We start from the raw sequence: 72089 nt of genomic DNA on the forward strand, positions 1-72089 counted from the left end.
TTCTTTCTTCCTCCCTTCCTTCCTTCTTTCTTATATTTCTCTTTCCCTCTTTCTGTCTTTCTTTCCTTTCTTTTTCTTCCTTCCGTCCATTCTTTCTTTCTTATATGTCTCAGAAATGGGAAGCTCGGGGATCTTAATGTAGTAGGGTGGGGGAGGAGCGGGAGGTTAAATAAACAAATTTGGCTTCACTTCCTTGTGCAGCAAGAGAGAAAGTTGCCTGAGACTCTCCTGGGAGAATGCCCCCTTCAGATTGCTGGAACAGCAAGTTTTAAGGCAAAATCAAGCTTCCTTGTGCGGCAAGAGAGAACGTTGCCTGAGACGCCGCTGGGAGAATGTCTCCTTCGGGTTGTCCTCTTACCATCCCCCTGCCACCCCCCTTGCCTCTTAGCTCCCCCTGCTGACCCCCTTGCATCTTAGCTCCCCCCTAAGTCATCCCACCATCCCCCAGGGGGCGGTACTGCCACTTTGGGAACCACTGATTTACAAAAACAATAACTGGATTTACAATAGATGCTAAGCCGTAGCTGTCACATCACATCCTGAAGTTGTGCAGTGTTGCAACAATTGTGCTCATGTTTATAAACTAAAGAGCATGTGCACAGTACCATTTCCCATTCCAAGCTTCCATGAATTTTTAACCAGGGATGGAGGATAACATCTCATTGAGTCATTTAATCTAGAGTTTCTAACTATGTGTGGGTATATGAAGGAGTGTGAAAATTAGAATCCAACATGATTAAACTTTAATTTCAGTATCCAGAAATCAGCAGTTGTACCTTTTTCTGGATAACATAATGGATTCAAGAAAGCTTTTCTAGGAGTAAGATGATTCTGCATTCTTGGTTATTGACATGCAATAGTGACTATAAATAAATATCAGACAATATTTATTCTCTATAGTTTTTAACATGAGCACAATCTGAAGATTAAGAAATGTCTAGAAATGCATATGTATATGAGAGTACATACCAGTGGTGGGTTCCTGATCCCATTGCAACCGGTACGGTGCAACGGGGCCCGGCATCCACGAAATGAATGCACACAGAACACATGTGTACTTACCACCTGCGATGCTCCGCGATGCCTCTGCGACGCTCCAGCTGCTTGGCGGAGCGTCACGCAGGGACAGTATGCTCCATGTGCGGAAGCCCCGAAGAGCTCAAATACCAGTAAGGAGTGCGGGCAGGCCCTCCAGAGCACCATACCAGAACGGTACCCAGTGTACCTGGCAGGCACCGGTATGCCCGTACCGGGGCATACCGGTCATAACCCACCACTGGTACATACGTAAAGAGAGACAGAAGTTTATCTTTCTGTGCCAATGACCATGTGATGCAGGTTTTTTTTAAACTGTGTTTTATGTAACTCTGGAGTTTTTCAAGAACCTGACAGGATTCCTCAAGAGAGTAATAGAAAAAATAAATTAAATCCAATATCTATGGAATTTTTTTAAAAGGAAAAGCAATCATGCCCAATCATTGAACATTGTTTGCTTAAAATTCTAATGTCCCATGTAATTGTGAAATTCATGTTTTATTTTTTGTACATTGAAAATGCTAATTTTGTCTTTATAATAATTTACATTTTAAACTTACAGTATGAATTTTCTGGCACAGTAATTGTGGAATCTATTTTTGTGAAATTCAAATAAGACACAATCATAACACACATACCAACCACAAGTTGTATTTTATTGCTAATTTTCTAGCAATAGAACTTTGCTGGAACAATGGTTCTAGGATTTTTTGTTGTCCTTGTTTAAATATAGTTTCTGTAATTGGATAAAAATTAAAAATCTGTACTGTGATAAAAAAAATAAGAAGGAATGACATCTTTGTTTGAATGTATGATGTACAAGGACAATAATGAACATAAGCATACGCAATAGTTGATTGGTGGGATCATACATAATTGAAAACAGTGATATACAAATATAAATGGTTGGTAAAAAAATTTCATATTGAGATATGTGATTATATAAAGGTATATTGTTATTAAACAGACAATCAAGAATGTAAAAAAAAAGAATACTCTTTTTTTTTTATTTCACTCCATTCCCAACTTTGAATGTTTTTTTAGGCTGAGCTCCCAGATGACTTAAAATAGAACAGATGAAAACAGCAAAACATCAAAGAGATAAAGTAGGAATGATAATGTACTGTCACTTCCATGACATTTTCTGCATTGAAAAAACAACAAACTTGCCTCTTTTACATGTGAGACAAGTACTCAGATAAAATACTTGTGGTCCACATTTTCTGGATATCATGCACTAATACTTCGATGCTTAAAAGAAAATATACTGTTACAATTGATGGGAAGGAAAGGATTTTTGCATCAACTAAGCATAGATAACTTATCAAGCTGCAAAAGTTAAATATTGTGTGGAACAATGCACAACTAGGCACAATGCTTTTTACTGAGCAGGTAAAAATTTCAAGAGAAAATGGAGGGCTCTTACTCCTTTTCTGCTAGTCAAATTCCCCCAATAAATTTCAATTGTTTATTTCAGCTGTGGCATAATCATAATAACGACTATGTGTGATATATTTGTGCAATATTTATCTAATTGAGTTGTTGATATAAAAGTTTGTATAACCTGCCTGTGAGAATTGATCTGGCATTGAGCAAAGCTCTTTTGGATATGGTATTGTATCACCAGTGGCCATAAGAAAGGAACAAAAGCCAGATGGGACAATGTTCTTAGAGTGCTTGGGATAAATTTCTAAGTTCTAAAATCCTAATAAAGTTTCTAATATTGTTACGTATAAAGAAAATTACTTAAAGTAACATAACAGACTCAGCATATTCAATACAGGAGAGCAAGATTAATAGGTTAAAAAATAAGACTGACAGTAGGGGACTGCATTGTCAGATAGGAGTTTTTTGTTTAAATTTGGACAATGTCTTCCGGCTAGTTACAGCATGAAATTAATGTTATAAATCCACTTATTATATTATACAAAGTATTTTATATTAAATATATTTTACTTTGATTTTGGAAATTCATCTATGTAGGTTTAAAAATTTGGAGAGAGCAGCTGCTTGGTTTAATTGACATAAGGAAATAAAAGGAAAACATATTTGTACTGAATCATCACATATATAACAATGACCTTGTTTATTGTTGCCAAATATTTTTTTCCTATAAAACATGTCACAGGTAGCTATTATTCAATAACTATATTGCATTTAATTGGTTAAACAGTTGATTTTCATAAAGTTTGATGATCTAGAGAAACATGACGGATTCAAAAGAGATGCTTCACAAAACCAAAGATCATATTTTACATACTTCTTTCAAATTGTTAAAGCAGCCTCATCAACCTTCAAAAAGATGCAGCTGGTGTAAATTAAAAAGAGGCCCATGCTTTATGCATCTCTGTAAGTTCCAAAGCATCTCTTTTGAAAGCTTTGTAAACCCCAATCATTTTTGCATGAGTTGTAATTTTTAAACTGGATTTGCATTAAGCAAATTCCATAATAAAGTTAATATCAGGTATAGCTTTGCTACGGTAATAGATGGGGACAGTCATCTAATAAGCTTTGAGGATATTAAATCTGTCTTCATGATAGCAAGAAATCAGCAATTTTCACAGGGGTTTTCCATCTTTCCCACTTTTACATTCATTCAACTTCACACATTTACAAAAGTGTTGAGGCTTGGATTGTTATACCTTGATATTGCTTTCATCACTCTACCCTGTGAGGACTATTAAAATTTAATTTAAAGTTTGTTCTTTAGAACATCTACTTCTGCTTCATTGACTATGCTAAAGCCTTTGATTGTGTGGATCACAACAAATTGTGGCAAGTTCTTAAAGAGATAGGAGTACCAGACCATCTTATTTGTCTTTTGAGAAACCAAGGAAGCAACAGTGAGAACTGGAAACGCAACCACTGATTGATTCAAGATTGGGAAAGGAGTCCGGTAAGGCTGTATACTGTTGCCCTGCCTATTTAACTTATATGCAGAGTACATCATGAGAAAGGCAGAGCTAGATAAATCAAAAGTTGGAATTAAGATTGCTGGGAGAAATATCAGCAACCTCAGATAGGCAGATGATACCACTCTAATGGCAGAAAATGAAGAGGAACTAAAGAGCCTCTTGAGGCGGGTGAAGAAGGAGAGTGCAAAACTAAAATCATCCGGCCCTCTCAATTTCTGGAAAATAGATGGGGAAGAAATGGATGTAGTGACAGATTTTATTTTCCTGGGCTCCAAGATGGGGAATGCATCCAAGAAATTAAAAGGTGCTTGATCCTGGTGAGGAAAGTTAAGGCAAATCTAGACAGCATACTAAAAAGCAGAGACATCACTCTGCCAACAAAAGTGCATATAGTCAAGGCTATGGTTTTCCCAGTTGCAATGTATAGCTGTAAAATTTGGACCATAAGAAAGGCTGAGGGCCAAAGAATTGAGGCCTTTGAACTATGGTGCTGGAGAAGACTCCTGCAAGTCCCTTGGACTGCAAGGTGATCAAACCGTTCAGTCTTAAAGGAGATCAACACTGATTGCTCTTTAGAAGGCCAAATCCTGAAGATGAAACGCCAATACTAATGAAAAGGAAGGACTCACTGGAGAAGAGCCTAATGCTGGGAAAGATTGAGGACAAAAGAAGACGTGGATGACAGAGAAGGAGGTGGATGGATGGAGTCACCGAAACAGTAGGCATGAGCTTAAATGGACTCCAGAGGATGGTATAGAACAGAAAGGCTTGGAGGAACATTGTCCATAGGGTTGCGATGGGTTGGACATGACTTTGCAACTAACAACAACAAAGTTTGTTCACAAGCTTATGTCACCTAAAGTTTCTTTGAAAACCTGCAGAGGCCTGATCTGGTAGAAGGCTGTTTTTGCCCCTCATTCCAGTTGCAATTAAGGCCTTAGCTGAACTATGCCTCAGAACTTCAAGAACAATCCCAAATTCCTTTTGAATCAAGTACTGTCCATTAGGTGCCTGGAATGAACCAATCAAATAGGCTCTTCCCCCATTCAGTGGGGTGCTAGGGCAAGAAACGGAATGATCTGATCACAACAAGGGTATAATTATAAGGTTCTGCAAATTCTGTTCATTTAGCCATTGTCCTATGATAGGATCCAGATCTAAAGGATGATTTCCATTGTGAGCTGGACCAGAAAGAATTGGGTCAGATCCATGATTCATGCCCTCCATCCATCTATTTTTCTTTCCATCACCACGATACAACTCCTTTCCTCTCCCTCATGACATAATAATGTCCTTCAACCTCCATCCTCCCTCCCTCCCAATCAAGGAGCCCCATCATATAACTAGATGTCACAGTTCTCTCAACCAATTGTAAGGTCTAAGAATCAGTGCTCCCAGTCAGGACCACTCCATTGCCCATCAGTCCACCACACCCACTCCCAGATACTCTGCTGTTACTTGGGTGGTTGGAAGAAACCAAAAACAACCACTCTTAATAACTTAAAGAGAACTAATATGTATCCTTACTGCCCTCCAGGAAGGAATAAACTGTTACACCTTAGGGATACCAGCTCATCCACATCTCTTATCAAAAGTCTCCTAATCTTAGACCTTCCATCCTCTAGTCTAGATTTTAAGATACTAAAGATCTACAATTCCAGAGAAGTGAAAGTGAACAAACAAGATAAGTTCTGATTTTTATTACTCTCCTCAGTGAAAATCTTTTCAGGATAGTCCCATGGCAGCCATAGGAAGCCAATTGGTTCTCTCATAATACTACTTCCAACTTTAACTCCAGCAGCCATTTAGTGCCAATGTCTGCATCTTGCAGAACACCAAAGTAAAACCTCCTCTAGTCAGCTTCATCTTAATCATGCAGCTCAAAAATCTCTTGCAGCTAGTCCAGAATGAGTGCCTCACTGATGCTAGCAATGATGAATGAACATGCCTAAAGCTGGCATTGCACCACCAAATCCATAAGAGCTAAACTACATTTCTTTATAATATAGAAAATGTGGGATGGCATCTCCACCAGATGGATCTGCAACTAGCTGACTAATTAGATTCAACATGTAGTCCTCAATGTAACTACATTTACATGGAGGGAAGCCAGCAGTGGAATACCTCAAAGCTCTGTCTTAGGCTCATTATTCTTCAACAACCTCTTAATTCGATAAGATAATAGAAGGGAAACTCATCAAACTACAGACAAGATTGTCAGAAGGATCTTAACAGACTTTAGCATTGGGACCTAAATAACAAGTTCAGTGGCGAGAATAAGTCCTTCAAGAAAGGACTTAAGAGCTGAGGTGGCACAGTGGTTAGAGTGCAGTACTGCAGGCCACTTCAGCTGACTGTTATCTGCAGTTCAGCGGTTCAAATCTCACCGGCTCAAGGTTGACTCAGCCTTCCATCCTTCCGAGGTGGGTGAAATGAGGACCCAGACTCTATGCTGACTCTGTAAACCGCTTAGAGAGGGCTGAAAGCCCTATGAAGCAGTATATAAGTCTAACTACTATTGCTATTGCTAAAGAAATCAAATGCACAGGTATAGACTAGGTGATACGTGACTCAACAGTAGTAACTGTGAAAGGGACCTAGTTGTCCTAGTGGTCCACCAGTTAAGATTCCAATGGTAACTTAAAGCCTTTTTTTCTTTTTGCATGTTGTAAGGAAGGTAAGTCAAACCAAATGCTAAACAAATCATACCTAGAGCCAGTATCCTAATTGATGCGCGATAGAAGGTATGAATTGTAAACTATGGATGGAATCTTACATTATTTCCAAATACTTTCTGTTTTAGATAATAAAATAAAAAGGTACTAAATGCTACAAACAATAAACAAATTATACATTTATTATGTGCTATTGAGATCTAGAGTCTGGTACTTTAGTTACATAAGGTGGTCCAGGAATAAGTAACTTTCCTAATAGGGTAGGACACTGCAAGCACAAAGGTGGGAAAATCAGGGCAATCTTGATCTCAATTGTTGATTTTGAATTAAAAATAGATTACAGTGTATTTCTACCTCCTTAGGAAGCAGAAGAAAGGTATTTAATGCATCATAAATGAAAGGTCAACAATGACCCTTGACCTTTTTTCTGTAATGAGGCTAAAATCTAGTGTTAACTGATAAATGATAAAACTTGGAATACAATACACTATTCAAGCCTTTGAGTTTGATATTATTATGGCCTTTCATTCCGTTCAGATGTCAAAACTATTTGGCTGACTTATAAAACAGTTGAAATGTAACCTTTGAATACTAATATAAACAATTTGGCATATTTCTATAGTAATACCCAGCCAAGACAACAGCTGCCTGACAAAATGAGTTCTTAATCAGATAATACCAAGCAAGAGACCAAAATGCTTTATAGCTGCTGCTACTCTGAAGACATTATGTCAGCATATAATATTTACCTTATTTTGTAAAGGCTTATTTTAAGTACATCATGCTTCTGCCTAGCTACTATATCATTTTAATAAGAATAGCCTGGTTAAATGTTATTAATATGTGTATGGTTGGAGTATGTTCAGAGAAAACAATTTGCAGAACATCACTGCATATTTTAAAGGAAAAATACAAACTCTTTATATATTAGCAGATAGTAATATTATACGTGGAATCCTTGAGTTACAACCATCTGTTCAGCTATTGGTCAAGGTTATGGGAGACCTGAATAAATGATACTTACACTCAGTCTCTAAAGTTATGGATGTTATAATGACTTTGTGATCCTATGATCAAAATTTGGTTGTTTGGCAAACCATCCACAATTACAACCATAGGCATACTTCAGTTCCTCCCACCTACTTACCCTGCCACCTATCTCTACATTTTGGCTGCCCTGTTTTATGGTATTTCTCAGCGGTGATGGGACTAAAGTAGAAGCCCTGATGGTTCTGCTATGCTAGCTCTACTGGCTATGTTACCTCCAGCTGACCTATTGGCCACACCAGCCTTCTTCCCAAGGCCATTTATCATGTGTTTTTCAGGCCCAAGTAACCTTCACTGTTTGTCTCCTGTTGCTCACAAGACGCACCCAGCCTGATTTGATGCAAGGCAGTTGCTGGGCTGGCCAAACATACTTTCTAAAACTGGTCATGCTGTTCTCCAAATAGTGCAGACTGTTTTCACAATGTTCCAAAGATATCTGAGGCCTTCTAAAATCTTGTGAGGCCACATCCACCATTGTCCAGATAGCGTGTGCCATTTTTACAATGCTTTGGAAAACTTTTGAAGCGTTCTAAAACCTCACAGGAAGACCATGACCATTGTTCTCAAAATTGCGTATGTTGTTCTTGAGATGCTTTGGAATGCCTCAGAAGCTATTTGGAGAATAGTGTGAGTAGCCTTGAAAGGAAAGCCTGGGAATGCCAGGGCCCAACAGGGCAGCAAAGCTGGTGAGCGCCAAGCAGCAGGGTGAGTGAAATGCACTCTTGCTTTTTTATCACCTTGTAAATCTTAATGGTTACTAAAGGAGGCACTTGCTAAATGAGAATTACTTAGACTTTAAAAAGTCCGGGTGCTGCAATGAACCAGAATATTTTTAAGAATACTATCTCACTATGTTCACTCAGATGCAAGTCCAACTGAGCTCTGCTAAACTTAATCACAGGTAATTGGATTGGAAGATTATAGACTATGGTCCTTTATTATTTTGTTAGTTTATGCTGTTTCTTATTGTTCTCTTTGCTTCGTTCTCGTTGAAATGTTTATTTCATGTCTTCAGGCATAAAAAGCAGGGGAAGAAGTATTGCTTTAGTACCGTTTTATAGACTTATCACATGGATTAAAGATTACTGAACTGAGTTGTTCAAAATACAAAATGAATATAAAGCACTTTGTATAGTCTTCTGATAGAAAAAATTAGGACACAGCCAAGTCTTGCATTAAATATTTGAGGGCATTCAGGCAGAAGCACATAAACTGGTAGTACAAGCAGTAAAACTCTAATACAAAAAGCATTGGCAAAAATGTCCAGTTACACCATAATAAAAAGGGAATCTTCCAGTTAACCTTCACAGATAAACAACAACCTTCTTCCCAAGTTTTCATTTCATTTATAAACTGCCCTGACCTCATTTTTTTCAAGAAAACATGAGAGACTGTAATATTTTTCCAGTTTATATCTGGGACATTTGTGATACTCTAGAATTACTGTGGTTACATTTCCAGGCAGAGTTCTGGAATTCTGGTAGTTCCCAAGATATGACCATAATGGAGTCTGCCCATTATGGTTATAAGTGATGATGGCTGTTAAGTGAGATGGTCTCACTTAAAGATCCCCAGCCCTTGCTCTTCCTGAGACAGCTGTTAAATGAAAATGCTGGTTGTTAAGTGGAGAACAAGCAGTCTCAGTGGCTCAGTGCGGAAGAGGTCTTTGAAATCTAACACAGGCATAGGCCTACCTGCACCTTCCAAATTATCCTCCACCCACAAGTTATCCCATGTTGTTTTTTTCAGCCCTTTGATCTCCACAGCTTTTTCTTTCTCCCACTGAGTCCCCACAGGCCTTAGGCTTTATTCCCACCCCACTAGGCTCCACCCATTCGTTATTTACCCCTTGAAGATTTCATGACCTCATGTTGGAGAAGGAATACAGGACAGATGGCACTGGGCTACACGGCTGCCTCCTGGAAGTGGCCATCATTATTAACACACCTGCAATTCTGCAGGGTTGTGCAGAATTGTGTCCAAGCAACAAAATAAATCAATTCACCCCTGGCCAATGCAGCATCCTTGCAAAAGTGTCCATTTTGGTATGCGTATCATGGCTTTGCAGAAGCAGCTGGCATTTTGAAATGCCTGCAAGGAATTGTGGGTGCGCTGAAACTGATGGCCACTTCTGGGAGGCAGTCACGTGACCCAAGGACGTGTGCCCTGACCTTCCTAATATGGGATCCAGAGATCTTCAAGATGTAAGTATGCAATGGATGCCAGGCATGTGGGGAATAGGCCCAAGGCCCTCAGGATCCTGGTGAGCAGGGTATGGGGCGGGGAGAGGCAGAGAGCGCTGTGGCACACCTGCAAAGTCGTAGGAGTGAATGATTGTGAGGGCACTGCAGCAGCTGTAACTTTGAAACAGAATAAGTAGCTTTAATGGCCTTTAATTTGCTACTGATATTAAAGGAAGTGTTATGAATGTGGTTTATATTTCCATTAGCGGAAAAAATAGGTCTTATAGAAGGAAGCCTTGTCTGATTATATCCTGTGCCTATTGGTTCTCATAAATAATGCCTATCTCATTAATTAGTATTAATTAGTCAGGAAGCAAGAATAGTTTAATTATCTAGTACTGACTTTCAGACTGAGAAAACAGCTTTGAAAACTTCAGTCAGGAACTCCTTGTAAGGTTTTGAACAAATCAGTAACGTTTATTACATTTTGAGGAAATCAGGTTAAAAACTTGCGATTTCCTTATGTGTTTATTCCTATTCTTGCCATTTCCTTATGTGCTTTCTTCTTGTGAAACATTTCCAAAGACATTTTCCTTAAGCATTTATTATTTAGATAGCTAGTTTCTATCAATTATTGTTTTTTTGCAATCAACCAGGCAGCAAGTGAAGATTCCAGGGCTTCATATTAGACTTATTCAGAGATCCATATTCAAAGAGTATAATGCGATTCAGTGTTCAGAAAAACCTTTGAACAGTTGCTTCTTCTCAGTTCTCACAGCTGCCTCCACAGCTAATACAATCTCCTGCAAGAAATGCATTTGGTTTAAGGTGTTCCCAACAGATGGTATGTGAGAGTATGTATATGCTGAATCATTTGGTCTCTGAATGCAGATGGCAGCACAACACAATTAAATATCTGTTCTCAAAATATGAAAAAGTGCTCATTGAAGACTAATGTTATCATAGAGAACATTGGAAACCTTGACATTTAAATTGCCATATGCAAGATCTGCTAAAGCCATTTATAAAGTTTCTTATTGTGGAAACAATTATGTTTATTCCTTTTACGGGCCAGACAGAACTACCATTTTGTTGGCTATTAATGAGACTAATTCTTTATGATCTTTGGGAAGACCTGTTCTTGTCATTCTTTAATGGAAACTTGTTATCGTCTCCACTTGACAAATAGAGCTTAAGTGTGTAATTATTTTTATCATCCCAGCATGCAGTGTTGTACTATATACATATATATATGTGGCGCAGTGGTTAAATGCAGCACTGCAGGCTACTGCTAGATCAGCAGGTCAGCGGTTCAAATCTCACCGGCTCAGGGTTGACTCAGCCTTCCATCCTTCCGAGGTGGGTAAAATGAGGACCCAGATTGTTGGGGGCAATATGCTGACTCTCTGTAAACCGCTTAGAGAGGCCTGAAAGGCCTATGAAGCGGTATATAAGTCTACTGCTATTGCTATTGCTATATGTGTGTGTGTGTGTGTGTGTGTGCGCACGCACGTGCGTACATGCATACATACATACATACACATTATGTGTACAATAGATTCTGTCCTAAGGAGGTCCATCAAGTGGGGCCAAGGATCTTCTCTGTGGTGACTCCCTATGGAACATCATCCCTAGAGATAAGTTTGGTCCCCATTTTGACAATCTTTCACAAGGCCTGGATATCAGGTTTTGCCGATAGGCCTGGGGACACAGAGTGGGATGGAGTTTATCAAATGGCTTATTTGATTGTTGTAGTTGGAGTGGTGGTTATTGCTTTTATTGGTTTTATATTGGATTGTTATCCTTGCAAGCCATCTGGAGTCACTGAAAGTGAGTTGGGTGGCCATATAACTTTTCTTAAATAAATAAATTCGCTAAACATGCTTGACATGCTACTGAAGAAAAGCTGAGGATTTATCAGAGTACTAAAGATGTTTATGACACGGTGAGATTAAAGCCTCTGGGACATCTAGTTGCCCATATTGCAGTATAATAGAATCTGAAACTGCAAAGGCAGAAATATAGTAGACACATGGAGTGTAAAAATCAGGATCATGAGAAAATCAGCACAGAAATGTATGAATTGGGCATAAGTATGAACTTAGGCATTAGTTAATTAGATAGAATAGAAGTGGACACTTTCAGCCAAAAGATCATACTTCTTACTACTCAAGACACACAGGAATGACATTGCTTTCATAATCAGGAATGATATTGTAAGGGCAATATCTGGGTATAAAGCAAAGTGTGATTAAATATCATCAACTAGACTTTGCAGACAAACCTTAGTTAATGATGATTACATAACTAATTTCATGCCTCAACCATTGATACAGAGGAGAAGATTGACAGGTTATCTGCTCAAGTTGAATCTGAAATCGACAAACTATGCAAGCACTCTGTGCTTTTGGTGGTTGCATTTTGGAAGTTGGAAATGTTCAGGACGACAACCTAACTGGAAAGCATGTGTAAGAAATAGAAATGGAGTAGGACAATGGTATACCAATTTTTCCCAATCCAATGTTTTTCATTACTAACAGCATTCCAACAAACAAAATGAACAGTACAGTTCATCATACATGGGCATCATTACATTGAATGCACAAACAGGTTTTTTATGGAAAATAAAAATATGGAAGACCTCAGTTATTATGGGAAAGAATGGCAAGGGGCTGACTGTGGAACTAATTATGAACTGCTCCTGCAAGTTCCAAGTCAAGATAAATTGGAAGAAAAAAGTAAATCAGTTTTCATCAATCAAAAGATCCATGCATAACTTCAGTGTTATTTATTTCATTTTCCAGAGACAAATGATGACAATTAGAACAAAAATATTAAAAGACCACTAGAGTCCATAATAAATACTTCATTTAAATGTCAAATACCACTGCCAAGTTGGACACAATAGCTTTCAAAAATATAATTGACAGCATCAATTGCACATAGTTAAAGAGGAAGACTGACACACAGAATTTAAAATGTAAAGGTATTTGTTGAAATGTTGGCATATGATCACTACCCTCTTAAGTGGAATTAATACTAATTGTTTTGGAGTTTCAGTGTCTCCAAACATAATCAGGTTTCATTATATCATTAAAGAGGACAGATATATAAAGTACAATAGGAAAATATGCCCTTGCCCTATATGTTGTAAGTTGATTTTTAAACTACACATAGTTGTTGAAAGTTCATTATTTTAAAACATATTCATGCACTAGTTTAAAAATATACAGTATCTTTGCCTATCTTCAGCAAAAAAATAGGTTTGTAATAAATACTAGAAAACTTGTAGAATATTTTTAAAAAGAACACAAACAACCTGTGACTATTAACTTCAGAAATCTCTAAATCTGAAAAACTATGAAGAGAATTATTTGACTTTTACACTGGAAGGAAAACTGAATATATGAAAACTGAGCTTGTCTTCTGTTTTTTGGGGGAGGGAAATTCAGATTTCTTTTAAATGTTTGATTCATTAATGTATATCTGTATTGTAATATAAGACTTAAAATGTTTTTCTACATAATATATACATATATATTTGCATACTTTCATTTTGAACGTATAGGTTAACCAGCAAGATTTCAGCTACATTTTGTATACAAGGAAATGAAAGCTTTTGTAAAATCAGTTTAAGAGTAGAATTACTAACTTAAGTAAACCTAGCATAGTTGATAGTTTGGGCATCAAATGGTTTTTTAACTTATGTTTTCTAAAATTATATCTAGTCCTTGTTAAATACATAAACAAGGCAACCAATAGTGATAGAGATATTAGTGTCAAAATGAATAGAATGTAGCCTACTATTCATAAAAGCCATAATATCTTCAAGGAAAGTTACCTAAAATGTTTTTCATAATGAAACATAAAACAACATTAATTGCATATTTAGAAAATCTGCTCTATAAACTGAGATTCACTGTTTCTGCATTTAATTTACCACCACTTAAGCTATGAATCATTGCAATCATATGAGAATGTTTGCTTAGTTCTTCTTGCTGAAGCTTAATTAAGGCCTCCTTTTCTTCTAGCCGTCCTTCCAACTGTGACTTCTGAACTTCCAAAGAAGATGCCTGAAAATACATATTATACACTATTTAATATAGCTAACAAACATGCAAAGATACATTCTCTGTTCATATTGGGTGAAATCAAAGTCTACTAAGCTCCACACTACAGGTAACAGTACTTATTCAGAACATCTGAAACTGACAAACCAGTTTGCCAACTAGACAATAACTCATAAAACATATTTTGAAATGATTTGGTTGTTAATTATTAATTGTGCTAAATATATTTTGGAGGATCTTTCAATTGATAAATTATAATTATCCAAATTTCAGATAATCAATTTAATATACATAAAGAGACAGAAAAAAAAAAGCTTTGAACCAGGTTGTGCTTTCTGTAAATTCAAATAACAGTGAGGTCATACTACAATTACCTTATCTCCAGTGCACACTATTATCCCACTAAAGTTATTTAAACAGTGACGTGTCTGGTGTAGTTTGGATCAGAATAAAATCAAACCAGTTGTAATTTAAGATCAGAAAAAGCTTAACTGATTCCCTACTTTATATGCAAAGATTTGAAATGAAAGTGTAAATGTTATTTATTTATTTAAATGGTTTATATGGCTACCTACCTTAAGCAACTCTGGGCAGCTTACAACCACAAAACCAATAAATCATAAATCAACCAACACAAGTAAATTTCTTTAGTCTTTTAAATATAAACATCTAAGAAAATTCCTATTTTCTCTGATTATTAGAAATAATCAATTTAAAAAAGAAATACACATACACAATCTCTCACATTATATTTCTAAGGCACGATATATGGATGTAAGTTATTTAATGTCTATTATTTTTATGACTCTTAAGAAGACAGTCTTATTTACTCGAAAGTGTATCTAATTTAATTCAATATATCTCTAGCTATACTTACAACCTCTATTCATTTGTAATTTTATTTTTCTCAATATGTATACATACCAACAATGAATTTATTCTATGTTCCCTAGAATCACAAGAAGTGGCAACACACAAGTAATCCTGAATAAATAAATAACTTACCTTAATACTCAGTTCTTTTCTTGCCTGTTCAGTTTTGCTAAGCTCTTTTCTAAGAATGTCAATTTTGTCCTCCATATCTATTTTTTCCTTCTGTCTGACTTTTAGTTTTTCTTCTTGAACTTTTATCTTCTGTTGTAAATCTTTTGAAAAATATGAAAGAAAGTGGTTTACTCCAAAACTTTTGGACATTAATACTTTCCCAGAACTATCATTGCATGAATTGTGCAGCACTGCCATCTGCTGAACATTGACCACTCACATTTTACAATCCTCAGCATTTGTCTTAATAAAGAAGCATTTTTCAGTTTAGTGCAAATATATACTTGAAATGTGGATTTTAAGAAACAAAGTGTAATAGCTAAATTTAATATTTACTTAACCATGGCTTCTTTAATAAACCAAAATGACAGGTGACAGTAAACCAGATCCAAAGAAATAACATTCCAGCTCAGCAAAACATATGAACTTACTTTTTTTTGCCTGATTTGTCTTACATATAAATAATTTATTCTGAACAACAGAAAGTGCTTGTATTAGTTAATTCAGCAATTTACATTAATTAGCATAGCCATGTTTTCTGAATATATCTGGTTACAATTACTATTTCTAACCCATGATGACAGATCTGTTATTTGCTCAAATGAAGAAAGTATTGTCTTGTGATATTGTTTAAAACCTGTGCTGTGATTTGTGTACTGATATTTCTCTTTCTATGCATCACCAATGAAAATACCTTGCACTTTCAGCATTACAGTTACTGTTTGCCAAACGTTTTTCTTAGCCTTTAATTGTAAGTCTATGTACATGTAGTCCTCGACTTACGATCCCAATTTAGCTCAACATTTCTGTTGCTAAGCGAGACAAGGGTTAAGTGAATTTTGCCCCATTTTACAACCTTTCTGTCCACATTTGTTAAATGAATCACTGCACTTGTTAAATTAGTAACAGAGTTGTTAAGTGAATCTGGCTTCCCTGTTGACTTTGCTTGTCAGGTCCCATAAGGGGAACATATGACCCTGGGCCACTGCAACTGTCACAAATATGACTCAGTTGCCAAGAGTCTGAATTTGGATCATATGCCCATGAGGAAACAATTATAGTCGTAAGTGTGAAAAATGGTCATAAGTCACTTTTTTCAGTGCCTGTTGAATGGTCACTAAACGAATTATTGTAATTCAAGAACTAGCTGTCCTGGAATATGATGTTTGTCAAACATAAACAGGTTGCCTAGTGAGGAAAGATCTCTGGCCTATAAATAATTTAAATTAAATTAGGCAAAAACCAGACCTAAACAGCTCAGGAGTGGTGAAATCTAGCACCAGGAAGTAGGGATGGCAGGATCATGCCCTGGTGGTGGACACTCAGGTATGGAGGGCAGAATGCCCTACCTTGTGCTTAGTCCTGACACTGTGGGGGTGGCATTAGCAGTTTCCTTTGGCAGGCCTCTGCTCTACCTTGTATCATTTTAAGTGTACCAGCTGCCACATCTAACTAAAGGGTCAACAGAGAGAAGCTCCATATGCAGAGAGATTAATCTGGATATTAGCTACCCTTTTCATGAGTTATGAAGGATAAAGATCATTCACTCTTCTACTTAGTTCTTAGCCAAATTGGCAAGATAGCCTAGGCCCCCTCAACCAGTAATATTGGCTTTGATTCAGAGTATAGGTAGAATTTCAAAAGCAAAACAATTCAAGGGTCCCATTAACTAAGTTAGCATTTAAATATATCCTGAACCAGGGTGCATTTTAACATGCAATGTACTGACCATTGGCAAATACAGTAAAAAAAAAAGGAGCAGAACGGAGCAAATTAAAAGTAGAAGATTTTTGTTTTCCTAGGCTCTAGGGCAGGGGTCGGCAACCTTAAACACTCAAACAGCCACAAAGGTCCTAACCAGAAGCCTCCCATTCAATTCTGGGGCTGACTGGAAGTCCGGTTTCCCCACCATAGAGTCTCCTCCTAGGGTAGCATCTTTTTTCCTCTACCTGCCCTACCCAAAAGCCCTATCAATTGTGGAGCCAACCACAGCGCCACAGAGGGATGAAAAAGCCACATGCGGCTTCAGAGCCGAGGGTTGCTCATCCCTGCTGTAAGGGATTATGGCCTTCTGTTGCCAGGGCAGAAGATAGAGAGTAGCACTTTATTTTTTAAAACATTTGCTTTTCTAGGTTTTCTCACTAGCATTAATAATGTTTGAAATAAAAATAGCTCCCTTCTTTTTTAGGGAGCAGACTAGGATTCAGCTTGTCTTTTTTTGCTTGGCTTTCTAAAATGAAGGAGCAGGACTTGTATGCTTTATACCCGAGGCATTAGAGTCAGATTCTTCTGCACAACTTAGAAAACAGGGTTTTGAAATACTTGTCTTTGGGATGCCTTAAAAAGGAACATAGAATTGCAAGTTTACAGCTTTTCAAATATAAAATAATGTTATAAACAGCCTGACAATGAAATGTCTGCAAGAAAACAGCCAAGCTAAGGGAGCATGAAGAACCCAACAAATATGCAATAATGGAACACGTGAATTTCTTTATGAACAATATGTTTGAAAAAGCCGATAAATTTATAAGTACTAACTTGATATTTCTCCATCTTTTTCTTGGATCTGTTTGTTCAGTTCTTTTCTGTGTTCTTCTGTTTCGAGAAGCTGAACAACGGTTCTGAAATTGTAAGCATAAATATTAGATTTCTCATTTTAAAATAATATGAAAAATAGTGATATGCCTCTAAGTATCATACTGCAGCTATGTATATCAACAACAGCCTTACTTGTTATCAAAGTTTATTTTCATATGATGTGCCTTCAATAGGGAGAAGCACCCCACACCCAAATGAAACTTTTCATGTCATTTAACAATGTTGAAAACAGGAATTAAGAAAAAAAAATGAATCAGATAAAAAGTTGAAGTTGGGTGGGTGACAAGTGAGAAAAAAAGTAGATAGTATAATTGGAATAGGCATATGTGTTAAAATATTCATGACTGGGAAAGACAGGGGAACAAGGTCAGTCAATGAATAGGCATTGCAACTAAATCAGCCAATAGGAGCTTAAACAGATCTGAGTCTGTGGAAAGAATTGAAACAGAAACTCAAGCTTAGAGTCTGGGTGTGACTTAGATGAGAATTGAAACTGAAATTAGTCAGTAAGCTCTGAGGTCTGTGTCTGCTGCTCTAAGAAGTAAAGAAAGCAGTCTGTCTGGGCTTGTCCTGAAATGAAATGAAACTAACTGCTTGTGCTTGCCTGTAACTTTGTTTGGCCAACCCCCCCCCCCCCAAAAAAAAAACTATACAACTTTTCTTATAATTCAACAAAACCATTTAATTTAAACTTTACAAAAAACTTAACTTACTTTTCATTCTGTTGCTTTAGCGATTCATTCAGTCTTTTAAGGGTCTCAAGTTGTTTATTCAGTGAATTACACATTCCCTGCAGATTGTTATACTGCTTTTCTATAGTTTCATGCCTAAAAATTTCAAATTATTACTATTAAAAGGAATGAATGCTATGCAATTTTCATACTATAATATTTGATATATTAGAGTGTGGGGTCTTTGGTGCTCTCTGAGTTTGGTTGCTTTCTTGCAAATGTTTCATTACCTAACTAGATATCATCAGTTCAACAAAACCTTAATTTAACCCTGAGCTACAAATATTGTTTTATATTAATATATATTAGAACCTCCTATCAAATTGAAAACATTTATCCTCTTTCTCTGTGTTTGGAATTGTGCGTTTAGCACTTTAAATTCAACTTTCAGTGCTGAAACATATTCCATGAGGAATTCTGATCAGAGTACCCATTTTTTAAAAAAAAAATCTTGTCACCAATTAATTGCATGACAAATCTTTAAGCTCTATGCAGCTTGTGTGGAATATAAATATGATTTTTGAACAATAAAAATAAACTTATTTTCTGGTAATAAAAGAGACAACAGAATCTGATCTATCAACAAGAAACATGTAACATCTGCAGTTAATTTTTACTTATACTTTCACTTATACAAATTGTGTTTTGAGATCTACAGATAAACAAGCTATTCACCAAGATACTTCCCAATTTTCAAACAACCTTGTGAACTCTTAAGAAGTTCTTTACATTACTTCAATCAGGCATTTTTTCTCTTAGAATTCTGTTCATTCTTTGAGGGTTTTTTTATTTTTGGGAAAAGATTTTGTGCAAAACTTGTGATTTCAGTTGCTTATATTTCTATCACTTTGCATTACCTATTAGTAAATAAAGTAAAGGTTCCCTTTGCACATATGTGCTAGTCGTTCCTGATTCTAGGAGGCGGTGCTTATATCCGTTTCAAAGAATCAGAGCTGTCCAACGATGCCTCTGTGGTCATGCGGCCGGCATGATTAAATACCGAAGGCACACGGAACACTGTTACCTTCCCACCAAAGGGTGTCCCTATTTTTCTACTTGCATTTGGTTGGCAGAAGCTGGGACAAGTAACGGGAGCTCAGTCCATTACACGGCACTAGGGAATCGAACCGCTGAACTGCTAATCTTTCTGATCTACAAGCTCAGTGTCTTAGCCACTGAACCACCATGTACCCTTATCTATTAGAGGATATGATAAAAGTTCCCACAACTAAAAAACAGTACAAAAAATAACTGAAATGATTCATGGATAAGATTAAGCATTCAGACCTAATTTTGCAGTTTGCTAGCCAAACATTATTGTTGTTTTCACAAACAAGTAATATGATCTTATGAAATTTATACCTATGTAGATGAAGATTAGCAAAGGGTTCAATTTAACTGTTAGCTTTCAAAAACTTCCGATTTGTCCAAATTTTGAATTAATATTTTATTTAAAAGCTCAGCAATGGCTAGCTATTGCATTTACATTTAAAATATTTGAGAAAACTTATATGCCTTTACTATCTAAATTTTGCAATATCTGATAAATTTCAACCAACACTGTTTGAAGAGTAGAAATCTCTTTTTTGGACAGCCTTTTTTCAGCCCATGCAGAAAGGAAGGATACCTTCATCTGACTGAGGAACTGTTGGCACTTACAGGTAGTCCTAGACATATTAGGGCAATTGGAATCAGGATTGTTATCACTAAGAAAATGTGATCATAAAGTGCAAACTATTTTGCATAGCAATGACAATAAAGGTAATCCTGGCTGCCATCATTAAATGAATGTCTCATGCGTTAGGTGAGGCAACTTTCTGCCAGCTTCACACAATCAATGTAGGGGGAAAGTCAAAAAGAAGCTGCACGCCCCAGACTTTGCTGCAAGAGGCTGCATGGAAGTGTTGGGGAAGAGTCTTCAAGGGTTTCAGAAGCACTTGGATATTTAGTCCCAGAATCAAGAGGCTTCTGAAGCATTTCCATTCTGTGGCTGAAAATTCTCCTCAGATTTTGGCATGAAGCTTTTTGAGGCAGCCTTCAGAGACAAGATCTGGATCTGGGGACTGGTTGAAAATGGTCCATGCCATAACCCTGCTGGGATTTTGGAATGGAGCTTTTCTAGCCAGCCCTCAAGAGATCAGTCTCCAGATTGCAATCATGTAAACGTGGAGGCTCTCCATAGGTTGGAATGCCTTCATTTAACACCATGGTAATTTTGAATAGTCACTGAACGAATGATTGTAAGTCAAGGACTACCTGTAAATATCAAATTAAGTTCACATGGGTTCCATGGCAAAATAGTTTTTCAATTCTTATGTGGATGCTTTTGAAATATATATATATATATATATATATATATATATATATATATATATATATATATATATATATATATATATATATATATATATATATATATATATATATATATGCTCACGCACTAGCTACTTTATTTAAGATAAAATGATTTTATTGAAATTGATCCAATATTGTTCTTTAAGCAAAATATTTATAATGCTAGATATAACTAGATTGGTTGGACACATAGCAATGTTCCTTTAATTATAGAGCCTATAAATTCTATTTGTCAAAAAATTAAATCTTCATATGTATCCTTTTTGATGATATAAATAATTATATATAGTCTGAATGCAATCTCTCTCTCTTGCTTTCTATAGAGAAATGCTTAGCAGAGTTATATCTTACTTTTGAAGCAGATCAATGGAAGATCTTTTCAGTATCTCATATTCTTCTGCTATTGTTTGCAGTTTCCGATTATGCTGAAATAGTTGTTCAATATCACTTTGTGCCCGTTCAGATTCTGTCTGCTGTGCTTTCAGTAGTGACTCCAGATCTTCATTTTTTCTTTCTGTATCCTTCAGTATTGAAGCAAGCGTCCTAGCCTTTTGGAATTTGTGCAAAATGACAGTTCCATTGTGTGAATGAAATGTTAGGACACTAGAGCAATCAACCATGCTAATACTAAACCAGCACTTAAGGCTTTTAGATTTCAAGAACCCAGACAGCAAATTAGCCTTTAAAGTGTAATTTGCAGATGTACAAATATATATAATCATAAAAGGATAGCGCCAAGTAAGTGAAATATATAATCTAGTTTATTTTCAAATACAAAATAAAGCAAATTACATGAGCAATTTTGTATTGACAGATGTACGTACATAATAAATTAATCCTTATATGATAATTCAGCTTTACCTACCTCAGATTCAGCTTGAGCTCTCTGGCAACGATACTGGGCAATAAGTCTATCAGCTTGAGAAAGAGCTAACGCCTTTGCTTCCAAAAGGTCCTGCAACCTTGTTTCCTTGGACTTAAAAGAAAATTATTGCAAAATGAACCGCATATTGAGCACACACATGAAAAAAAAAGGCTTATTACATATACTCACTGCCAATGCAGACAGTTTCTGTTCATATACTTCTATTATTTCAGAGACCCTGATGTCTGTGACTGATTCCTTCATCTGTTAGAAATGTTCATAATATAAGCTAAAGCAATATGCAAATCTTAATTCAAAATTGTACCTATATGGACAAATAAAAAACTTGATATGAGGAATAACTACACAAATTCTATTCACAAACTGATGTCAAACATAACCCAGGTATTAATGGTATTAATATAATTATTGAAATACTGCATAGCAAAGTTTTCTGTGCCCCTATAACTAATGTGTATCAAAACCAAACAAATGAAAATCCATTTATTTCCATATTAATTGTTTTTATAGCATATTAATTTTAAGCATTGTAATTATAAGCAAGGCTTCATATTTATTGTCTTACAAAATCAATTTACTTCACTCGGATATTTAGTGGAGTTTGTCCAAATTTCTGAATACTGTAGATTCAAGTCCCACACTGAGCTACACTGTACTGTGATCAAGACAAAAATGTTTTCATGTTTGTGTTAAAAGCACTAACCTCCAAGCCAGACTGGAGTTTGTGAATCAGGTCCTGAATGTTGAAAGTTGCAGCATCACCATCATTGGGATGGCAAACATTAGAGGGCTTTACTGAATTTACAGAAGTCATGGATGCCTGCAGGTGACTTCTTCTTTTAGAGACATGCTCAGATTCCTGTTGTTTGTAAGCATTATTGGCTGCAATACTTTCACCAAGCCTAATAAAAGCATCACACATAAAAGGTGATATTTGTGAGAAAGTGTGTGTCTTATAGAATAAGATCAAAATGTGAAATAATGGCAGTGACTCAAGGTAGATTTTCAAAAACATTTTTATGAAAGGTAGAATTTTTAAAAAAGAAACAATAGGAAACTTACACAATGGCAGGAAAGTCTGGCAATGGGGCTGCTTCAAACAATATTCTAAGTCCTGCTTGAACTTGTTCTCTGTGGTCTGATGTTAAAGCAAAAGCCAGAGGGGTAACCAAGCGTTGGTCCTAAATATAGAACACTTTTTAGTTTAAAAAAACCTTTCTTTTTCAAAACAGTCAACAGTGGTTTACACAGGATTTTGTACAAACAGTTCAAGTGATACATTTTTGGCATCACCTTCTAGTCCTTTTTCACTTCCCCAGGTTATACTTATGTTTTTAAAGGCTATGGAAGGTTGGTTTGAAAAGTCCAATAGTCACTTTTAGAAAATGATCAGAATGACATGTATCATTTTTAGAATGATTAATATAAATATTTAAAACTTTGTACCTGAAGAACTTTGTAAAAACTGACTTCCATATTAGGAACCAGCTGCTTAAGCTTACTCATCAGATCCAGTGTTTTTAAGATTAGCTCAGCAGAAAGTTTGCTAAAAAATATTAAGAGAACATTTTATAATGAATAAGCATTCAAAATTAAAATAATTACTTTTACAAGAGAGCAAGTAATGGCAGAAGGATATAGTTGTCAATGGCTTTCCATCTGCAGTTATCAGGAAGCTTAAAAAAAATAAAGACATGGTTTTGGGCAAAATAAGGTAGAATTTTAAGTACTATTGTGTAGTGATAATGAGCATGTAATTGCAATATATAAACTTTTGAAACATGCTTATACATGTTACATAACATGTAACATAGATAAGCTTTTGAAACAACTGTTTTGAAACAGTTTGAAACATGAAGAACAGTTTAAAGATGATAAAGTGGGCTAAAATTTTTGGTTATAATATATAGTAATAGCACTTAGTTATATACCACTTTACAGTGCTTTACAGCTCCTCTAATCAATTTACAGAGTCAGCATATTGCCCCCAACAATCTGGATCCTCATTTTACCAACCTGCGAAGGATGGGAGGCTGAGTCAATCTTGAGCCTGGTGAGATTCAAACTGCCAAAATGCAGTCAGTGTAGTCATCCGGCAGTCAGCAAAAGAAGACTGCCGTACTGCATTCTAACCACTGAGCCATCACGGCTCATAATAATAGGGACTATTCCCTGCAAAATTTTGATTTATTCTTTTGAAATACAAAGTTACAAAGTTTTCCAAAGTTGGAAAAAATAAAAAGGAATTATAAAAATACTAGGTTGTGCTTACCTCAATTCACAGTCCACAAATTTTGTCCCAAAACTAAAATCAATTCCACTAGAAGTAAATTGGTTTTCTATTAAAGTAGCACACTTGCTAGCTGTTAAAACTTTAATGACATGCATTTTCAGCATATCATCTACACAAAGAGGTACATTCTGTCAAGGATTCTGTTTTTCTGAAATATTCAATTTATGGTCAAATTCACTAATGAATACTGTTATATTCCTCACTTACTGATTCTTTGTTTAACAACCTTTCAAAGTTTGCTGGTTGGAGAAAAAGAAAGGAGGAATTAACATCAAACAAACAATCCAAAGAAAATACCCTAATCAAGGAACTACAAAAGAAAAAAAATCATATATCCACTAATACTGGAAGGCAATACTGGAAGCTTTTACATTACCAGGGAGCAAATAGGAAGCAAATTCTGCACCTAGATGGGTAATAAACCATCTGCAAGCAAACAACAAAGCTCAAAAACATCAAAGGCTTCACAGTTCAACCTTGAACTATATATATTATCTTCTGGTTAGGAAAAAAAACCAGCTTTGCAATCCACCCTCATACCATAGCATCTACGGTCACATGAGTGCTATTTACATGTTTCACAAACAGCTTCTAACAAGCAGAATTCATGGAGAACGTGGAAGGGAAATTGCAAGTTGCTGTTCCATGATATTTTGCTGGATGAGTGCAAGAATTTGCTTAATATCAAAAGCAGATGCAAAGTTTTAAGTCCCCTGATTTTTTTACTTAGCCATTATGGCATTTAGTGACAGAATTGTTGGTCTCAATTGTGATCAGTAAGCAAGGATTGTCTGTAAGTAAAACTTCCTAATGATGCAAAATGAAAGTCTAAACAGGAAAATAAATCTAATTCAAAGTAACTTGTTCAAAACTTGGGAATCTTTAAGCAAAGTCCACAATAACTGGCAAATGAAGAATGCTCTTCTGTATTTTATCACAATTTCCCAAATAAGTCAAATAATAATTTATAATTTTATTATAAATTATAATAAAATTATAAATTATTATTTTTTCTTAATTTCTGTTGAATATTATAAATTTATAATGGCAAATATTTCGGCTAGATATATATGGTATCATGCAATAAAAATACAGACATTGAAAGGAAAATAAGTAAATATCAAGAAATCTGCTCAGTTATTAAGTGCCAATTATTGATGCATTATTACATATGCATTTCCTATATAAAACACTAAGAAAATGTTTAAACATTTTAAAAAGTTTAATATCCTTATCTGTTTTAAAATTAGCTAGATGAGTGTCTCTATTTTGTCTTAAATCTTTTTTTCTTTTTTATCCAATAGAGAATTTGTTTTAAGCTTTATGTAATTAAAATGTATTTAACTTATTTCAAATGCATGATTTTTTCCCCGCAATCTTCAATAAGAAAAATTTTCAAGAAGGATATTTATCAAGATATCAATAGTCTTGATCATTCGTTCACATTTTTTCTTTTTCAACAGATCTTCTAGTATGTGGTCAGGAAACTGAAGATGGTCGAGAAGAATGGGCAAAAGAAGATCCACAAAGCGTTCAGCAGTTGCACTATTGCCAGCATCAATAACATCCTATAACAGAAATATTATCAATTTAATGGCATTGAAACAATTAAATAATCATCCTGTCACCAAACTTAAATTGGAGTCAAATTTATTATTTTTAAAAATACAATCCAACCATAAAATTTTATATAAATTTGATTTGACCTTAGCAATACCAATAATACTTAGACATATACTATTTTATAGTGCTTTACAACTCTCTTTAAGCGGTTTTATTGAGTCAGCATATTGCCTCCAACAATTTGGGTCCTCATTTTACCCACTTTGGAAGGATGGAAGGCTTAGTCAACCTTGAGCCTGGTGGATTTAAACTGCCAAATTGCAGGCAGCCGGCAGGCAGCAGAAGTAGCCTGCAGTTCTGCACTCTAACCACTGTGCTACCAAGGCTTAATTTTATTAGTTTGTAGTTTTAAAAGGGTTATAGTTTAGACATATTAGCTTAAATAGACTATTTTTCACCATTGTTTTACAAAAATAGAACTGTTAATTGTTGATCTGATTTCCATAACCACAATCTTATCTTTTCCCTTTTAAAAAAATGAAATAATAATTAATGAGTTATTTTATTACAAGAATTTACAAAATTGTAGGTAATAGGTCCTTAGATGAGGAAAATAATAAAATATTTTTTTAAATAAGAAAATTTGTAAGAGCTTTAATTTTTGCCTAAATATTTTCAAATGTTCATTTTTATAAATATTTTATTACTTCACAGGCCCCTAACAACTATACACACGGGTTAAAAAGTGTCTTCATATATTTTTCTCTTATGTGATCAAATGCTAACAATGTCCTCCTGATTCTATGCAGATTCTATACTATTCCTCATCCTTCCTTGCCATCCTAATTTAAATCTGGTATCAAACTAGCTACTCCTTACATCTGATGAAATGAACTGAAGTTCACGAAATAAGCTTTTTAATCAAATTTATTAGTAAAAATAAGTATTACCAGATTCCTTGATAATTTTTTTGCTACCATAAACATTCCTCCTACAAAAAATTAGAAGTAACCCAATACGACAGCCAAAGCACATTGAATTCATTACCTCAAATAGCTCCCTGAATAGCTCCAAAGCAAGATTTGAACACTTTTCAGATACTTCTAGTGGCTGGTTTGACCAATGTACTAAAACAATAGATGAGTCAGAATTCTTAGCACGAGTTGCAAGTCTTGTGCTTGCAGAGACTGCTACAATTGGTTCCAGTACTGCTTGACATACAATATGACGGAGTTGTGTCACTGAACAAAATGCAAGTAGCAATTCTAATATCTGAAAAACACAAGAATTATTAGAATAACATTCTTTACACTAATATTTACAATTTCAGATTTATGATGCAAAGCTTTATTGTTGAATCACACTAAAAATTGTTCATTTCATTCACTATATCAGACCTGGAAGTCATTTTTTTACTTTTTGGATTTCAGGCCTGCCACACTTTCTACTGTAGGAAAAGGGGAGGGGGGATTATACAGAGTATGGGTGATCTGTAGCCATAACAACATTTTTTTCTCAGAAAGTCACGGTCGCTTTGTCCCTGCACCTGGACGGATGTGGATGGGAGGAATCTTTCTATGTGATAAAATTATGGGTGTTGAGGCAGGATCTTGGATGTTGAGGCAGGATCTTGACCTTTCAACTGCGTGGGAAAACCTGGAAGCTTTCAGATTTGGGTTTTCCCAGATGTGCCAACATGACATCTCTAATAAAGTGGAACTTTGAGGAAACTCAAGCCTCGGAGTTTTCTTTCGTTGCGGATGTTTCTTGGAACCCTGACACAGTATTTTAAGCATTGCAGCATTGATGTTTGATTTTTTTTTTTAAATTAGCAAACTATCTCTTCAAGAAGTTTTAGTTTATCCCAGGACATAACATAGCATTAATCATTTTGGATTGCATCTTGATTATGCAAAGATCGAGAAGATGCTATGTGAGCAAATGAATCTGCGAAAGTGTGACAAATAACAAACAGGCTCTTAGGGTATTGTGGTCTGTAAGAAAAAGTTGATAGTTTTCCTACTATCTACATTTTCAGTTGTTTTTTTAAAAAATCAGAAAGAAGAGCAAAGTAATAGACATGAACAGTCTAGGACAGTCACACAGAACCACAAAACGGCTGATATAGATCACAGGCACAGAAAATGAAACAGATAGGAAAGGGCACAAAGAGGCACAGAAACACATACTGTCACACAGAGGGTCAGAATCAGGACAGAAAGTCTACACAAGCATACAAAGGGGAAGAATTACAAAGGGACATAGAAAAATAAACCACTATTTTCTTCTGGTATTCAATGACTGAAAATAACTCCTTTCCCTTATCAATACAAGGATGCTTTATTCCGAGAATCATTGATGCCTGACCCTTCCATAATCTCCATCCAACAAATTTTGTCAAGCAAAGATTTTGGTTGATGCGGTCAGTTTCTGTGAAATGGAACTGCTATTTGTATTGTAAAGGAACAATATGACCAAGCAGTTGAAGAAAAGAAGGGAGGATTACTAGAGGAAGAAGAAATATGCAATGAAAGATCCACCTGGAGCAAGTAGAATCAGCAAGGAAAATCTGCAGAGTGTATAACTGAGGACAGCACTGATGAGATAGAAAAGGAGCTAATTTAGGACAGTGAATAGAGAAGTGTGACAGGTATCCAAAGGAAAGCTATCTAGAAAAGCTGTCTAACATATTAAATTTTATAACTGGATGTACAAAGAACTGAAATAGTAGGAACTGAAAGGCAGCTATGTAAATAAATGTATACCCAAGTCTTGGAAAATCAATGATTCAAGTCTTAAGAAATATAAAATACGATTGATGAATGAGGTTAATTCATCAGAAAATATTGTTTGATCAAAGAATATTTTTTAAAAATCGAATGTTAATTCTTTGTGTGTGTTTGTCTAAACAACAGAGCTCTTTTTATGCAGTTCTTTTTTTATTTCAAGTTATAGCATGTTAGCATAGACAGGGGAGATGGTAAAGCTATATCATAGTTGAACTTTGGGGCGGAGGGAGAACACTCCTGGCAATCGCCTGGGCAGGTCCCAGCATGTTGTTGCCTGTTTCCTAGGGCTGAGACCATGAATGGTCCAAGGCCACTCCAGCTTGGCTTCATACCTAAGGCAGGACTAATAACTCGTGGTCTTCTTGTTTTTAGCTTGATGCCTTACCACCACACTAAGCTGGCTCTTTCATTGTTTTGTTTTGTTTTTTTATTTAATTTATTCTATCTATCTATCTATCTATCTATCTATCTATCTATCTATCTATCTATCTATCTATCTATCTTCTACAGTATCTATCAATCTATCATTTATTGATTTATCATTATCTATCTATCTATCTATCTATCTATCTATCTATCTATCTATCTATCTATCTATCTATCTATCTATCTATCTATCTATCTAAATTAGGAATTGCCCATCTCCATCAGAGAGCAACTCTGGGCAGTGTACAATTACAATATAAAAGCATATAGGTTATATACATTTATATTAGGAGAAAAACAGGATTAAAATAATTAAAATTAAAAAGACGAAGGGAGGCCTAACTAGCTCCATGGCTGCATGCTCCTGTATGAACCCCAAGAAAGACAGCAGAGCCAGGTCTTCAGATATTTCTGAAAAGCCAGGAGTGTGGGGTCCCAGAGAATGCTCCCAAAAGTGAAGAGAATAGTTGAACTATTTTTTAAAATATGAAATTGGGAACTTTAAGGAGAGGTTTAGTTTTATCAAGGCTTTATAAATGTATGTAAATGGAAAGAAACTTATTTTCCTGATGTTAAGGAATGGATGTAAGATATATTGTATATTTGTTATTAACTTTTGAAACATTTTATATTCTAAAAATGAGAAATAAAGTAATATGCTTCTACATGGTCTAGAGTTAACATTAATATTAATAGAGTTAAGATTAATGATTTAAGATTAATCTTAAATTGATATTACATGGTGTTTTTATTAGTTTATTTTTCCTCATTAATATTAAGCTTACTTTAATCATTTGAATTATGTAGATTGTGTAGATGTTATGTAGATTCACTGATGTAACTTTTATTATTGTGGTTTACTGCATTTCACCAATAATATAAAAGATTACTTCACACACACACACTATTGTGCACCTAGAAAGTACCTTTGCTGAAGAATCAGAATCTCTTCCATGAAGGAGGCCTATCACTTGATTAAGACAAGATGTAAAATGTTCATACCTATAGTTTGAAGAAAAAAAGAAGTTTAAAAATTTGAAATTATGAATATTTTGATAAGCAAAAATAAAAATTACTCGATAAGGGATTTAGCAAACACACACATTACTGTCTGTTTCTTGAACTTCTAGGCATGATACCAGCAGTTTTGTGATCCTGACCTGGATGCTTGGCAACTGACTCACACTTATAACAGTCAGAATCCTGTGGTCACATAATTACCATTTGCAACTTCATTGCTATTTTCCACAAGCAAAGTTAATGAGGAAACTGGCAGGCAAGGTTGTGTGTTATCTCCCCACCCCAAGACACCAACTATGAAATACAAGATTGCGTTCAAGAGTGTGCTTGCGCCAAAGCGTGCTCTTTCTAGCTTACATGCACTTGTGCAATGCAGAAGCCTCCTCTTCCAGCATGTACATAGTGGCATGTTGGATACATGCTTGTGGGTGGGTGGCATGATTCCTGAAGCAGCTTTTCCAGAACTGATAGCCCCTTAGGGGATTCCAGTAACAGAGAGCCTTACTTTGCTTTGCTCACATTAACAAAGCAAAAGAAAGCTTTTAGTTCCTGGGACTGTGCTTGCTGCAATCCCACAAGTGGCCGTCACTTTCAGAGTGGCTGCATTCAGGATCAGCTTGTGGCTACATGATAAGATCTCAGAAGGGTCCACTTGGAAAATGGCAGCCGCTTGAGAGATTGCTCTGTGCAGCCCAACAATGGAATGGCTTGCTTTGCTTTGCTAACGTGAGCTCTGAAACATTCCGTAGGACCAGATAAGTAAAGTAAATCAAACTACTTTACTGCTGCCATTTTCCAGCCAATCATTAGCTGTGAACTGTTGTGTTTCCCCGAAAAAAAGATCTATCCCAAAATAAGCCCTAAGTTGATTTTTTTTAAAACATGGTCCCAATACAAGTCCTACCCCAAAACCAAGCATGTTCACATTTGGTAAACGAAAACCAATGCTGTATATTAATTTGTTAATGGTGTAGAATAAAAAAATATTTGAAATACTTATCAGCAAGATGAAAATTCTGAAAGGAGAATGATCCTAGCCCTGCAGCTGCAGTGTCAGGTTCCAAGTAATGCATCCCTCACAAATCGAACTCCGAGGCAACCCAGATGTCAAATCCCACAACCTGATCAATTCAGGCTTGACATGCAGCTTATTCTGTTACAGCTTTTTATGTAATTAAAACAAGGGACCCACATCTAAAATGGTGCATTTCACAATATACAATATTTTTAATTAAAATTTTAGAAAAAACTAGCTGTATAACCTGATTTAGCCCAATTATTGACATGTCCTGACAGAGAATGATTTCTTATTACCTTACATTAAATAGAAATTAAAGCTATAGGAAAGTACTATAGAATTTAATTCATATCTTAAGAACCAAAGAATCAAAGAAAAGATTGGAAGAATATAGCAAATGAAATCATTCAATAAGAACCAACTAGGACAAATGTTTACAAGAAATGTAAAATATATTTATATATAATTAGAGGGATGTAAAAAAATATTATTTATTATGTAAAGCCTACTTGGTAAGATAATCTGCAATCTTGGAATTCTTCAGGAGATCCATAAGCAGATCCACAGAATATTTTCTTGTTAGTGTTCCATCACCATTCACAAGGATATTAAATATTAACTGAAAAGTCTGGTGAATATTTCTGGAATGAAACAGCTAAACAAACAAAACTGATTTACAATCATATGAATTTTACATTACATAGCTCAAGTCAATTGAATTCAATGGAAGGAAGGGGCTATCAGATTTTTGGTCTTATGGAACTTCAAATTGTCTTACTTAGGAGTCTGTGAGTATCAAGCCCAATTTAGGACTCCGAATACTAGACATAGTTTTTTTTTCTTAGAATATATGAGATACCTACTGATTGTGGGTATTTGTATCAATACTTTGTCACAGGCAAATCCTTCTCATGTCTTTAGAACTTCCCATACTAAGACTCTCTTTAGGATAGAAGGACTTATTTAGTCAGCTAACCAGATCACACAATTTAAATCTCCAAGATTTCCTAAGGCTATTCCAAGGAATTTTCCAAAGGTGTGCCAGATAATGGGCTGGGTTGTCCGATCAACAGCAGCACTTGATAAGATTATTGTTAAGGGATATTGTTATTAGATTGTAATTTAAAAAAAAATGTTTCTTAAGGTAAGCTACTCAGAGCCATTGGAAATTATGTGATGTAGAAATTATAGTAAATAAAGGAATAGATATATAAATACTATGCAGAAGCTTCTTTTAAATTGAGTCAGGCTTACCTTTTCTCCAACTTCTTCATTTAATGTAAGACTTGATAATATTGAAAGTGCAAAAACAACCATTGTTAAACTACTGTGGGCCAAGAAACTGATCAGAGTGCGATAAAAACCTTTCACATTCGTCTAGTACAAAGAGAAAAAAAAATCCTTTAAAAATGCAATGAGATTAAAGTTGCAGCCTAATTCAGGGCATTATATGCACTACAATAATTTTCTTTTAGTTGAAAATGTACTCCTTAAAATCTTACAATTAAAATATCTAGTCAAAATGATTAAAAATGCAACAACAGGCTTTGTGGTTGTATATATAGGCATGCATGCAGATCTTGGTGTACTTGGTCTTTTCCCGTGTAAGATTGAGAGTATCTTGGCAACTCTCAATCTTACACGGGAAAAGACCCGAATACACCAAGACCTGCATACCTGTACCCATGAAGATCCACGAAAACACACACACACACACACACACACACACACCTAAATAATGCATAGGACATGACTGCCATATTTGTAAAATATTATGCTACCTACAATATACTGCACTGTAACATACATATCAATATTATATTACATTTACATTATAATTATAAAAAGATAACTTAATTAAGCAAATTATGTGGATAATTTTATTTAGGAACAAAACCTACAGACTTTGTAATCATAAGATATAACATTCAGCATTCATAACAGTAAACATGCTCATTTTTTTAGCATTAAGTGATCAACATTCTGAGATCTCTTAACTATGAAAAACTCAGTTTAAGCTTTGCTCAATTTCAATCATAGATCTTCAAAAACCAGGAAGACATATTTTAGTTTACACAATCATTTAAGCAAGTAAACACAATTGGAAATGTATTAGGAAACGTTAACTGTCTGTAAATGTATGGTCACAGATATCTACATTCCATTTAATTATAATGAATATGGATCTGATCCTTTCATAGTGGAACTACAGAATAATAGAATAAAAGTTGATTGAAAAAAGTAGAATCGCTTTAGATAAAATATCTCGTATTTTTGCACAATAAAAGTGAATGAGAAAAAACATCAAAATCGCACAAAAATAAAAGTTTGCAGATTAAATAAGCAATTGTGACCTTTTATGGACCAAAATTACTTTGATTTACAATTATTAAATTATGGAAATAATGTTTTAATAAATACTTCAATAAAGCAAATTTCTTACCAATGATTTGATATATGTTTGAACAGTGAGATTATGTCGACAAAGATTTGCCAAAAGTCCTAGGCATGGTATAGTTAACTCATCTTCTGTAGACTGTCTGAAGATTTTTAAAAAGTCATTAAATATTTTAAAATAATTCAATATTTACTAGTATTTACAGTTTAATCATTATTCATTCAGAAAATATTCACTTTGCTATACAATCTAGGGAACATTAATTAATTAACATTAATTAACATTAATAAATTAATATTAATTAATTAACATTAATTAATTAACATTAATGTAGAAAACATTAATGTAGAAAACATTAATTTTAGCATTTGTATCTATTAAGATACAAATCTATGTATATACTAAAATTAATGTTTTCTAGATTGTATAGCAAAGTGAATATTTTCTGAATTATTAAGCCTTATATAGCTGACTGTAAATGTTAGTGATTTAAGGCAACATTGAAGAAAAATACAAATTCAGCATTTAAACTATTCAAATTACTTTATTCACTTTATTAAGCAATAAAAAGAGAAAAATAGGGTGACTGACAGCTGGTTGAGAAGAGATTGCCTATAGTTAGGTGGTCAATAATAAAGTGCTAAAAATACTTGTAAATGCTCATAAATACCACCTCACTATGTGATACTTGGATGCATTGAATACTAGGAGACCTATTCTACTAAATGTTCAGGACAAACCACTTCTGCAATAACTATAGGCTTATATACCAGTGATGGTGAACCTTTTGTGGCTTGCATGCCAAAAGTGGTGGGAGTGCAGGGGGGTCATGTGCGGGCGTACCATACCCATAATGCTATGCATAAGACCCCAGCACGCATGCACGCACGACCAGTGTTCCCCATTTTTAGTGTGCTTTTTTCACCCTCCCCAGGCTCCAGAGGCTTTATAGGAGCCTGGGGAGGGCGAAAACAAAAAACTGGCCCTATGGGCAAACCAGAAGTTCAGGAACGGACTTCCGGTTTGCTCATAGTGCCGGATTTAGCCCTCCGGAACCTTCAGGGACCTTCAGGAGGCTTCCCTCATGGCTCCAGAGGGGAAAAAAATGACCCTACAAACAAACCGGAAGTAACACGCAGTTTATCCTTAGGGGCGGTTTTAGCCCTCCGGAGCATTCAGGAGCCTTCCCTGAAGGCTCCAGAGGGGGAAAAAAACAACCCTACGAGCAAACTGGAAGCCACTTCCGGTTTATTCGTAGGGGAGGTTTTAGCTCTCCAGGGAAGCCTCCTGAAGGCTCCGGAGGGCTAAAACCGGCTTTACGAGCAACCTGGAAGTGACTTCTGGTTTGCTCATAGGGTCGTTTTTTTGCACTCCAGTACCTTCAGAGAAGCCTTCTGAAGGCTCCAGAGGGCTAAAATCAGCCCTACAAGCAAACAGGAAGTACATTCCTGAACCTCTGGTTTCCCTGTAGGGCCAGTTTTTCGCTTCAAGGAAGTGTCCGGAGGGCAAAAAATGACCTCAAAAGAAAGCCAAAGTCAGCTGGCCAGTGCACACATGCGTGCTGGCCAGCTGACAGGGCAACGCCTTGTGTGCCCTGAAATGGCTCCGCATGCCACCTGTGGCACGCATGCCATAGGTTCGCCATCACGGTTATATACTAATGTTAAGGACAGCTGGCTTCTATTGTATATTCTATAGGATAATTGTTTGGGTTGTCCTATTATGTTATGCAGTAGCAGCTGACCAAACAAAAAGAGAGACATTCCTGTGGCATAGTCTCATAACTAGTAGAGACTCAAAACCTTCTTGGAATTTGTCTATGGAGATTCTGTCATCCAGGTCATGGTTGTCATAAATGCTTGAAACTCTCATGATGGGAATGGCAAGAATTTTAGCAATCAAGTATTATTCTAAAGCTTTAGGTAAGCTTTGTATGTTCAAAATCTTCATATGTGATAGAACCAGTGGTGGGTTGCAGGTGGTACGCCCCGGTATGGGTATACCAGAGCCAGCCCAGAGCACCGGATACCGTTCCAGTACTGTGGTCCGGAGGGCCCGCCTGCCCTTGCTTCTTACCGTCCTTTTACGTCTTCAGCGCTTCTGCGCATGTGCACAGCATGTACAGCACCTGCGTGACACTCAGCTGAGAAGCTGGAGCATTGCGGAGGCTTACAGAAGCTCCAAGACACACGCATGGGCTGCGCGCACTCATGTAGACGCCAGCAAGCCCGTTCCAACCATACCGGTTGGAACGGAATCCGCAACCCACCACTGGATAGACCACACTGATGGTAACCATGAGGAATGCTCAAAGAAAGCAGGGATTAATATACAAGGATAAAGTATCTTCCCTTTCTTGCACTAGTGTAGCAGGAACATCTCCAATTAGAAAGCCTAGTCTAAACTTCTAGAAAACAGTCCAATATGCCTCCAAATTTAAACTCAGTTGTCACATATTTCCATGCATCTCAAGACTGCATGGGTTAAGTTACACAGAATAACTGAACTGAAAATTCAGGGATATAAATGTGCCTACAACTGCAGATTTATTTAACAATTGCATTTAAGAAACTTACATGCGAAGAATTAGGAAAGAAATTAAGTCTTCAATATTAGCACTGGCTTGCAGTATTCTTGCATTGTAGGTCAGTTTCTGTAGCAGTTGAATACTCTGTTAAATCAAATCAATGAAAGTATAACTGTTTGCATTAGATTTATCTGCATTTATTTTTCAGATGCATAATCAGATAATATAATATATTATATTATTTGGTTTTAGAATTTAAATATTTTGTTTCCACCATGGATATTTTATTAAAATGTTTGTAATTGTTGTAAATGGCCAAGTGCCTTAAAATTGTGGTGGATATAATAAAATTATTCAATTGAAATGGTATTGAAATTATAACCTACTGATTGCACTTTTAGAAAAATCACTATTTAAACAAAACCAAAAAAAATATGAAATTTAATTATCAGAGGGCAATGTCAAACATTACAAAAACAAAGTCAGACCAAATATTCTTTCTTGATAAATCCACCTGTTTTCTTTCAACAGGTTTAGTCAATAAAATGGTGATCTGAGTAACGCTTAAAGAGAGATTTATTATCATTACTACTGTTGTCCTTTATTTTACATCTAAGTTAATGTAAAACTTTATGATATAGCTGATGGAGCATGCATTTCTTTTATTGGACAATAACATAGTCTAACATGGGTCCAGAGTTGTCATAAAATTCTTCTATTCAAATAGGAGAACATTTTATTCTTCCGGCTTTCAATGTTTTTCTTGGTTCAGGTCATCTCTTGGCTTCTTTATTAAATTTATATTTTTACAATTCAATATCTTGTAAACTGTCCAGCCAAATTTACAAGAGGAATACTTGCAGTTCCAAGATGCATCAAGATTATAGGCAGATGCAGTTACTGTGGGTGCCAGAGACTGTCTATTTCCTTAATCGCTGATTAAAATTGATTTTGTTTCATCTATGGGTCTGGCTTGATTGATTCTCAGAGATTGTTTTAAATCAACCTGGCTAACAAAAGCTATTAGCAAACTCCAGTCCTTAAGACTCTTTTGACTCTTTTAAAAGTCTATGTCCATTAGGATTGAAAATGTCAGGAGTTATCTTAAACAACGTATCTGGGATAGTGATTTTCACACCACTTTAAGCTTAGTATCTAATCTTACAGTTATACCCTAAATTCTTCTCAAATCGGCATGTGCCATCATCTTATATCTCTTCAGCCTGGTCTGAATTCTGAAATTACACGGGGCTTTCATCTTAACCAGGTTGAGGGCAGTTCTGCAGTTCTGTGTATAAAACATTCCTTTTCAGCAACATGATACCTGTGTAAATATGACACTATGAAAAGCCTAAGCTCCTTTGCTGTACTGGTAATCTCAAAAGATATAATTATATCTTCTTTTTTTAAAAGAAAAGGAGTCTGGTAGACAGTATGTTTCCTGGCATTACTTCTATCTGATCAGAATTCTGTCATATTTTCCAGGTTGCCCAATTTTGTGCTATTATTTGTTGCCCTATCTATGTACTGTCCTAGTTATAGTTAAAGTTTAGCACATTTTTTCCTGATTGCCACTGCTAAATGTACTACAGTTCTATAATAATGCATTTCATATCATTTCATTTATATATAGTTTTAAATTTTGTTAATAATAATTAAAGATCAATGCATTTTATTATTGCCATAATAAACATTGGTTGGATTGGAAGTAGCAGTTTTTAGATAAAAATATAAGAAGCAATCAAATTGTGCTTCTAAACTATATCAATTAAAAATTATATTTCTGATAGAAATTGTGTAAATACTAATATACATTATTCTGATTTTTCTAGTATTTGTATTTCAGCATAGTCTGAATGCTAATGAGACAGGATCTGGAAACAATTTACATAAAAGACCATTGGCTGCCAATATTTTAAATGTCAATAAATAAATAAATAAATAAATAATAACAATAAATAAATGTAATAATAATAATTTCTTACATATAAAGCATTACATTCTTACTTGCAATATTACTGGGTCAATAGGATTTGTAGAACTTCGAAGAATTACACTTACAAGGGCACCACACAGATTGTAAGCATTCTGAAGGGCTTCTCCGGTTTCATTATCTAGAATAAATGTATCATTAACACTGTAAGAAATATATTCAGAAAAACTGAAAAAAATTGGAAAAGCTTTCAGAAATGATAAGCCTCCACAAAATCATTTTTCTACTTTTCCATAACCAGTTCCATCCTCACCCTAGACATTGTACGTAGAAATATAGGTAGTCCTTGACATATGACCATTTGTTTAATGACCATTTAAAATTACTGTAGTGTAGAAAATGTGTCCTACAATCAGTACCCACACTTACAACTGACACAGTATCTCCGTGATTATATGATCAAAATTCAGGCACTTAGCAACTGACATGTATTTATGGAGCTAGCAAAATCTTGGAGTCAAATAATTGCACCTTCCCAGGGCACGCAAAGTCAGTGGGGGAAACTGGATTAGCTTAGCAACTGAGCAAAAAAAGTTAATAAAATCAGGCACAACTCACTTACTCGCATCATTAGCAACAGAACTTCCAGTCCCAATTGTGGTTGTATATCAAAGACTATCTGTACGCATATATTCAAAATACAAACTAACTAAATTTAACAAACTGAAAACGTTTCAACTGTTTTTCTACCTCAGATTTTATATTTTGGAGATAATTCATTTCTGATGAGTCATAATAACTTGTTTATATATTCCACAATTTGTCATAGAAATAAATAAGGTTGTACAGAATATGTTACAAATAGTATATATCATGCTAGTTATCATTATTTTACTTTGTTATTATTTTTACAAGAATTAAACTATTCTGCTCCAAACCTGTGCAATAAATTATTTTTTTTAATCCTCATTCAAGGAAGTATGATTCTAATAACAAGTGAACTCCTCTTTAATTAAAAATGTAATAGGACACACAGCCTATTTGAAAAAGAAAGAAATCAGAGCCATCAATAAGATTATGTCACATATATTCCCAGCTATAAAATAACTTATAAGTGCATCTCAAATACATTTAAAACTTACCTAACTGAGAAAGCAAGCCTACAACATTCAAAGTTAATGGAGGGCTTAGATTTGGGTCCTCAATAAGTTCTACTAAGCAATTGAGGCATTCACTTGGTAAAATATGATTTGATGCAAACAATTTTGTCAATTTCAATCCTGAAATAACCTGGGGGGAAAAAAAGAAGTGCTAAAAAAAGACAATTAAAACTTCTAAGCTAATGGAAGATATAAATATATATAATGACCTTATTCAAGTGACAGAACCTGGTGTGTGAGAGCGCCATATGTATATACAGTATATATCAAACCTATACAATTACTAAGAAAAATTGTAAGGTTATGTCTATGAAGTGACAAGTCAAGTTCAACTTGAGACACTCTACTTTTTGTTTAATTTGCCAATTACTGGTATATTAACCTGTTGATATTTTTTTCTTATGTAGCAACATCATTGAAGCAATGTGTTTTAAAACTACAATAGGTTTATTAGATGCAAAGCACAATATGCAAAGATAAATCAATTAATCCCTATTATCAGATTTTTTTTGTCCTTGTCATCTGGAAAATAGGTGCCCAATTACCTTGAGGTAGGACGGGCTGTCTATACATTTTATAAATAAATAAGACAATATTATCCTCATCATTACATATTTTAAGAAATGTTCAACTATCAAACAACTATAGAAGATAGAACTTGCAAAACAGCTCTGTAGTAAACATATCTGTATCCCACTTGACTATCAGTTTATTAAGAAGTCAGCCTATGTATAACTGTGACCTTGTAGCTCTTCTGCACAGAGCAGTAAAGTACAAATATGCAGCTTGGAAACCGGCATAAAAATACGCTCAACTCAGACTGATCAGACTTTAGACTCATATTTTGCATTGACAGTGAAGCACTGGAAGCCTGGGGTAGAAGAAAGCTACAAGGGAAAACATCTCCCTTGATGCTACCTGCTGGAAGTAACATAGTTGTAATTCAACAAGTGGTACCAAGACACTATTCTCTCCTTCTTGTTTTTCTTACATAACTCATAGTATGAGAAGCAAAACAGAAAAGAGAGGATTTTTTTTCCTCTGTTCTTATTTCTTTTGCCATGGGTCACAACCATAAGCAAAGTGGATAAGAGAAGCAAGGGAAGTGGGTCTTGTCACCTTCCCCACAGAAGTACAGACCAGTTTCAGAAGTGTTATTTCTTATTAGAGGGAGGGAAGAAAGTAACACTCTCCCAACCCCACCTCTGTCACAGGTGCAGATTGCAGAGTCCCAGCACTACTACAACCAGTTAGTGGTTGATGTTTCTCCTCCCCCACTTGCAGTATGACTTATACCCCAACAAAAACATCTATCAAGAGACATTTGTTTAAACACATATGTGTTTTGATATCATTTATACCTATCCACTTTTGCTCTTTCAGGCACAATAGGGAGCAATTCTAAGGGAATTTTCACTCAAAGGTTTACCAAGGCATGGCTAAAAACGAACAGATGGACTTATCAGTCTTATATCATAGGTGGGACATCAATTATTTGGCTTGGAATCTTTGAGAAAGAATATTAATCAAATCATAAGAACTGTTTCCTGTATTCTATAATAAGTATTGCAAGGACTAAATATCTAGTTTCAGAGATTCCATAACCCATCTTTATTTCCCTGGCTTAAATCCAAGCATTATTATTAGATTTTTACCTTGCCTTTGTATTTATTTTTATACTGGTCACTCAACGTGGAAAACATGCCCAATGTTCCTATCTCCTATTTTCAATCCTGTGAGTTGGGTTGGTCTGCTACTGGTCTGAATTTTGTAAGGGACTTGACAAAGCCTGTTCTTGGTGGGTGTACAACTGACATTCCTGCAGTTAAGATCCCATAAGGTTATAGTGGAGATACAGAGACTAAAGAACCACTTCCATTCCCCTTCAGCAGGGAAAAGAAACTCCTCAGCCACTGTGGAGAGGAAGGGATCCCAGTTTCCCATTTTCTCTCCATGAGTTAACAGATTAACAGAGTTGGAAGGGACCTTGTAGGTCATCTAGTCCAAACATCAACCCCTCCCCCACTTAAGCAGGAGACCATACACCATTTCTGACAAATGGCTGTCCCGTTATCTTCTTGAGATTGGTTGGCAAGAAAAGTGAGAGCAATGGCTTTTTGGCACAAGGGGAAAAACACACACACACCACATGACTTTCCTATGGTCAAAAGATCAATGGCTGTAGCCCGATGCATGAATCACAGCCGCAGAGCTGGGCCACGTCCCCAAACCGATTTGGGGGTGGCGTCTTTGCCTGTTCCGGTAGGGGCTGACATGTGTCACTGCCAAAACGAAATGGCAGGGGTTGCCTACATAAAAGGTCGAGGATCAGTTGAGGACGGCGTCCTACATTCAGTTCTTCAACGATTACTGGCCGTCTTCGCGCCAGGAGCGACCAGGGCATAACATATTCGCCCTTCACCACTTCGTTTATATATGGATCTTCTTCCGCATATCTTTCAACAGTTCGCAAAAACGAGGCAGTACTGGGGGAATTGTCACGGAAAAACTTCGATAACGCTGAGGCAGCAGCGGGTCGGTTATTTGAACGCGCCTTCTTTCTCTACCTGTTTCTAGTACAAAATATCCGAAAGTAGAAGAGGGGGGCGGGAGCTTTGAACCGGGTGGTTTCTCACCTCTAAATTCCGCTGGAGCAGCGCTGCGTTGGGCTGGGTGCGGGCAGCTCGGTACTGAGAAGCCGCCAAGAGCAGAGACTTCATACACGCCGAGGCGTCCATGGCCTCACCACCCTCAGCACAAGTCGGCCAGAGACAGCGTCAGCCCTCACCTCGCCAAATTCAAACATTTGTATTTGGCGCCTTGGCCGCCATTTTGCCCCTGTAGCTCCAGTGAAGGAAACCCTCCGGAGTTGGGCGGAAGCCTCCGCCGCTCTAGGAAGCTCGTTTGCATGCTGGGAACCAACGAGAACTATCTCGGCTGGGTGGTTGTGTTCCCGTTGGGCTCGGAGGTCTACCTCATCCATCGTCTCCACCCGATGTAAACTCTGGCCAGGCGTACTTCAGGCCAGTGTGTGGGGTGGCTATTTTTGCTTTCAACCAATGGCTTTCGTAAGGTTCCGTCCGCGAAAATCCCACGGAAGTCAAAGAGAAACTGCGTCCGTTTCTCAAAGCGTGTTGGAGAGAAGGGTTTTGGGCAAAGGAGGGGTGATTAGACGAGGCGTTGTAAAATACAAGCAGGTAAGAATAGGAGGAGGGAAAATCCAGGCTGATTTTTTAGAAGTTTACTCTCGTTTTGAGAAGGAAAGGGTTGCGGTGTCTTTGACCTCGTTTTATTCTAAGTTCCCCTGAGATAGGATAGAGTAGAGATAGAATAGAATATAATTCTTTATTGGCCAAGTGTGATTGGACACACAAGGAATTTGTCTTTGATTCATATGCTCTCTGTACATAAAAGATAAGATACATTCGTCAAGAATTATAAGGTACAGCACTTAATGATAGTCATAGGGTACAAATAAGCAATGAGGAAACAATCTCAATGTAAATCGTAAGGATACAAGCAACAAAGTTACAGTTCTGCAGTCATAAGTGGGAGGAGATGGGTGATAGGAATGATGAGAAGACTAATAGTAATAGTAATGCAGCCTTAGTGAATAGACAATGGTGAGGGAATTATTTGTTCAACAGAGAGATGGCATTGGGGGTGGGTGGTGGGGGTGGACTGTTCTTGTGTCTAGTTGTCTTGGTGTGCAGTGATCTATAGCATCGTTTTGAGGATAGGAGTTGAAACAATTTATGTCAGGGATATGAGGGGTCTTTAAATCTTCCCTAAGGAAAAGTGACCAGCGTTTTCATCGAGGATTGAATAGGGAGAGAGAGAGGGATTTAGTCTTCTTCTTTTCTCATCTGGAAGTAAGTCCAGCCATGCTTGTATCTAAAAAGCTTTGCCAATCCATAAAAAAATGCAAGGCACCAAACAACAACCTCCCAAAAGATCCACGACCTTATAAACAGCAGAAATTCAGCATTGTTGAGCTGCATTGGTTGCATGGTTTTGCTGATGCAGTTTTTTGTGACAAGAAACATTACGGTATGGTAATTTACCAGATTATAATGGTAGTTTGTCATGGTGAAATTTAAAATTAAGGGAATAATAGTGTTGGAAGGCACCTTGGATGCTTTCTAGTCCAGGGGTCACCAACCTTTCGGACCTCCAGGACCACTAAATTCATAGTTTTAAATCCGGACCACTAATATGATCTGCCTAATCATGTGACTGGGTGGGTGTGGCCAACTCGATATCACTCACGTCAATGGGTGCTTCACCAGCCTCTACTTGCCCCTCCCCTTCCAGCCATTCCTCGCCTGGGCTCCTTAGGGCTCCAACAGGAAGCAGTTGTTGGAGCTAAGCAGCCACCATGAGAAAGAATTGGCAAACCAGCTGGCTCAGTTCAAATTGGATCTGACCAAGAAGGAGGCTCAGCAAAAGCACTGAGGACTATGAGCATAGGCTTTCCAACCAGCGGGAAGACCTGCAGGAGTGCAAGGCCAGGTACCAGTGCCTGGAGACTCAGTGGGCTGAGATGATCAGCCAGTTCCAGGCCATGATGCAGTCCCACTGGAACAAGGCCCTCTGGCTCTTTGCCTCCAGCAGCACTTCCCTCCAACTTTTGCCCAAAGCTCCACACCAGGAGGCTGAAGCAGACCGCAAGTCGGAATTTTTGCCCAACTCCAACCTGCACAAAAAGACCCAGAAGGGGGAGACTCTCTGCAGCAACACAAACGTTCATTGCGCATATCCAGCCCAAAGGCCATAGTTTGAGGACCCCTGATTTAGTGCAATATAAAAAATGCAAATAAATTTTCAGCGGACCACCAAAATTTTCTCACAGACCACAAGTGGTCCATAGAGCACCAGTGGGTGACCGCTACTGTTCTAGTCCAACCCCCTGCTCAGGCAGGTAACATTATTTTTAGTGGATCTTGTTCGTATTTTCCACACAAATACTATATGGATGCTGAGTCCATGGTATTGGAATTATGACTAATTCAATAGTTTATTAAATAACAGATGGTCATTTCTGCATGGTGTTGGTATGTTATTTCTGAAGTTTCTTCATTTAGAACAATTAAGTTCCTTATGATCTATACCCTGGAACTATCTATCCAAAAGGTTTTTATCTTGCCAGGGTTTTAAATCAGTTTACATCATCCTCTATAGCAGGGTGTCAAACTCACGTCTTCATGGTGGCGTCACATGAGGTATCAGGACTTCCCCCCCCCCCTTTGCTAAACCAGGCATGGGTGTGGCCAGCGTGTGACTTATCCGGCACACGGGGCAGGAGTTTTGAAAACCCTGCATTATACTATTAATATTATACATTTAAGACCACACCATCTTGTAAAAATGTATTGACAATTTAGCACCATAGACTACTTAGAGTAAGACAACATGGGCAGGAATTATGACTAACCCTAACTCCTAAACTGAAAGTGATCCCTTACTTTTAGCAAAATTATATAACAGATATGTTCAGTGTCTCTGTATGTAATGTGTGAAAATCAGTGTTCTGGTTGAATGAACACAGGTGATTCATCTTCAAAGAGTTCCACAAATCTGTTATAACACATACTTTTTCAGTTCTATATATGTTTCCAGACAACTTAATAAGACGGGTTATTGAGGATAGGGAAAACAACAATTACTGTACTACATGTGTCTTAATCAATATAATAAAATAAGCCAACAAAGATTTGTATGTGTTTCTGTGTATATGTCTTTATAATGATGAAATAATACTAGTTGGGAAATGGAACACACTGGCTAACAACTCTTTAGCTGAACTAAGTTTCAGATAGCCTATTGTTTACTGATGACATTGGAAACGACTCCAGCAGTCTTGCTGTTTTCCCCCCTCTTTTTTTCTTTTCCATTCTTTTCTAGTTGCCATACTTGTCATAACTGTAGTATAACTGTACTCGTGCCCTTGTGACCTCTAGGCTGGAGTACTGCAATGTGCTCTACATGGGGCTGCCCTTGAGGAGTATTCGGCGACTTCAGCTAGTCCAGAATGCAGCCGCGCGAGCGATTGTGGGTGCACCTCGCTTCACCCACATAACACCTATCCTCCGCGAGCTGCACTGGCTACCTGTCGATCTCCGGATACGCTTCAAGGTGCTACTTGTCACCCATAAAGCCCTCCATGGTAGTGGATCTGGGTACTTGAGAGATCGCCTATTGCCAATTACCTCCACACGACCTATTAGATCTCATCGATTAGGCCTCCTCCGAGTTCCATCTGCTGGTCAATGCCGACTGGCAACCACGCAGAGGAGAGCCTTCTCGGTGGTAGCTCCGACCCTATGGAACGATCTCCCCATGGAGATTCGTACCCTCACCACCCTCCAGACCTTCCGCACAGCCCTTAGAATCTGGCTATCCCGTCAGGCCTGGGGCTAAGATTGTAACCCACCCGAATGGTATGAATGTTGTGTTTTAATTATGTATTGTCTTATATGTAAAAAGTCTGTTTTCCCCCCTTTCCTTTTGGATTGTGAGCCGCCCTGAGTCCCCCCAGGGAAAAGGGCGGCATATAAATAAACTTCCAATTCCAATTCCAATATAAGGAACTATTTTGGTCCCACTTTGAGCAGTCTCTTTCAATCTAGAAATTTTTGAATGCTGAAATTTTTCATTTTGCCATTCAGACTGTTTGCAGAGTTTTGAAAGATCTAGCTATCCCCTCACTGCATCATTTGACACCTTTTTGTTTTAGCAAAATATGACAGAATGGCTGGATCTGTCGTGGTTGTAATTTATTTTTTATCCTCTCAGACTTCAACTCCATGTCTGTCTTTTTCATTTTTTCTCTCTAAATGAAAGGGAGATCCATGATAACAGGATCATTGTTACCATTATTTAGACAGATTTGGAATAGGGGCTTGCCACAAGTTTAAACAACAGGTCACTTTTTCATATGAATTTTCTGTCTCATCCTAGAGAGTTAGTAATTCCTGGTCAAATAGATTATATGATGAGTTAATTGAAGACCATCTCACAATTTAATTAAATAAGTGGTAGGTTGAAGATGATATCTGCCAGTGACGGGGAGGCAGAGCCTCACCACTGTCATCATGAAAAGGAAAAAAAAAATAAAAGGAAAAAGGCTGAGGTAGTTGCTGCCAGAATCACAGTGGATGACTCTGCTTAGTGCTTAACTGTTTAAAAAAGCCTCTAAAAAAGTGCCCTCTACAGGAGGAGGCGGGAGAACCATGTACCTCGTTTAGTCTGACTTTATGATCACTCGAGCAGAGTTAAGCAAGGGTTAAAAGCCAAAAAATTCCTTATATAGATAAGGAACATGATTCTTTGCCTCCTCCTGTAGAGGGCACTTTTTTAGAGGCTTTTTTAAACAGTTAAGCAGAGTCATCCGTTGGGACTCTGGCAGCAGCTAACCCAGCCTGACCTCAGCAGCTCTTGCCTTTTTCCTTTTATATTTTTACATGTTCATGATGGCAGGCAAGAGCAGAATTGAAATCCTCTGTGATTGTGAAACAGCTGGAAAAGGTGAGTGGGTGGGAGGAAGGGGGAGGAATTCAAAATTAATGTAATTTGTAAGTAATTTGTGTGTGTGTGTGTGTGTGTGTGTGTATGCGTGTTTGTTTCTTCACTCAGGGAAGGGGGTAGGAGAGGCAGGGAGGGCAGCCTGCCAGCTTTCTTTCTCTGTGTCGGGGCAGCCCACCAGCAGAGGCGGGTCTTTTACCCGCCTCTGTTGGCGGGCTGGCCCTTTCTTTTGCCACAAAAGAAAGAAAGCAGCTTTTGGCCACCCCACTGCTATGTCTGACATAGAGATGTCCCGCGGCTGCACCTGTCCCAAGCCCAGCCCTTCTCTCCGGCTCCTATGCAGAGTGGTGGCCGTTTGCCGTCTCTGCCGGCGGAGCATCCCGCCACGCCTGGCTTTTGCTTCCCACCCGGAGGGAGGATGGCTTGCCTGATAGGCAGCCTCTTGGGCTCTCAACTCGTGGCTTGGTTCCAGCGCCGCTGCGGGCTCTTCCCGTGAGGCAAGAAGGACCACCGAGCTCAGGCAGTAGGGAATGGCAGCCGGCCCCTGATTCCGCAGGACGTTCGCAACGGGCAGCGCCCGGGCTTCGGTCTGCTGGCTGACTGTGCCATCTGCAACGGCAGCCCCGGGGATAGGTGGAAGGTACCGCGTTCAATGGGGGGCAGGATGTGAGAGGAGCTGGAACTCAATTTACAGCCCCAAACCCAGACCGCCTCCTTCTCCTGTCCTAGATGTATAGTGTGTAACCTCGCTCAGTGGGACTTGGGGGGGGGGGAAACCAGGTCAATGATCGGAAGGCGACTGAGCAGGAAGCATTGGCAGCCCATAAAAAGCGATCCATGTGGGACGCCTCTATGTCGGACATAGCAGCGGGGCGGCCAAAAGCCGCTTTCTTTTAAAGCTTTAAAGATTCTTCATGCATTAATGACAACTTTTTATAGAATAAAGAGGCAAATGTTTCTGCTGTTATTTCCTGTGAGACAGATAATTTACGAAAACCTTACATACTGGCTGATATTATCAACCAATGTGAAAGTGTCAAATCCTATGTAATGGAAATGATAATTATTTTCCACAGGCTTCTGTCTTTTTGTATACATAAAACTTTAGTAAATTGAAAAACAATCAAAAGAAATTAAAAACTATCAAAAATATACAGCTAAATGTTATCACCACCATAGATAACTAGCTATTTGAAATACATTATTTTGTTTATATTGTTCCAAAGTTTAAGATTTGAAGCAATGGATTGTACTTCTAAGAAAAGTAATTCAAAATTAAGAATAGGAAGAACTTCTCAATAGTATAAACTGATAAGAGTTCTTAAAGTCAATGTAGTATGACTATAGTACTTGTTAAACACACACCACTGGATATTCTGGAATTGGACTTAGTGACTTTTGAGGTCCTTTCCAAATTCTTGATTCTTGAAATGGCTTCACTCCCAATCCCCCAAACTGCAAAATGATTAGCATTTCTTCATGAAAGAATTTGATATTCACATTGATTTTCTGTCATTAGTGTTAATGTTCCTGAACATACAGCACTATTTTATTTCTCTAAAGAAAAATCATTGCACAAACAAATGTGTTACCTGGAAAAATACTTTATTTTTTAACACAGAAAGAGATGTAATCTTAACAGTTCATCAAGACATTTCAATTCATAGGATGGATTATAGCACATTAATATTATGGTTAAAATGAATTGAAAAAAACACTTGAGTACATTATAATTTAAAAGTGTAAAATCCATTAGCAGAAAAAAGATGTAACTAAAAAGCCTTACACTGAAATTATATTTAAAAATGTAGATATCTATAAGGCTCAGCTAGAGATCATTTTACTTCAATTTCAAAAAATATAATTTAAGGATACACTTAGTGATTTTATTTATACTTTGGTAACTTTTTAAAAAGTTAGAACTGTTTAGTTTAACAATGTAATTTAAGTTAAAAGAATGTATGTAATTTTTACAATTTAAACTAATTTCACTGACATACTGTTTGTTTTTGCATTCTAGTACATTTTTTCAAAAATATTAGTAATATGCCAATGTTTTTACTAAAGGGGGGGGGGATGACCAAACTCGGTGATAGTTTTACTTTAACAAGAAAATGAATTGGTGGAACTAATCAAACATTTAATGATGTTTTTATTTTCTAAACTGCAGCTCATTTAAAGGTGGTAGATGTTATTCATTCTATTTTTCATATATAAACTAAAAAGAAAGCATTTTATAAGTGTTCCTTAAATTCATTCTGCATGCTACCAGCAACAATTGATCAAAATGTAAAATCTTATTGTAAAATACTCTCAAGAAAATGTACTTGTATCTTTTCTTTAGAGTGACCATACCCTTCACCCAAATAAAATTATGTAATTCAGATAATTGTTGGCTTCTTGGTGTCCTCTGAGCTTTCTTTTTTTCCTGCAGACATTTCATTTACAGGCTAGGTGACATCATCCTTGCATTGAGGAACAGAGTTTGCAGGTTTCTTTTATGCAGAAATATATATGCAGAAAGGGAAAATCAAAGAAGACTAAAGACTCAATAATAATTTCTGAATTACATATAGTCTTCTTTAAAAATACAATTTTAGTAAAGACAAAGTCTTCTGAGAGGGCATAAGCTATTAAGATGATTGGTCTTTCCAAACTTTGCCTCTTGCATGGGCATGATGTACAGTAGCATGATGATAAACATACTACATACTAAACATACTAATAATAATTGGTGATTACTGTGAGTGCTTATGCTGCTTCTTAACTAAATCTTGTACAGCTATACTTGCTCAGCTATATCAGTGGGTCTCAACCTTCCAAAATGCTGCAATCCTTTAATACAGTTCCTCATGCTGTGGTGACCCCCAACCATTATGTTTTCCGTATTTTTTTGAAAATATGTGTTTTACTATGGTCTTAGGCAACCCCTGTGAAAGGGCTGTTTGACACCCCCCCCCCAACCCACAGGTTGAGAACCACTGAGCTATATAAACATTCTTAAGTTTCTTATATTTATTACTGTGATCTTAAAGCATACACTCCATGAGATTTAAATATATTTTTGTGTTACTTATAGCAATGATATTGAATGATACTGACTAAAATGAACAATTTAGAAATTTATGAACATCAAAGATCCTTGCATTTATCACTCTCAGATATAGTAACTGAAATAGTACAAATAAAGGAAAACTTTTAAAATGAAAATATAATGAGGTATTGCAATATGAAAAAAGCTATCACATTTTTGTGGTTGGAGCTTTTCAAATATCCACTTCATCAGGGCATAAAGTGACCATGTATGTACTTGGTACATGGAAAGAAGATTATACACGTGTGTGTGCATTTTACAAAATGTGCCTTTTACATAGACAAGCCAGCCAGCAAGTAAAAATTGGCATTTGACACAGAATTATCCAAAGTACAAATGAACACAGAATTCAGTGAAGTGAATAGAATAGTTTGCCTGAGTATGATCCAGAGAATGCCCCTGCTGAAATGGAGTGAACAGATTAATCGGGCAAGACGTTAATGTAATCTTCACCAACATCTGGAGAGAGGATGAGAAAAAGATGATCATTGCATTTCTCTAAATTTCAGTGCAAAAAGTTATTCACATTGTGCTGCTTAAATAATGTTGATTTAAATGCACAGTGGAAATGTAATTTACTGCATAAGACTCAATAGAATGAGGATTCTATCTATTACATGATGACTACCTTACAATATACAATCCAAGGGGACAGAAACCTGAATGCCGAACAGAAATCTGTAGCAAAAACATTAAATAATTTCTTTTTTTACCTCACACATCCATTCATACTTTTGCTCTTAAATTCTGATTGAATTGTTTTTTCAGTGTTAAATATAACTCAAGTAAAAATCTTAGAAGGCTTGTATCTATGGCATGGTTTATCATTCTTCCACAGCAAGTAACATATCCCAATAGCTCCTTTCATCCCCCCCCCCCAGTCCTAGAGAGATATGTATAACTATTTCACTTTATAGGATGATGTCTCTTTCAGTTGTAGTGCCTCAATATAGAAAAGCAACACTTCCAATCAAAATGTGATCAGAGGGTCAGTTCACTTCGGCAGGAATGTCTTGTACTTCGTTCAGCAGTAAATTCCAATGTAGTATCACTTCAGTGCAGGGGTGGGTTTCAACCGGATCGCACCGGTCCCTGCGATCCGGTTGGTCGCCGAACCCAGAAGTAAGTAACTTCCGGGAACGGCGAAGCCCCCCCCGCGCCCGCGCACGCCCGCATACCCGCGCCCGCTCCTTACCCGGTTTTTACGAATTCTGCGCTTCCACGCATGCGCAGAACGCATACAGCGCCTGCGCGATCCTCCAGGAGCAGCTGGAGCATCGCGCAGCCGCTAGTACGCATGTGCGTGCTGCATGCGTGCATGCGTGCACCGCGTGCGTGCACGAGGACGCCGCGTGCGCGCGTGAGGACGCCGCCGGCCTCGTTCCAACCGAACCGGTTGGAACGGGGCGAGAAACCCACCCCTGCTTCAGTGTGACACGTAGACATAGACACTGGGGAGGCATTGAAGTTTTAGTAAAGCAAAGCAAAGTGGTTTTTTTAAACAATTTGCATACGCCCACAATGAATATTGTACTTTGCTTCTCTCTTATTTTGAAACATAAAAAGAACTTTTTTTTCCACTGTAAAGATGAATGAGATTATTTATAACAATGTGAATTTAAATTTAACCTGTTTAGGTACTGCCTAACTCCAGAATTACCCTGATGGCTCGCAATATAGCAGAGAATCAAATACAAATACAACTCGAAAAGAGAAAACCACCACCAACAAATAGGATAACTACAATATAAATAAAAAGATGGTAAATCTATCTAAAATAATGCATCAACAAACTTGTAATCGCCTAGTCCAAGGTCTGGGAGTGGTTGTATCTAAGGCCCTCCAGAACACTAACAGGGTGGGAACCATCCAGTTTTCAGGGGAAATCAGTGTACCGTGGGGTAGACACTACAACAGATAGGGCCATGCATACCAGTTTACAATACTATATTATAAATATTCTGCTAATTGCCTTTAGTTGTTTGCTGCTAATAGTTCAATTTTTGACATAAAGTTTTAAAGTTCCTGGCTTCTTTTAGATGTTCAGTGCCTTTAAAAATACAGACTAGATTTCTCCTGTCAGACTGCTGCATTATCTAACCCAATGTTGGTTCTCTTCCTGATTTATAATATCTCAGTCTACCAGCAGTTTGATCCTGACTGGCTCAAGTCAGGTTGACTAAGCCTTCCATCCTTCCGAGGTTGGTAAAATGAGGACCCAGATTGTTGAGGGCAATAGGCTGGCTCTGTGAACCACTTAAAGAGGGTTGTAAAGTGGTATATAAATTTAAGTGCTATTGCTGCTATGCTTTTATGCAAGTGTAACTAACAGCTGGGACCAGATTTTCCATTGGTTTTTAGGTGAGCCACTGCAGAAAATGCACATGCTAGATTTTATGACAATTTTGCCATAATTGCGAAGTGAAATCACTGCAGTCACTGCAATCATGTAGTCGGTAAACAAATCTGGCTTCACTCATTGAGCTTGTGTGTTGGCTGGAAAAGTTGCAAAGAGCAATTTATTTATTCATTAAATTTATTGCCACCATATCATTTTGAGACTAATAATGAAAGTATCATAAATAATGCCAGTTGCATTTGATAATGTGACTGGAGGGTACTGCAACAGTCATAAGTCACTTTTTTCAGTGCCATTGTAACTTGATGCTTGCTAAATGAATGGTTTTATGTCAAAGACCACCTATACATTTTATCTAGTGTTTGACCTTGAGAATGCAAATGATGTATGTGATTACTAACCCACAGGGCATAGTCAGATCTTCAAGTACTCTCCATCAGTCCTTCATCCGGAAAAAAGATTCGGGCACAAAATTTACTGCCTTAATTGCCAAACAATTAGTAATGTGGCTAACACCTGGTCCTGTCCTTATTGTTTTATTGTGGAACAAGGTAAGAAGAGGGATTGATTAATCTGTAGTTTTATTTTCCCACCCTCCCACTCCACTAAGCATGTGCAACTAGCTGGATCACAATAATCACAACCATTCAACCTAACATAGGGTGGCCTTGGATGATACTTAAAATGGTGAGTTTAACAACTTTGCATGTTGCCCATTTAATAGGAGACAGGAGATAGTTGTGTGCTTGCTTGAAATGTTGCCAGATAATATTGGCTCACATGACCCAGAGAGGAACCACTGTTGAGTTTTTGGACTGAACCTAAACTGATTCTTCCTGTAAACTCAAGAATATTTCCATCCACATAAAATATGGCAGCTGTGGCTAGGAGAGCTTTTACACCCCTTTGGGTAGTGTGTCCATTGCCCCGATTCCTGGATCAGGAGTCCTGCTCACTGTTACCCATCTCTTTGTAACCTCCTGCTTAGATTATTGTAACATCCTTTACATGAGGCTGTTTTGAAGAATATTCGGAAACTTCAAAAGGTGTATAGCTGCCTGGGTAATAAATGGTGCTGGCTATGTGGCACGTGTAAAATAACTTCTCTGTGAGCTGCACTGGTTGCTGGTATGTTTCTAGGTGCAATTCAGGGTGCTGGTTGTCATTTTTAAAGTCTTAAGTGGCTTGTGTAGATTTCCTGTCCTTTTTCAAGAGTTTCTACTCATCCAACTCAATTAAATAGATTGGGAATGCTGCAATTAAATAGATTGGGAATGCTGCAATTAAATAGATTGGGAATGCTCATCAGTCAATGAGTGTTGACTGGCAGGAACTATAAGACAGGGCTTTTTCTGCTGTGTTATGAAATATTGTCTCAGATATTAGAATAGGCTCAACCCTTTTGGCCTTTTGAAAAGCTTTAAAACCTTGGTTATGTATCCAGACCTGGAATGTGTTAAGGGGCCTGGTTATTTGGCTTTACTATTAGTAGATTAATTATCTCAGTTACGGTTGTACTTATCTTGTGGGTGTCCTTATTGTTTTAATTTTTTTATTATTTTAATTGTTTTATAACAATTTATATTATTATTAGAATTGTAAGCCACTCAGAATCACTTAATTCAGTTTAATGATTATAGAAATTGAAAAAAAAAGTATCCAAGGTTATGAATTAATTTTACTGGTAAATCTGAAAGCAGTTAATATTTACTAATTTACCAATTTGCCTAGTACGCTCCCTCAGAATAAATTCCATTTTGTTGAGAGAACAGTGTGCAGGCATTTTGCAGGGCATGGGGGAGGAAGTATTGATAGTTAGTCAATGAGAGTTTTCTGACTAGAATTCCATTCAGGGAATGCTGTTGTTACAAGAAGAAACAAGCTCTGGACACACTATTGATTTTGGCCAATACTGCTGATTTAAATGCTGAAATTTTATTAATAACAGGATAGGCATTTCTGCTATGGCTGTGAGGAGACTCTGATTTGCTCTGAAGGCTAGATTTGGGCAAAAAAATAAAAATAAAATATCTCATTGGTTCATGCAAAGAAAGAACCATGCATTCTATCACACCAGATCTGATATGTGACTGATATGACAGTAATCTGAACACTAAATCCACAGCCAATGCTTTTCTAAAACAATATTAGTTCTGGACAATAATAGTTAAAGCCATTTCCAATCCCGTAATGCTTTAAATATGTGGCTTATCACTTTCACCTAAGAAAAAAATTGCCCATATTTTTATAACAATCCTCTAAAGGGTTCATTTAGGCATATTAGAATGTCTGTCTTTCTTTTTTCTCTTTCTTTCTTTCTTTCTTTCTTTCTTTCTTTCTCACTCTCTCTCTCTCTCTTTCTCCTTCCTATCTCCCTCCCTCCCTCTCTTTCTCATTCATAAAAGCAAACTTTAGTAGTCTATTCTGATAGTTTCTCTATTTGAAATATATAAATATTTTACCACCTTTATAATTATTTGTCTCTTACCAGGATCCTCATATGTTTCTGATGTAGTGGCATACACAGTTTGAGTTTCCTGATAGTAAGGAGAACGATTTACAGGGTAGCACAGATTGATTACTAGGCCTTGATTTGGCTTTTTGTAGTTGTCAATTAAACTGGGTAATGTTCTGAAGACATATCTTGGAGTACCTTCAGATGTCTAAAATATAAGCACATTGAAGCTAAATTTACATTTAATTCAAAAACATTAATAATTTATTTCATATCCAAACGATAAGTAGTGACTGAAATAAATTCATTTCAGATATGATTATAGCATCTTTAAAATACCCCCAAACTATGACCTTCACCATCTTTTTATATTAATACAGAATCAGAATTAAACAACTTAATTCATCACAATTTAACATTCATGAAATTGAAAAAATAAGGTAAGGTAAAAATAAGGCACATTTTAGTTTAACGTGCATCTCCCCCTTCCAACTAGTAAAATTGCATGAGGAGTCTATTAAAATTATATTTTTTTACATTTAAGGAATAAGGAATAATTATATATTTTCTTACCTGCATCATAAAATGTCCATTACTTTTCTTGAAGATTCGGTAAGTGTAGATAAGATGTTCAAAACTAATTTTTAGAATGAAAAGTGTATTAGTAAGGAGTGTGTTCGGGAACTGGGAAAGTAAAATACACTGAAAAATCATATGCCTAAAACTGATAACTATAAGGAGAAATATGCAAAAAATGTATAAATTTGTCATTGGTAAACACAACCATAACTAATTAAGTTTTCATTTTCAGCTAAATAAATAGGAATTTTCTTGTGATATGAAAATTCTGAACAAATATGTGAATTAACATCTCCAGAGCAAGTAAAAATCTGAAGTTACAAGAGTTATATTTGGTAGACATCCGAAGTCACTATGTAATAATTACATATACTTGCCTCTAAATAATTTTTATAAATCCAAATTGCCTTTAAGCTCAGTAGCAATGATAATTGCCAGCATACAACTGGTTGAATTCATACATGAGAACTGGCTTCCATATATGCTAGTATATCATCCTACATAATTGTTATTACACCATACATCATTTGGAGAAGAGATGGTGAGAGCTGATGGATAAAAATACCCTGATTAAAAGTATGTTGTAAGGATCTATCTTGAATCTGTAATGATTTGAAACATCATATCCAAAACCAGCATATAATTTTATTGTATATTTATTTCTATATTTAAATTTGGGCTAGATATACACTGCAGTTTATAATAAAACAGAATCAGTATTATGTGTTCTCCCACTAGGTATATGTGCCTGGAACAATTTCATAACTTTCTGAAAACAGATTGTAGTTGGTTCTCAAAAGTGCAAGCATCTAAAAATGTAACTCAGTCCATAAAACATTAGTCATGTTTAAGCTGTCTTTTATACAATACCAGATTCAATTAAACATTTGCATTTCTTCTAATTGAATCCTTTCCTTTTAACAATAAAAAGAAGTTATTTTAGTTACATAAAAGTGTAAGTACTTACAAAACACAGAGGCAAAGAGCGCCAGGTACGCTCTCACTGTCTCGTACTAAAAAACTTCCATTTATTCCTACTTTGCTCAGTAATTCTTCACACTTTTCTTTAGTTATATTTCCATGAAAAAATTGAAATTCCATTTATGTATAAAATGGTTTGCAGATTAATTCTTAAGAGTCAACTGAAAATATGACCTGTTCACTACTGAACTGTGGAACAAAGAATATTTAAACTGTTAAGCATGCAATCTCTATTGTACGATTTGTTGTTTCCCTTATGCAAAACCTGGGAGGGTAACACAGGAAGTACTAACTGATAAATAAGTTAGTCATCACCATAGCTGTTAAAAATCTTCATTTGGGGGGGATTTTAGTTAATTAGAACAGGAGAATGTGCAAACTCTGATCAACTGATTATAATCCATTTAATATCTGTTTGAACTTTGAACTAAGGAAATCTGACACAGGCATGTTGAACGTAGCACTGAATCTTTGATACGTGTGTAATAACTTAGTCATAAAAACTCCATGGAATAGAAATCTATGCTTGCAAAAAATGTTTGTTCCATCCTCACAAGAAAGCAAAGCTATTGTCTTAAAGCAGCAGGCAAATAGAACTGAGATATTTTGCAAAGAATTCAAAAAGAAAGAATAAAAGATATAAAGAAGGAAAATCCATAATTTTAAAGTGATATAAAAAGATTAATGATATAGTTTGTAAATATCTAAAAAAGAGAACAATAGATAAATCCTATGGCACAAGAATAAAAAAAGTTATAGTTGAAGAATTATAGAATTTTTGGTTCCATATAAAAATAGAATGAGCTTTTTTATTTAGAATCAATCAATCAAATATTTTATATAAAATCCTTAGAAAATTAATTATGTGTTCAATAAATGTAGAATAGTTTATGTATTTAATAAACTGAATTAGAAAGTTTGATTTTTAACAAATAGCTATTAGACTTAGCTAACAGAAGAATAACTATTAATAAGGCACACTGTGTGTGTAACACTACTAATAGATGAAGATGCAAATGACCTGCATTCTCCAATATAGTAGTTTTACTACTCTAATAGCTGAAGAGGCAAATGATCCGCATGTTCCAGTCCTGAAGCACAGTGACAAAAATGAGATTACAACTAAATGTAAAGAAGGTAAAGTAACCAGCCTTAGAATCAGGGAGATTCTTCACCACAAGTATAAAAATATTAGTAACTTATGACCTAGTCTTAAAATACAACAAATGCTGCCTTCTTCCCAAATTCCAATATCTTATCTATAAACAAAACTTCAGCATTTCATGCCCGATCAGTAAAAAACCATTAAAAACTATTGGAGACAACAGCAAAGCTATTTTAACCTTGATCAAATAAAACAAGTTTGTATCCCTTCCTTTGTACTTTTATTTTAGACCAGGGGTGGGTTCTGGCCTGCTTTACTGCTGGTTCGCTCATATGCGCGCTTTGTGCATACATGCAGTTCAATTAAAATTGTTTTGTGCATGCACTGAACTCAAAAACAAGATGGCAGGGGCAGCAAACCCTGCCATCTTGTTTTTGGGAAATAGTTTGTGGGCGTGGCAGGCCTGGGTCACTCCGGTTCCAGCGACCCAGGCTGCCATACCACTACCAGTTCAGACGAACTGGGATGAACCGGTAGGAACCCATCTCTGCTTTAGACCCTTGAAATAATGTTGAACTTGAGTTCTTTTCATTTTTTTCCCCTTGTCACAAATTTTTTTCAAAGCTCTTAACAAGCCCCTTTTGTAAATCCCCCCCCCCAAAAAAAATAATTCAGGTCATTCTCTTGGCTTGTTATTTATATATCCCTTTTAATTATTAAGATATAAGTCAGTTACCTTTGTGTAGCATCTTTTTATATATCATTCTTGTAGCATGTCATTTTTAGATCTACTTTTAAATCAGTCTCAGTGTTTGTCTGGTAAAACTTGTTCTTCTTATATAACATCTTTTAAATATTATTTTTTGTTGTTTTAAAATTTTATTGAGGTTTCTTACAGCATATAATACAATAAAAATGAAGATAACAAAGGGGGGAGACACTTTTTTTCTTTTCTCTTTCTTTTTCATCATGCACTTCCCTCCCCCTTTTCTAGAGGCAGACATTCTTAAAATTAAATTCTGAGCCCATAGTTCAAAAATATCTAGAATTAAGTCCAATTTTAAAATATTTTTGCTCCACTGACAGATTTAAGTTTTCTTCTCCTTTAATCATAATATTTAGTTCCTTCTAGTTCCCTCTAGCGTCCAAACTTCAAAATCACATCCTATATTTTTTTTTTAAAATCAAACCAAAAACATTTTCCTGAGTTCCTCATAACTGAAAAGCAGTTAACAATTCATTTCCAAAATTGATTAGAAAAGGAAGAATGCAAACCCAATGTCTTTTTGAACGTGACAATCATGGTTTCAGCAAAATAACTATTCCCTCTGGAAAATTGTGGGCAAGAGGAATTATGAAGAGCCAGTCTACTTTTATCCAAGCCATCTTCAGTTTGCCATTTCCTTCCCGGAATTCCAGAATTGAGGTCTTCACATAATATATCCAATGTAGGATAATATTACCCTGGTCATTTTAGCCTTGAGAGGGGACTGGGTTAATTTGTTCAATGATCTATCAGTTTGTTTCCTTGGATGTCTGAATTATTCTTTGGAGTCTTCTCCAATACTATAATTCAAAATTGTCAATATCCTGTTCCTTTACAGGTCCAACTTTTACTTTCTTAGATAATCAGAGAACACCAATGCTTGCCCTATTTTGATCTTTGTAGGTATAGACACATCATAACATTTGAATATCTTTTCCAAGGCCTTCATTGCTGCTCTATCAAGTAGTAGCATTTTTTTTGACTGCTTGTTTCTAACTGTTGATGGTTGTTCCTAAACAGCTTTGATTCAGCTGAGAGTTGAATAAGGCATTCTACTGATTGGTTATTCATGTCAATCTTATAGATCATATCATCTTCCCTTACGTGAAACAGATGCTGCAATATTATATAGTATTTTGTAAAACAACTCGAGAAGCAGTAGAAAATCAATCAAAACTGAGAAGGATTTTGAAAAGCTACAAAAGTGCTTTCAAACTATCTGATTCAATTTGCTATTTTAAAATAGGCCTCCAGACTGGTTCACAGATCTACCTCAGTGCTCTGATTTTATCAAAGCACGACATCAAAACCTTGTACTGCGCTATAAATATGTTCTATGTATTTCTATGTTCTGTAAATACATTGTATGTGGTTGTCAGTCTTGTGAAGCGAACCAGATAGGAAATACAACCAGATGAGCTAATTTACTTTATTATAAAGCTACATTGACAGAATCTAGCAAATCTGAATGTATATTTCCCCCACCCACCCACATTTCTTTTCCTCTCAAAAAATTAGGGAGGGTCTCTTCTGAACCTATTGCCCTATTATCTGGCTGTAGACTATGCTGCCTGTTATCTGATGGTTCCCTGGGAACCAAACCAACCATTTGCTCAGTCTTCCAAGTTCATTCCCACATACTTTTACATGGTTGATTAATAAAATCCTGAGAGATTTGAAGGCATTTTAAAGGTTTAACAAATTTATCATGGCATGAAACTTTATCATTTACTTCCTGAAAGATAATAGATACTATTTATGCATATGACGATGGTATGTGGGTGTTTTGTACGTGTGGAAAGATTTGTAAGCAGTAAAATCAAAGGAAGTGAAATGCAAAATCTACCAACAGATATTCAATATTTGTTAAATTATTCATCATAATCTACAAAAAGTTTCTAATCAGAACAAAATTAATGAATCTGTAAATTAATTAAGATTAGTCTGATAAAACCCCTATTTTGATTTATGTCAAATCCACATAAATGAACTACTTTTGTAGTTCAGTTGTTTCATACTAACATTTATTTTTGAAATTCTTCATTTACTGTATGTATGATTGCTTAAGGTTAACTAACATTGAATATTGAAATTCTCTCTTGCTAGTTTCTAAATATTATTTCAGAGCTCTAATTTATGTCCTTTTTCAAGCTGGTCTTTGTATCCTCTTCAAAATTCATATTTCTGCTTCATCATAGCCAATAATATAATGAAAGTTGTGCACATGAAGTATTCATTTGGAGGTTAATTTTATTAGGAAGCAGTCATTTTGCTTGAGAAAACTAGTAAAACATCATTCATATCTGACTTTGTTTCAATGCCTAATCTTTTATTGCAGGGATGTCAAACTTGCAGTGTCACATTTACATCATGTGATGAATCGTGACTCCCCCCCCCCTTCGCTAAAATATGAGCATGGCTAATGTGTGATGCATTCAGGCCGCACGTTTGACACCCTGCTTTATTGTTTGATATGTAGCTTGTTGCAAGTGACTAGCTCCTTTATTTCAGATGGGACCTGTGACTTGTAGGTATTACTATGAAAGAAGGACTATAGATCTCTAAGAGATCTTTATAGAATTTGAGAGCTTTTTCTATAAAACAATACTCTTTGTCATTGGTACATTTCACAGATGAGCCCAAGAAGAAGCCTTAGGCTTCACTGTAAAGAGTAGGGTGGTAGAGTTCATCTATTCTAGTAAATCTACTAAAATAGACTTATTTGTGATGTCCTAATATTTTCTCTGTCAAGTTTGTTCTGTAATAGATTATTACAAGATACTAGCTGTGGAAAAAACCCATAGATTTTCAGACATACAGTACAATTCAGTCTATTAAAATGGTATCTCTTTGTAAGCATTTTTCTTTGCTTATTTTGATAAGGTATAAGGATAAAACTACACCTTGCATGCAAGTTATGTAACTATTTTTTCTTGCCTCTCGATTTTACTTGTGACTAAGTTGTCACCTTAAGTTAGCAATTACAATTACTGTGAGATAAATCTATTTAAACATGTAAAATGGTTATTTTTAGCTATGGCAATAAATCCTATAAGGTGTGGTGATGACCTACAATTAGGTCTCTTATAAATATGTTACCCAATAGCTTTGTTTATATCTTCTTTTATTAATCTCTGTATAGCAATAGCAGTAGACTTATATACCGCTTCATAGGGCTTTCAGCCCTCTCTAAGCGGTTTACAGAGAGTCAGCATATTGCCCCCAACAATCTGGGTCCTCATTTTACCCACCTCGGAAGGATGGAAGGCTGAGTCAACCCTGAGCCGGTGGGATTTGAACCGCTGAACTGCTGATCTAGCAGTAGCCTGCAGTGCTGCATTTAACCACTGCGCCACCTTGGCTCCTGTATGCAGGCTTGTTTGTGATAATTTTTGCTAGATATTACTGGGCTTGATTCACATACAACATATCTGAGCTGTGATATACATGCTATTCATAAAACTCAGCTGTTTACTTCTGCAATTTAATTATGCCAATGTTTCATCTGTCCTTTTATTTTTATTTTTTGAGTCTAGGGCTACAATAACAAATAAATAAGAGTCATTTACAAGATTAATTCAGTTTACTAAGATGTCCTTTCAGCGTCTCAGCATCCAAAATGCTGTCTCTGCTTCTTGTATTTGACTTTCCTTGTTGCTGGCAGGCTACAGTTCAATGACACCCAGGGACAGAAATACTCTGCTTACCATGGATTTGAGAAAAAAATGTGAATTGGATTCTTAACTTTTCATCTGTTCTCTACTTCCTGTCTTACTTTCTGGTACAGTTGTGTATTTCCCCCTCCTTTATTCTTAATTTTGGTAGAAACTACAAAGAATGAAATAGTGACGCTGCTATGTTTATAACGTAGCAGATGCTTCATTATCATAAACTACATTGGCATGTTAGGTTTTGTAGGCCTTAATCAGTGGTGAAATCTAATTTTTTTTGCCACCGGTTCTGTGTGGATTTACAGCTTCATATTGTGCTTTAGGGAGGGGAAAGACCATCTGGTGGGGGTGAAGGAATCAAAGCCAGCTGAAGAACTTTCTACCGATCACTGGAGATTCAATCCCACCTTATATAAAAACCAAATGGAGGTCCGGCCCAGAAGTGCACACTTGCTCCTGATATTTTTCCATTTGATAGAAGCTTTCAAAGCAAGCAAGTGCGTGCTTCTTTTCTCTTGAGGCTGAATGGGGAATCCTTCCCGCCAACCCCTGCAAATAGGAAGGACGTCATACCCCCAGGGCAAGCCAGGGAAGACACCGAGGAGAAACTAAAGAGCTGATCCTGCTAAAGTAAAAAAAAAAAAAGGGGGGGGTCTGATGATCGCGCGACATTGTCACAGTTGATTGTGGGAAGCTTTTTTTACTACCGGTTTGGACGAACCATAGAATTTTTTGCTGCCAGTTCAGGAGAACCGGTCCAAACCAGCAGCATTTCAGCCCTGCCTTAATTGCATCTTTATTTGTACCTTAGGTTGTCTTTATTGGGATCTCATGTTTTCGTAGTTTCTTCAGACTCTGGAATTGTATATCCTTAATAACAGCAGTACATTTGAAAGACTATTTTTAGATTGGAAGCAAAATAAGCACTGCTTTTAGGAATAGAGCCCTGAACTCTTGGGGTAAAAAACAGGAAGTGCATAGAGTTCTTCTCAGGAAATGACTGAACGATGTGACAGAGTTCAGGCATATGGATTCCTTTAAAAATTGCAAGAATCTTTAATCATCTAATTTTATCTAAGTTCAGTATAATGATTGCTGAGGAGGAGCTAAATGTATGGTATTGGCTTAGGGAGGAGCAATTTATTTACTGCATCTGTCCCATAGCATCACATGCTGAGAAGATCTGCATGTACAAGCACAAATCTACCTATGAATTGCTAGGGGGATTTTAATACATCAGGGATTTTATTTAATTTGGATTTATTTATTTTGGTCATAAGAATCTGAAAGCATTGAAAGCAATAGTGCCAATTACCTGCTCTCTTAATGTCAGATACGTTTTCTTACATAATATTCATGCACATTAAATTGTTCTAGGAAAGCATTCACCAATATATACCCCCTCTCTCTGTGTATATAATATGTAAGCACGAAAGAAGCTTTACATTTTTTAAAAAAATCTTTTTTCCATCTCGTTCCACAGATTCTCTAGTTCTCTATAGAACAGGGGTGTCAAACTCGCAGCATCATGGTGGCATCATGTGACATATCAGGACTTTTTTCCCCTTCGCTAAACCAGGTGGGGACGGAGCCAGCACATGACGCATCTGGCCCATGGGCCACAAGTTTGACACCCCTGCTATAGAACTTTAGTTTTATAGTTTTTTTTTACAAGTATAGCTGAAATAGTAGATATTAACTTGGATTTACATAGAAAAAAATGGCAGTTCAAATGGGCTGCCTGGGAGCTGGGTCTGAAAACCTGCATGTCAGGTGTCTGCAAAAGTAGCAAACAGCAAATACCTGGATTTTTTTTTTAAAGCCTAGGAAAAAGAGGTGCTCTGGAAGTTAAAATTGTATTTTTTAAAAAATGAAAGGTTTAAATCGATAAATCTCACTGTTATAAGCAAAGATCATAGCCACAGTGCTATCTAGGTAATTCTGGTATTGGGGAAGAATGGAATTTATTATGGTTCATGGTGAGCATTTGCTATGTTGAGAGTACAATTCTTTCTTTGCAAAATAGCCAATGAATGTTTAGCTTAGCCTGCAAAAAATAGAAGCACTCTCTCACAAATGGGCTTAAGCACTTAAGGCAATACAAACATGGAAATATATACTTTGGAAGTGGAATAGAAAAGCTTACCCTGACATTATTTTGAAGGTAAGGGATTAACAAAAGGCAATGTCATTCAATTCTACCTTTCAGAAATGATTCTCTGTGGGTTCTGCAACAGAGCACCCGGGCAATGATTTTTGCTCAAATTATGATGTAGTTAAAATCATGCTATTATTTCTAGGTACAGGAATGATTTTGGAAAACTAGAGAAATTGTTTGATCAGTATTTTCTCATTTCAAATAACATAAACATAACATGTGAGGACATTTCTTTAAAAAAGGGAGTGGAGGAATACTTTATTAATCTGTCCCTATTAGTGGTAATTTGAAGTAGGAAGAGGAGAAATACTTATTCATTTTCATCTTTTCATTCCAATTGCTCCATTAAAAACATTTTTATTTCCTCTGTGGCAGATGGGTGGTTAAGCAATAGAAATACAAGCAAACAAACAAACAAATAAATTAAAATAGACTAAAGTAAAAATAGACCACTGGATTATCATCACCAGAATATTACCATCTGCTTCAGAGGATATTATTCAGATAGCCCAATTTTACCAACAAGCAGCTTAGAGCATTTATTCTGTGGCAATGACCATGAGCTCTTAGCATATTGTTTAACCTTAGAATAAGAAGCAAGAAGCAAAAGGCAGTTAGCATATTTCAGTAATTAATTGGTTTGGTTGTAAATTACAGAGGAATTATTGAGTCTGTCATCTGCACCTCTATGATTGTCTGTTTTGGCACTGCAACCAATCAAGACAAACACAGACTTCAACAGATAATTAGAACTGCAAAAAAAAACACCAATTGCTACCATTATGCCTTCCATGGATGACTGTATACTGCATGAGCCAGAAAGTAGGCTGTGAAAATAACTACAGACCCCTCACATCCTGGTCATAAACTGGTTTGCATTCATAAACAATGCTATAAGACACTGCATGTCAGGACAACTAGACACAAGGACAGTTACCCATCACCATGCCATCACTCTGCTAAACAACTGATTCCCACAACAGTGTCAAATTAGCTAGAAAGGCAAAATTACCATCATTATTCTCATCTTTCCTATTACTTATTTCCTTATCTTCTTATGACATAACTTTGTTGCTTGTATCTTACGAGTTCTATTGTTTACTTAGTTTCCTAATATGATTTATGTTGATTGCTTATTTAGTATCCATGACCATCACTAAGTGTTGTATCTAATGTTTTATAGTGAATGTATTTTTTACAATGACTATGATAATGATCCATCATTATTGTTGCATGTATACTAAGAGCTTATGCACCAAATTCCTTGCGGATCTAATCACACTTGGTCAATAAAGAATTCTATAATAAATCAGTTAACTGATAAGCCATGCACTATTAATTAGACAGACAAAGATACTACAGACAAAGCATCTCTTTTGTTTGGGGATAGTTTCATAGGCTTTCTTTTTTTACATCAGTTAATTCTAGCATTCTGGATGGAGGATCTTCAAACAGTAACACAAATAAGTCAGATCAACCTATCAATACCCAGGATGTTCTCTTCTCCACAATGCACATTTGAGATTTAGGAGTTATTTACATAACCTCTGCAACCTCTGCTTACCCATAAAACCCGTCGCAATGCAAGTATGCAACAATGCCTATGGGCAGTTGTAGGCAACATTCAATCAGCCTTAACTTATAGCTGAGACTTAAATTAACAAAGAAGAGAAGGTAATAGCAGTAGACTTATATACCGCTTCATAGGCCTTTCAGGCCTCTCTAAGCGGTTTACAGAGAGTCAGCATATTGCCCCCAACAATCTGGGTCCTCATTTTACCCACCTCGGAAGGATGGAAGGCTGAGTCAACCCTGAGCCGGTGAGATTTGAACTGCTGACCTGCTGATCTAGCAGTAGCCTGCAGTGCTGCATTTAACCACTGCGCCACCTTGGCTCTGTTGTATACAGGTCTGTTGTATACAGTTCTGTAATCTGAAGTGGAAATCATATATGAAATAGCCAAGAAAATATGGTAAAATATGTATTGACGTCAAAGCTAATCAGTAGGATACTTGGAAAACTATAGATTAAGTTCTGTAGCCTTGATTTTCTTTTTTTCTGGCAGGGATCTATATTTTTCATAAGGCATTAAAACAAGTCCTCATGCTTACTTTAGCAGCAAGCAGTATCTTAAAATATTTAAAGGCATTTTAACTATAGACTTTATTCTTTGGGCTGCATTTCAGGTTGATTTGATTGAGGTTTTATTATAACTACTACTGCATATTGATTATTACTTTTTGCTTGTATATTTATTCGTACACTAACACAGCAGGTATTTAGAGAATGAAGAGAAATTGCTTGCTAAATAAACAAGCTGTTGTTTGAAGATTGATGGTGTTTTCTTTTGTACAGGTTTTCCCCTACAAACTTACTTTAAAATAACATAATTACTAGCTAGTGGCTTTGGATTCAAATCCAAAAAAGGTCACTTGTCTGATATCATGGCTTGAGATCATTAAAGAATATTCTTCCTTGAGTTCATTTGTCAGAAAAAAAACTCTGTATCTGAAAACTCAAAAGAAAGCCATTTTTCTTGTTCTGGAAGTTCCTTACTTGAGAAAGTACTTCTCTGAAAGATTGAGTGGCATTGAGATTACTGTCATTTTAGCACCCTGGGATAAAACTTACTTATTTGCATATGTATTTTGAAATATTACGTGGGTTTATTTAGTTTAATAATTTAGTTTATTTAGTTTCCCTTTTTTCAGTTTTTTAATGTGATGCTTTGTAGCTTTCGCATTTGGTGAGAGCTTTTGTAAGCTGCCCTGATTTCCTCAGGTGAAGGAGGGTTCACTATATTTTTATCAAAATTGGGTTGAGGTGAATAATAATAGAGGCAGACCATTTTCTAAAGGCTTACCTGGTGCCCATGCTAATGTCTTTTAGATGCCAGACAAAAGATTTTTCTTTCTAAAGCTTTTAACCTTAGAATTTATTTTTTTCTCCTGCTATGGTTCATTTTTAGATTCTTTGTGTGTCTGTTATTGTTATGGTAAATTGTACTAAAATGTTAATGTATATTTCAGATGCAGGTTTGCTTATCTTTCTGGTGAACAAGGTCTCAACTATCCTTAATACATAATGTTCTGAACATTAAGGAATGAGCCCACACCTTAGGAGAGTGGACCTAGAATCAAAATGGAATGTATTGATTATTCATTAGAATTAATATTGGTATTATTAATGTATGGCTCTTAATAAGGCAAATCATGAAGCAGTTTAACAAAGTAATAAGAGAAAGCTATTTAAGCAGTGCAACATCCTGAGATAAAATGCTATATCAGAAGAGACTTTTCATTCTGATTTGCTAAAGTCCCTGAACATTTTGTATTTCTGTTGGGCTTATTTCAGCAATGCCATTTCTAAAAATATCCAAATAGCCAGAGTGAAAGGAAAGAAAACCTTACAATAAAACTACTTGCTCTGTGATATACAGAAGTACATTTGAGCACAATGTTTATACATGTTCCAACATTTTTCCAGGAGCGACTGAAAGGAGTCTAACATCTATGTTTTTGAAACTTTGCGAATTCTGCTGCCTTTTTAAAAAAAAATGATAAGTGGTTTGCCTTGGGGGAAAAAAAATCCCTCTCATCTGTTAAAGTAATTATTAGGTCATTTCGACACATGATCTATCAACATCTTTGTTGTATGATTTCCTGAACCCCTCTGGGAGCCTGATTAAGTTCTCAGAGTTCATCCATGTCTGTTTTACTCCATACTGGGCACCTGCATGAAGCTGAAGCAATGAGTTATTTTTCTGCCTGGTGAAAAAGCAGAGCCTGTCACATCAATTTTTTATGCTGAAATGATTCAACAAATTGCCTTGCTTGGCTCAGGAAGTGCTGCTAGAGGCTTGTTTATGATCTTTTGTCAGACAAAGTGCCATTCAAAGAATCACTTGCCTTTCCCTGCTCCTCTCACAAATATCAAGCAATTTCTGTAAAAGGAAACAGAAAATAAAAATGTTTATGATTTATAGAGTTAGATAGCTTGGAAGTCCGTTTGCCGGAAGGCATAGGTGGAATATCTTAGTTCTTAATGATATCAAGCCGGTTACCAATCTCAGTTTTTGCCTTTTTGAGAGTGTGGTGACCTTTTAAGATTGTTCATGGCATCTCAGACCCACAAAGTAAAACCTAAGACATGAACAAAATTGACAAAATGAACAAATTGTTTGGGCTGGAGAGCTATATTCTTTAGTTCAAAAGTTCAGAAGATTTTCATGTGATAATCAGGCTTTATATAATGAAGCCCGAGCTTCTCTGAAGCACTTCTTTGGTCTCGGTACCCTTGATATTAGGATAAGACAAGGGTCAGGAACCCACGGCTCTGGAGCCACATGTGGCTCTTTCATTCCTCTGCTGCAGCTCCCTATCATCAGTTGACTCCACAATTGTAGGGCTTTTGGTTAGGACAGGTAGAAGAAAGAGAATGCTGCTCAGGAGGAGACTCTATGGTGTGGGTAACCAGACTTCTAGTCAGCTCCAGAATTGAACGAGGGACTTCTGGTTAGGATCTTTGTGGCTCTTTGAGTGTTTAAGGTTGTTGGCCCCTGAGATAGGAGAACAGCTGCAAGAGGAAAATGGGAAATGTTCAAGATAGTGTATGGCTGATTCATTTTCAGCACCAGGGATTTTGAAGTGATAGTGCTGAATTGTCACCTGCGATCCTGTCATGTAGAAACTACTGCATACTTGTTTTCTACTTCTGAAACTTAGGTATAACAAGAGAACTGGCTTGCTTGCCTCTTTCCTGCACAAAAACTATAAATGTAGTAGAATCTGAGAATATAAGAACCGGCTAATCTTTCATCCTTGAAATTCAGAAACTGCCTTATACTGGATCTGATCAATGGCCTTACACTGTTAACAGGCAGACAGAAGACTATTTCATCCTCTGACAGCTGCTGCTGCTGCTTCTTTTAACAGAAAAATAGCAAGGATTATACTTGGTACTTCTAAGCAGAAACCATTATCCTGCAATAGACAGCCATATGCTTCTAGGGACTATATATCCAAAGCGATGGATTAATGTAGATTTTTAGGTTATATTAGAATAGTATATTTATTTTTGAAAGGTTAGTATTTTATCAAATATGCCATCTTACAACATATGAGAAGCCAAGAATACTACTCTGATCACATGTTCAGATAGTGTGTGTGTGGGCTGAGTTACTGTACACCTGATTAAATACATTTCTAGTCAAGATGGAAAAATTATTTCATCTTCCATACTTAGTGTGACAGGAAGAACAAAAACACAGCCAAAATGAATAAAAACTTTTTTAGTCTAAATCTGTAAATGCTTTCGAAGATATTTTAAAGAGGATACAATTATATATACAATTATGTATTTAAAAAAGTTTACTCAACTAGATTCCTTTTTTCACTATTTGTGTTTTGAAGGGCAAAAATTAATCCAAAATGTTACATATGTGAATCTCAATCAAGTAGATGGCATCCTTAGAATATCAGTACTGCTACTTGTGAATTAGATCCTTGTGCCTCAATCACTCAAGGTCTTCTGGGAGAGTTCAATCAATGGTTAATTTTTTCTCAAGTGACAAAATTATCCTTCCAGCCCTAGAGAAAACATTGTTCTATCCCTCTATAAGCCATCAATGGATCCAGGAATCTTGGGTAATTTTCAACCTGTTTCAAATATCTTTTCCTTTTAGAGATTGAAGGGGCAATAAAATTCAAAGGACTGGAGAAGAGAATTATTGCATTCTTTTCATTTGGGTTCATGGCCTGGATACAGCACTAAGACAGTATTGATTATGCTTGTGGATGGTCTCTGGGGTAAGAGTGATGTGACTTTCTTTGTTTTGTTGGATCTCTCAGCAGTATTCATTACCAGTTATCATGGTATCCATTTGGACCATCTTCACATGGTGAGGTGGAGAAAAGGGCATTGATTTACAATCCCCTGGTGCAGGTTAAGTTAGAAGGTAGAGTAAGATCCAGCTCAAGATACTTGCTTTGTATGGTCTCACAGGACTCAATGTTCTCCACATTTTTACTATTTAGCATTTAAATTAAACTAATGAGTGCGGCCAACCATCAACACAGGGTCATTAGTACTTTGATAATATCCTGTTCTGCTAGCTGGAATCTGAAAAGGTGTAGGGAGAAACATGCTTAAGGCTGAACCAGAGCAAGACCAAATGACTTTGGTTTTAAGCTAGGGACCACGTTTTACCATTTGTTGTTCTCAAAGAGTAACATTGCTTCAGGCAAAAGAGATACACAATCCCCAGGAGGGTTTTATCCAAATCCAACCTACAGACTAATTAAATTCCTTTATGTATTGTAAGACCTTTCTCACAGTCAATCATCCCCCTACTAACCTTTTTTTAATGCTTAGTCTTTACTGCACATGGGAGGGCAGACTTTTAAAAAAATATAAAGAAGAAGTAGTTTATTCATTTAAAAACTTATTAGTTCACTTATTAATTGGTGATAGCCCGGAACAATGGTTTCTTACAGATGTTACAGAAGGTATCTATACTCAAATTCACTGCTGAATTTTACATAAATATAAAGCTAATTAAATAGTAATAACCTATATTTTGGATTATATAACATGCCCATTACATTTCAATATACATTACATTCGATTTTTCTACCCAAATTTGTAATTTGCCTTGTTATGTGATATCATCTTTTCTAAATATATATTTATTCCTCTAGATGGCACTATAATGCTATCTCATGCAATATTTGGAATAAGGTTAGTTTACATTGTTTTTCTGCCAGTAAATAAAGTAATCAAAGCTGCTCTGTGATATGCCTCCAGTTCCTTATCAGCTATTACATATTGGGCAAGTTCTGTGATACATTTATTTCTATACTATTAATAAGATATTACGCTACAATCTTTATATATGCTTGATGGATAATGGGGAAGTAATGCTTCAGTAACACATAATGGCAGAATTTTTGGTGCATAAGTAAACAATTAAATGAATAATTCCATCCTAAAATGTATGAAAATGAAAAAAAAGTTTTATGTTCTGAATTTTACTTAAGTAAGTAGGAAATATAATTAGAGAAGGGGGAAAAAATCAAAATGTGCCAAGGGTGGGTTTTAAATTGAAGATGATGTTGCCTGGCATTCTAATAGCATTCTTCAAATTAGCCAGGGTGATGGAGCAATAAAGTCTTATCCAGCTCCAGGGATATCTTCAGGGTTTGGTGAAAATGTCAAGATGGTGCAAACAAAGCTTGTTTTCTTTTATGTGAATTGCACACATAGCACTCTTTTAAAAAGGCAGAGTTTGATTCCACCATCATTGTCTCCATCTGGAGATTTTTTAATTACATTCCTCATACAATCCTATTTATCCCCCTCTCTATCTATTCCATTGTGCCCCCCCCTTCTGTTTTCCTTCTCTCCTTGCTTTCCTATTTTAATCTGGATTTCCTAATATAAGGAGTGAATTCATTCCATATAAATATTGCTATGAGTAGGAAAGTAATCATGCCAGCTTCCGATTGTACAGATTTGTCTATTTTAACATACTTTTGAAAATCTCATTTCTTTGCCCTTTTAATATAAGGAGCATGACAAACTTGCCACCATTTTTTAGTCTCTGATCTGTTGTTTATCAAAGCAAGTAGGTGATACTAATGAAAAAATGTTCCTGCTGAGATACCATCCTGAGTGTTTCTGTAATAGTCCCATAAGGAAATACCTAATGAAGGCTTATTTCTGAGCTATCAAACAGACTTATTTGTTTCTAACTGCAGCTAGCTGCTCGTGAATCTGAAAGCATGTCAGCTTTAACTGAATTACATGCTAGAAGCAGTGGAGCAGATATTGGAAGGTCCAGTTCCATTTTAGAGTTTAGCAAGTTCAAGTCTTAGTCCTGAATCCCTATTCCTAAAAAGGCATCTGCTTTTAACCGCTGCTGAAATGAATAAAATGTAGCAACCAAGATTAGCGAATTTCTTGTGCACTACACTGAATGTATTAGTAGTTTTAGATCTAAAGTAGCCAAAAGACCGATTTTTGATGATCATATCATGCAGCTTATTTTTGTTTTGTGAAGAGCATACGTCATTCCAATGAACTATTATCATAGTCGAGGTATATGCAAATGCACCTATCCCCAATACTCCCACGCACATATTCTGTGCATGCCATGTTATTTGTTGATACACTTTTCTATTCTGAATTATAGGACCCAGGAAGTTTTCTTAATGGTCCAGTTTACACAATATTTTTTTTATTTGTTAGTTTGTTTTGGTGATTAATCTCTGTAAAGTATGGTGCCAAAAGTCAGGGCAGAGTCTCCCTTATGTAGAATCAAGTGGAACCATAAGGTCTGTTGATGTAGGAAATATACTTCTATTTATACAGTCTTTTTCAAATCCTATCTTAAATCTGTATACTTAAACTCTGTTCTATAGCGAAGTACTCCAAAATTATCTTGGTTACATTTTACTCTGCTATTCAATCTGTTTTTATAACTTATCGGGGTAATTTTATTTCTGTTTTCCAAGAAATCTGTTGCTACATTCAATTTTGGTAAAAATGATCTGCACTTCTTCATCTGAACTATTAATAAAAATACTGAAGAGTTCAGGCCTAAGGATTGTCTCTTGTGGCACTCCACTTAACATACTATTCCAGTTGGATGAGGAACTGTTAATGAACAAGCTTTCTGTGTGATTTTGAGTATGTTTTTGCTTAATTATTATGCCACCCTTCCTAACTGTC

At 36.3% G+C, this 72089-nt stretch overlaps 2 protein-coding genes and 1 long non-coding RNA gene across 4 annotated transcripts; 1 reads left to right on the forward strand and 2 right to left on the reverse strand.

The window, feature by feature from the left end:
- The first annotated feature begins 8069 nt into the window (after positions 1-8069).
- Positions 8070-26029, forward strand: LOC148044360 (uncharacterized). 2 transcript variants are annotated; one of them, XR_015697482.1, is made up of 4 exons: positions 8070-8377; positions 13887-14034; positions 17548-17598; positions 25296-26029. It is a non-coding gene; the product is annotated as an uncharacterized LOC148044360 (long non-coding RNA). The 2 variants fall into 2 exon arrangements; XR_015697481.1 differs by lacking the exon at positions 17548-17598 and having other exon boundaries at positions 8076-8377.
- CIP2A (cellular inhibitor of PP2A) lies at positions 12629-41687 on the reverse strand. Its single transcript, XM_087721434.1, has 21 exons — positions 41303-41687; positions 38649-38796; positions 37581-37687; positions 35623-35717; positions 33092-33188; positions 31903-32025; positions 31158-31303; positions 29537-29612; positions 26443-26667; positions 25241-25400; positions 23812-23953; positions 22986-23085; positions 22602-22720; positions 22243-22441; positions 21708-21782; positions 21519-21629; positions 21005-21201; positions 18281-18394; positions 17508-17590; positions 14931-15070; positions 12629-13928 (listed from the first exon to the last, which is right to left on the reverse strand). Exons 1-21 carry the CDS (start codon positions 41402-41404, stop codon positions 13758-13760), a joined length of 2730 nt encoding a protein of 909 aa, XP_087577560.1. The 5' UTR covers positions 41405-41687; the 3' UTR covers positions 12629-13757.
- A 5533-nt stretch (positions 41688-47220) lies between these two features.
- LOC106544689 (SH2 domain-containing protein 1B) lies at positions 47221-55842 on the reverse strand. Its single transcript, XM_014061035.2, has 4 exons — positions 55645-55842; positions 54672-54735; positions 54132-54306; positions 47221-49743 (listed from the first exon to the last, which is right to left on the reverse strand). The coding sequence occupies exons 1-4, from the start codon at positions 55776-55778 to the stop codon at positions 49706-49708; spliced, it is 411 nt and encodes a 136-aa protein (XP_013916510.1). The 5' UTR covers positions 55779-55842; the 3' UTR covers positions 47221-49705.
- Between the last annotated feature and the right edge of the window lie 16247 nt (positions 55843-72089).

Source organism: Thamnophis sirtalis, unplaced genomic scaffold (assembly GCF_051295495.1).
Source record: "Thamnophis sirtalis isolate CommonGarterSnake01/CBP01778 unplaced genomic scaffold, rThaSir2_p1.2 scaffold_8, whole genome shotgun sequence".
In the NCBI taxonomy this organism is placed as follows: domain Eukaryota; kingdom Metazoa; phylum Chordata; class Lepidosauria; order Squamata; family Natricidae; genus Thamnophis; species Thamnophis sirtalis.

What these genes read in the sequence shown, in the direction of transcription:
- CIP2A (XM_087721434.1), bottom strand. Translation starts at nt 41,404, where the DNA reads ATGGACGCCTCGGCGTGTATGAAGTCTCTGCTCTTGGCGGCTTCTCAG. An exon ending in GTTTTTACAAAGTTCTTCAG is followed by an intron (nt 22,721 to 22,985) that starts GTACAAAGTTTT and finishes TTCTATATTTAG; the next exon opens with GACCAACGCTTGGTTACCCC. An exon ending in AACTCCAGTCTGGCTTGGAG is followed by an intron (nt 21,783 to 22,242) that starts GTTAGTGCTTTT and finishes CATTTCTAACAG; the next exon opens with ATGAAGGAATCAGTCACAGA.
- LOC106544689 (XM_014061035.2), bottom strand. Translation starts at nt 55,778, where the DNA reads ATGGAATTTCAATTTTTTCATGGAAATATAACTAAAGAAAAGTGTGAA. An exon ending in GCTCTTTGCCTCTGTGTTTT is followed by an intron (nt 54,736 to 55,644) that starts GTAAGTACTTAC and finishes TCTAAAAATTAG; the next exon opens with TTTTGAACATCTTATCTACA. An exon ending in AGAAACATATGAGGATCCTG is followed by an intron (nt 49,744 to 54,131) that starts GTAAGAGACAAA and finishes TCCTCTCTCCAG; the next exon opens with ATGTTGGTGAAGATTACATT.